This window comes from Xenopus laevis, chromosome 2S (assembly GCF_017654675.1).
Source record: "Xenopus laevis strain J_2021 chromosome 2S, Xenopus_laevis_v10.1, whole genome shotgun sequence".
In the NCBI taxonomy this organism is placed as follows: Eukaryota; Metazoa; Chordata; class Amphibia; order Anura; family Pipidae; genus Xenopus; species Xenopus laevis.
This window is the reverse complement of record NC_054374.1, coordinates 7,072,999-7,130,861: the sequence shown is the minus strand read 5'-3', so window position 1 is coordinate 7,130,861 and position 57,863 is coordinate 7,072,999. Positions and strand designations below refer to the sequence as shown.

The 57,863-nt window shown below is 39.7% G+C and overlaps 2 protein-coding genes across 3 annotated transcripts in view; both read right to left on the bottom strand.

Annotated features, from left to right (window-relative positions):
* Positions 1–11,163: 11,163 nt before the first annotated feature.
* Positions 11,164–40,431, bottom strand: trpv1.S (transient receptor potential cation channel, subfamily V, member 1 S homeolog). 2 transcript variants are annotated; one of them, XM_041582945.1, is made up of 16 exons: positions 39,865–40,431; positions 32,675–32,998; positions 30,910–31,079; positions 29,229–29,381; positions 28,547–28,687; positions 25,631–25,929; positions 24,094–24,270; positions 22,073–22,231; positions 19,858–19,947; positions 18,771–18,841; positions 17,544–17,709; positions 16,381–16,447; positions 14,740–15,050; positions 12,813–12,940; positions 11,609–11,721; positions 11,164–11,473 (listed from the first exon to the last, which is right to left on the bottom strand). In XM_041582945.1, the coding sequence occupies exons 2-16, from the start codon at positions 32,986–32,988 to the stop codon at positions 11,316–11,318; spliced, it is 2,517 nt and encodes an 838-aa protein (XP_041438879.1). In that variant the 5' UTR covers positions 32,989–32,998; positions 39,865–40,431; the 3' UTR covers positions 11,164–11,315.
* Positions 40,432–50,371: 9,940 nt separating this feature from the next.
* The window catches only part of shpk.S (sedoheptulokinase S homeolog), a 20,366-nt gene continuing 12,874 nt past the window's right edge, over positions 50,372–57,863 (bottom strand). The window contains 3 exon segments of the mRNA NM_001096930.1: positions 50,372–50,841; positions 53,718–53,918; positions 57,164–57,339. Of these exon segments, the coding sequence (NP_001090399.1) occupies positions 50,447–50,841; positions 53,718–53,918; positions 57,164–57,339 (772 nt within the window). The 3' untranslated portion in view covers positions 50,372–50,446.

The window sequence follows — 57,863 nt, the reverse complement described above, 5'->3', positions numbered from 1 at the left end:
TAACCAGATAGCAGCTCCCTAACACAAGATAACAGCTGCCTGGTAGATCTAAGAACAACACTCAATAGTAAAATCCCATGTCCCACTGAGACACATTCAGTTACATTGAGAAGGAAAACCAGCAGCCTGCCAGAAAGCATTTCTCTCCTAAAGTGCAGGCACAAGTCACATGACCAGGGGCAGCTGGGAAATTGACAAAATGTCTAGCCCCATGTCAGATTTCAAAATTGAATATAAAAAAATCTGTTTGCTCTTTTGAGAAATGGATTTCAGTGCAGAATTCTGCTGGAGCAGCACTATTAACTGATGTGTTTTGAAAAAAACATGTTTTCCGATGACAGGATCCCTTTAAAGATTTTATTGCTATCTATTAAACTTTCCACATATATAATACTCTGGCATGTTGTTTTCATTCAAAGCAGAGAGATAAGTTATTAACTAATAAACCAACTAATTAACTAAATATGTTTTTTTTTGTATTATTTACGCTATCGAGCATTGGTTTGATTCTCTTGTCAATAATATTGATATTTTGTGATATATCTGAATGTCGAAACAATTGAAAAAGAAAAGAATAACAACATCTTATATATAGAGATGTGCGAATTACACAAATCCGCTCACGAAAAATCCACTGCTTTAAAAAAAATGGCGCACCAGAATTATTGCTTGCGTCAAAATTATCGCACTTCAAAATTACTCGGACGCCCATCGACTTAATGCATTTGGACCAAATAGTCGTGCGTATAAAAATTGTCGCTCACATCAAAATCAACTTCAATTGAGTTTCGCAAATTTCGCCATCAATTTTAAAATTTTTCGGCGAAGTGCACAGATTTGCCCCCATCACTACTGATATACAGGGGCAGATTTACTAAGGGTCGAATTTCGATGGTTGAAAAACCTTTGAATTCAACCCTCAAAGTAAAATTCTTCGAATATTGAATTCGAAGGATTTTAGCGCAAAAGCTTTGATTGAATAAAAATCGTTCGAATGGAACGATTCAACCGATTTTAAATGATTGCTCGAAGGATTTTTATTCGACCAAAAAGTGCTGGGGAAGGTCCCCATACGCTAACATTGGACTTTGGTAGCTTTAATCTGGTGAAGTATGAAGTCGAAGTTTTTTTTAAAGAGACAGTGCTTCGATTATCGAATGGTCAAACGATTTTTACTTCGAATCTTTGGAATCATTCGATTCAATCTAATTCGATTGAATTTGACCAATTCGATGGTTGAAGTACCAAAAAATTACTTTTTTATTCAAACTATTCACTCGAGTTTAGTAAATCTGCCCCACAATGTATGGTTTATCTGTTTATACACATTACACTATTTTATAAAATTAAATGCCCTACAAAATATTGTTTTTTTTCCCTAAGCTTGGCTTTTAATTAAACTGGAGCCTCATTTAGGCTATTAAGTAGGGTACAAACACAGTTTATCTACACCTCAATAAGGGCAGAGACACAGGCTCAGATTAGGGGAGATTAGTTGCCCAGCGAAAAGTCTCCTCTTCTTTGGGGCGACTAATCTCCCTGAACTGCCTCCTGTCGGCTAGAATGTAAGTTGCGAAGAAACTTCCGGCGATATCGTAAAACGAAGCGATCCAAGTGCCATCACGCCGTCGATTTAGATTCTAGCCAGCGGGAGGCAATTCAGGGAGATTAGTTGCCCTGAAGAAGAGGAGATTTATCACTGGTCGACTAATCTCCCCCAATCTGAGTGTGTTTCTCTACCCTGAAAGGAATAAAGAAAAGCAACAAGGGAATCTGAAATCAATGAACACAACTTATACTTACTGTTTCCCCAGTGTTCGGAGGGTTGTGTCCTTCTTCAGAGTAAAAATAAAATGATCGTAGGAGAATAATTCTCTATGAATGAATATGCAGTAATCCCTAATTAACACAATGATGTTCCTCCCTCACCAGTCATTGTTGCAGTGAGAGTTCCAGAGCAATGCGTCACCATCTCAATCATCTGGATGATGGACCTGGGGATGAGGAACAGCAAAGAGGCCGAGATTGTTTTAACCTGAAACTTGAAAAGGATCAAATGATCAAAGTTTAATATGTGGCAGCATTTCTATACAGTTCACTTTTAGGATATTATAGAATGGCCACTTTTAAGCAACTTTTCAATTGGCCTTTATTTTTTTATAGTTTTATTAATTATTTGCCTTCAGACTCTTTCCTGCTTTAAGATGGGGGTCACTGACCCAATCTAAAAACAAATGCTCTGCAAAGCTACAAATATATTATTATAATGTTATTGCTACTTTTTAGCACAGTCTACAGTGTCTAAAAGTCTAAAGTCTACAGTGGTCCACTAGTGATGGGCAAGTTTCTCCCGTTTCACCGAAAAATGTGCGACTTTCCCGCAAAATTCACAAAACGGCGGAAAATTCATGAAAAATCTTGAAATCGGAAAGTTCACGAAAAAAAACGTGAAATTCGAACGTTTTCACGAAAAATTTTTGAAATTCTAAAAATTGTGCAATATGAACATTTTCACCAAAAAATTGAGCAATTCGAACGTTTTCACGATAAAATCGAGCAATTCGAACGCTTCACAAAAAAATTGAGCAATTCGAACGGTTTCACTAAAAAAGTCGATCAATTTGAACGTTTTCAATAAAAAAATCAAACAATTCGAACGTTTTCACTAAAAAATCTAGCAAGTCCAAAGTTTTCAATAAAAAATCGTGAAAATCAGGAATTGACGCTGGCGAATTTTCACCGGCAAATTTTCACGGGAGATTCGCAAATGTATTTGCTGTTGGTGAAACATGGAAATTCGCCGCAAATTCGTGCCAGGCGAATTTATTCACCCATCACTATGGTTCACCTTTAAGTTAACTTTAAGGGGCACATTTACTATGCGTCGAATATCAAGGGTTAATTAACCCTCGATATTCGACTATCGAAGTTAAATCCTTCGAATATCGAAGTCGAAGGATTTATCGCAATTCGTTCGAACGATCAAAGGAAAAATCGTTCGATCGAACGCTTAAATCCTTCGTATTGAACGATTCGAAGGATTTTAATCCATCGATCGAACGAACGATTTTCCTTCGATCAGAAATTGGCTAGAAAGCCTATGGGGACCTTCCCCATAGGCTAACATTGGTGCTCGGTAGGTTTTAGGTGGCAAAGTAGGGGGTCGAAGTTTTTCAGCCTAACTTACTATGTTACTCAGTTACTATGTTACTAAGGAAGAAGCAGTACTGGCCGGGCAGGTTTCGGGTGTTTGGAAACTTGTGTGTGTGTTAAATATAGGAGTTGCCCATTTAGCATTTCCTTCCTTATTACTGTCAGAATTTCTGTGGGTGTCTCAGTCATATGTTATTTAAGTAGACAGTTTCTCTTTTGGTGACATACCTGAAATGCTGTGCTGGAGAAGGGGTGAGACATAGTAGTAATTGGGCTGCCGATGGCATGGGTGAAATTGGGTGTAATGTGGGTGAATATGGGAGGGCTAAAAAATGCCTGTGCAGAATGTGTAATGTACCTGCTGATATACTGTCCATTCTTCCACTGCACAATACTGTGTTGAAATGTCACTAGAATATTTAAAGGGATACTGTCATGGGAAAAACATTTTTTTTCAAAACGAATCAGTTAATAGTGCTGCTCCAGCAGAATTCTGCACTGAAATCCATTTCTCAAAAGAGCAAACAGATTTTTTTATATTCAATTTTGAAATTTGACATGGGGCTAGACATATTGTCAATTTCCCAGCTGCCCCAGGTCATGTGACTTGTGCTCTGATAAACTTCAATCACTCTTTACTGCTGTACTGCAAGTTGGAGTGATATCACCCCCCTCCCTTTTACCCCCCAGCAGCCAAACAACAGAACAATGGGAAGGTAACCAGATAACAGCTCCCTAACACAAGATAACAGCTGCCTGGTAGATCTAAGAACAACACTCAATAGTAAAATCCCATGTCCCACTGAGACACATTCAGTTACAGTGAAAAGGAAAAACAGCAGCCTGCCAGAAAGCATTTCTCTCCTAAAGTGCAGGCACAAGTCACATGACCAGGGGCAGTTGGGAAATTGACAAAATGTCTAGCCCCGTGTCAGATTTCAAAATTGAATATAAAAAAATCTGTTTGCTCTTTTGAGAAATGGATTTCAATGCAGAATTCTGCTGGAGCAGCACTATTAACTGATTCATTTTGAAAAATTTTTTTTCCCATGACAGTATCCCTTTAAGAAACAGGCTTGATAAAGGGTCTTGAGGGCCTAAAACGTTGCCTGTTTGCAGGGCCGTTCCTGTATGAGACAAGGTGAGCAACTTGCCTCAGGCAGCAGTGAACGGCCAGTTACAAGGGGTGGCAAAAAAGCCGCCTCCTGTAACCTTAAGAGCCGAATTTCATCCGATTTTTTTTGCCATTTCACAATTTTTTCCGGGCTTTAGCGAATTTTCCGGCAAAGCAAAATGGGACAGATTCTGTAAGGTCCACTTACCCTGGTGGTCTACTGGCCAGTTTCTCCTCTGGTGCCGGTTTTTCCTATGTCGCGTGCGGCGCGCACTTTCGGGTTTTATGCGCCGGCGTGATGACGTCATCACGCATTGGCACGAAATTCAAAGGTATTTAAAGGGGCTTTGAATGATTGTGATTCCTGCTTGTTTATACTGGTATTGACCCTTGCCTGCCTGATTATTCTGAACTGTCGATTCCTGCCCTAGCCTGTCTGACTATCCTGTACTGACCCGGGCCTGTCTGACCACACTATTCCATTGGTTCCTCCTGAGATGTGTGGCCTTCCGTCCAAAATCCTTGGTAAACAACCGTACCCCTTTGCTTGCCCAGAACTCTTGTTTGGTTCACCTCTTATTAAGACCTGGCGGCATCCAATTAGTGGAGGGCTCCTCCCAAAGTGAAAGGCGGCTGCTACAGGTGGAAACGGAGCTGAGACCGGGAGCCAACACTTGTTCTGGATTTAGGGTGCCGACATATTCGCTCCTCGCTAATGAAATCTATATATTTAGTGAATTCCTGGGTGTAGTGGCTATGAAGGGGGCAAATTCACTAAGCCGCGAAGCGCCGAACGCTAGCATTAATTCGCTAGCGTTTGGCATTTTCGCTACTGCGCAAATTCACTAATGAACGCTGGCGTAGTTTCGCTAGTGTTACTTCGCAACCTTACGCCAGGCGAATTTTCGCTAGAGACGAAACTACGCAAATTCACTAACTTGCGCAGTGTACTGAACGCTACCTTTTACGCTAGACTTCCTTCGCCACCTCAGACCTGGCGAAGCGCAATAGAGTAAATAGGGATTGTTTAAAAAAAAGTCAATTTTTTTTCTAAGTCCCAAAAAACGCTGGCGTGTTTTCTACATGATGGCTGATAGGCTGAAAAAGATCGAAAAATTTTTGGGGCTCCCCTTCCTCCCCCCCTACATTTCCTGACTCATGGCAACTTACCTAGACAGTGGGCACATGTGTAGGGCAAAATAAAAATTTTTATTTGCTAATTTGAAGGTTTTCTAGGCATTTGTAGTGCAGATACGTGTTCCTCCATTGAAATTTGAATTTCGCGCCGTATGCAAATTAGACTTCGCTAGCGTAACTTCGCTTTACATAGCGAATCAACGCTAGCGCAACTTCACAACCTTACGCTACCCCTGAGCGCAACTTCGGATTTTAGTGAATTTGCCCCAAGGAGTTCCTGCAATGTCTCTGCATGGTCTCTTGTGACATCACACAATCACTATAACTGTACGGGCATTTAAAGTAACAAGTGATGTCACAACCATGACCTTATAGTGATTTGCCTGATCTCTGTGAGCCAAACACTAATATCAAAGCATTCCGAATTCCCAACAGAACCCACTGTGAATGCAATGCAAAAAGTGGGCAAAGAGTGGTGTGAATCAACCCAGTAATACGGCTGTGACCATAAATATGAGGTTAAAGGTGAATGAAAGTGTTTTTATGTTTGTTTTTTAATGTTTTTAATAGTGTGTAATTTCCTAAGGACAATCACTGCTCACGTGCTCAGCACTAGAGGATTCTATTTACTCATCTCCACGAGAATGACTCCAATGAAATGTATGGGAAGAATGTATCCCAGTTACACCCTGGAGGAAACGTGCAGTAGGAATTCTCACAACATGTTTCTACAACACCCTCACTTGGACTGTTGCCTCTTTTTTTTAAATTGCTGGTATTGTAAAAAGCATGATTTGTAGGCAATGTGAATGTGAACTTTACATGTATATAATACACAAAAGCTATAAATATCTTGTAAATTATATCCTTATAAACGGTGAGTACTGATGTCATCAGTTATAAACGGTGAGTTCTGATGTCATTTCTGTCACATGACTCACTGAAACTTGTGTATTATAATATATAAAGTACACCCTGTTGCATAATATGAGGATATTAGAAATTACCTCGGAGTTCCATGACCTGTATAAAAACACTCGGCCTCGTACTTTTATATGGTCATGAAACTCCTCGGTGACTTATAATATCCTTATATTTTACAAGAGGGGGGACGTCTCCCAATCTGAACATAGCTCCAGATTGGGAGACGTAGCAACAATATATAAGGGGTCAATTCTCTCTGTACCAGAAGTGTAAAAAGTGCAAATTTTTAAAGGGCATGTAAAGGTAAAAAAATAAAATCCCATTTTTACTTTCTTTAACAAAAAAGAAACCTACCTCCAAAATACTTTAATTAAAAAATGTACCGTTTTTATAAGAAACCCGACTGTATGCAGTGAAATTCTCCCTTCATTTACTGCTGTGGATAGGAATTGTCAGACGGTCCCTAACTGCTCTGCAGGGAAACAATCATACTTATGAACAGCAGGGGGAGCCCCCGCCTTACTTCCCAGCCATGCAGAACTCAAGCAGCTTTGTTTGTTTCCCTGTAGAGCAGTCGGCGACTGTGTAGAGATTTGTATTGGATTTTATTTTTGCCTTTACATCCCCTTTACTGTTTCCAACTCCAGCTGCAGGGACAAAGATCATGGAGCCAGATTTAAACAGATAAACTGGGATTCTATTTGGAGGATTATTTTGCTGCAGCCACTGGTTCTGCAGAGTTGGAGGAAGTTTGTATTAAACAAAACAAAAACTATAAAATCCACATTAGATTACATGACAACACAGGACCCAGTGCAGTCTGTATACTCTGATTATTAATCAGTCTTGTTGTATCGGTTTCTGGCAGATATTATTTGACTTGTGCCGTTTTGATAAGTTATGACGATCCCTAAGCAGCCCAGGCCACACTGAGCATGTGCACAGTCTTAGTCTTGCAAAGATGTATAACAAAGTTACAAGATGGTGACCCCCTGTGGCCAACATTGAAAGCATAAATCATTTGTTTGATTAGGCTTGTGGTGCAGTAAGTTCATGTTTATGTTTAGTATACAAAATACAGCATTTCTAGCCTTATTCTATTTAAGACTTTACTTCCCCTTTAACGCAATCACCACGTTTATTTTACCCACAACTGTTTTCTCTGCTTTCTTCAGTACACTGGAGAGCAAAAAGGAATACTTTCCAAATCTCACAGTAACTGTCCTTCAGGCTGACCTATCCGGCGTATCTAGCGGAGGAAATGGGCATTCTCCCCAAATATCTCCCCAAGCAAACCACAAAGATGCCCAGCCCTACTACTGGTTCAGGCCCCCGGGGGTCAGCCCTATCAGTTTTAAACCAATGTCTGAGTCCGGTGTCGGACTGGGACACCAGGGGCCCACCCAAAAACCTTAGACCAGGGGCCCATTTTCAGTACTATTATTCTTTTTCTCCTCACTCAACCTCTATTCTCCTAGTCTCTATTCTTTACATACTATACTCTATTATTCCATCTATTTAGCCTCTTTGTTCTCATAGAAATAGGGAATGGCCATGAAATAGGCCAAATGTTTAGCAGCACAAGGGCCCCCTGACACCTGGGCCCCCCGGGACTTTTCCCGATATCCCTGTGGGCCAGTCCGACACTGTCCGAGTCTATATTTTGTGGTTAAAGGAAAACTATACCCCCCAAACAATGTAGGTCTCTATAAAAAGATATTGCATAAAACAGCTCATATGTAAAACCCTGCTTCATGTAAATAAACCATTTTCATAATAATATACTTTTCTAGTAGTATGTGCCATTGGGTAATCATAAATAGAAAATTGCCATTTTAAAAAATAAGGGCCGCCCCCTGGGATCGTAGGATTCACTGTACTCACAAACAAACCAAACAAACCATACATGTTAGGTCACATGAGCCAATTAACAGACAGAGTTGTGTCTTTTGCTTCAACACTTCTTCCTGTAACAGTTAGTGTTGTAGTGTTTCTGGTCAGGTGATCTCTGAGGCAGCACACAGACCATCACGAAATGGTGGCTCAAGGCAAGAGATGTAAAAGGGCAATATTTACTTAAATATATATTCCAGTTTGGTAAGATTCTTTAATATGCCACTTAATATGATATGAACTATCTGTTGCTTAAGTGTTCATTTTGGGGGTATAGTTTTCCTTTAAGAAGCTGAAGTAGATCAGAGGCTGCATTATTAGAGGAAAGTAGGTGGACACTACAATAGACAGAAGTCCCTGTACTATAGACAACTGTGCAAAGCATTTGGAGAAGGGTTGTACAATACAAATCTGAATTACTATTTGAGTAACATTAAACCAGTCATTATGCTTATGATTATACTTAATTATCCAAAAGGACACATAAGAATTGATGTCAATATCTCCAACCATAATCACCCAAGTTAAGTCTATTCTCTCATATTTGGTTTTGAGGCAGTGCTATGTGTCAACAAGCCTTCTAATGTCTTTTTTACGGTGTCTTTGCTCTTTCTAGTCAGCCTCACTAAAACTTTAAGGATTGCTCTTTTAATAGAGGACTAAACAGAATATATTTTGAATTGATATATCCTTCTGGGCCCCTATAGCTCCTGTGCCCCACAGCGGTAACTCAATCACCTTCCTCTATATTTTTACGCCAATAATGTTACACCTTTTTTATCTTGCCATGATGTTGCAAAGGCAGTTTTAACAGAGCTCAGTTTTGGAAATCATTCCTGTTGCAATTGTTGACACAAAAAGAAGAGTTGGTATGTTCATATTGTACAAAGTCCGTAGCAATGAGCTTATGCCTAGTAGTGAAATGAGCCAGAGTTTTGTGTTCTTCCCAGATACTGTCAGTCTCATTAACCATCACAAGTGCAAGTGTAAAGCACTAATACTGAGCATATGTTCATGTCATTCAAAAAGGCAATTGTATGGATACGTGCTCCTTTAATGCCAACTTTGATGTGTTGATAGTGCCAGGGTTCCACTAGCTGTTGCATCTATAGTGGCTTGGATGATTTCTTGGACAGACATAATACAAAGGCTATTGTGATACTAAGCTCTATAGTTAGTATAGATATGGGTATATAGAATTTATGTGACAGTAGGGAGGGGTGTGTGTATGGGGCTGGGTTTTCATTTGGAGGGGATGAACTTCATGGACTTTGTCTTTTTTTAACCTGAATTAACTATGTATCTATGTAACTACAGATTTGCACCAAGTAGTTCATAAAATGCAGGTATAAATTAGCACAGAGGAAGCAGATCCTGTGGTTGCAGGGGAGGCCCAGAAGTGTAGGGGCCCAATGAGGCCCTAATTATTGAGTAGTTTTCACAGAAGAGGTCAACTTACCAAGGTTTTAGGGCCCTAAGTTGAATTTGCTGCAGGGCCCAGTAACATCTAGTTACGCCATTGAATATAGCACATATATTGCAAATGCCCCTACTGTTTTATCTAGTATAGGTAAATATAAAAAACAACTGGACTTGTGAGTAATCAATGAAGACGTTTAGGAGTTGCATGACACATTGGATAATCCTATCACAGTAACTACACAGTAACTACACCTCTGTGAGTTTCTTCAGATGTCACCTCTTTGAAGAGTTACAATGTGCCGTTGTGATTGGATTAGTGGAAGAGTTTATATGATGAGAACTTCCCACACCAGTCAGTTGTACTGAAGAAGCTGCTCGGATGAGTAGTGAAATGTCTTCCTTTACCTATACTAGATATACCATGACCTGGATGAATGAAAATCTTCATAGTCACCCTACTGTTTTTCGGTGCAGATTCAGGTATCAGAGTTCACACGCGCCATCTTCAACCTCTGCGGTAGTCTTCATAATGACTGGCGCTTCAGCAACTTTCGTGAGTTTCGGCGCATGCGCAGTTGTCGCGAAACAGAAAATTGCTCCAACTGCGCATGTGCCGACATGCCGGTCTCATTCCGAAGATTACTGAAGATAAGAAGAACTTCAATGCCTGAATCTGCACTAAGGGGTAAGTAAAACATTAGGGGCATTTGCCTGTGGTAACACTTAGGCTGGGGGGGAGGAGGGTCTATGTAGGGTAGGGTGTAGGGGTTTTTCAAGTTTTGGGTTGAATTGTCCTTTAACAGTGGAATTCTAGGGGGAAAATCTTGTAGGTAAAACACATGGCAATTTATGTTGTAAATTACACTTTCCACTATGGAGTGACAAATGAATCTTTAGGATGTCTTTGTTCTTCATGGAGGCAAGGGGCAATATACTGTCCTTATAGAAGGGCCGCTCAGTTGGAGGCAGGTAGAAAGCAGCTTCCCAAGGCATTTTATGGCTCCCAACCTAACCAAATTCTTGACTAATCTAAATGACAATATTTTCTAATATAATCCATCCTTGGCACATGCTGACTATTGGATACCCTGCCCACAGCATGGAAAAAGCTGGGTTTCATAGTAACAGTGTCGGTCACAAAAGATAACATTTGGTTTCCAGTTTGTTGCTATCGACAAATACATCCTTATAAAATAATTTTTGGGATTGTTTTTAATAAAAGAGAGAAATGACCGAGATGACACATCACAAAACATCAGGAAACAGTGCAGCGTGTTGAGAAAAGTTCAGTAAGAAAATGTCAGTATTATTGTAGTGGGGCAGCAAATATTTATCTCTCCAGGTGGGCAGCTAAGGGCAGAGACACACGTGGAGATTCGGGGAGATTCAGTCAACAAATCTCCTCTTCTTCGGGTGACTAATCTCCCCGAACTGCCTTCCCGAGGAAACTTCTGCACTTCGGGCGACTTCGGAAAATGAACTGCTCCGAGTGCCATCCTGCTGGCGATTTACATTCTAAACGTGGGCAAGGCATTACGGGGAGATTAGTTGCCCGGAGAAGAGACAAATCTCCACATGTGTCTCTGCTCTAAAGGTTCTGGGAGTATCAGTTCTCAAACATCTCTGGAGCCACAGTTTAGATCTTGTAGGTTTATGGAGACAAGAGACAGATTCACTCAGCCTTGGATGTCACCTCCTGATCTTCTTCTTTCACCGTCTGAACTGACAAAGCAGGTTGTATCTGTAACGGAACTTCCTCCGGAACTGTCTCGTTTTCATTTCCCAAATTTATTTCTTTTATGTGAGGGACCAACGACCTCCACCTTCTCCCTGAAATATGTAGAAATGACTTGATATCAAGATTCATGTTAGAAAAAGAGCAACACTTCATAGGAATCAGACATGAACCTTATCTTGTATAAACACAATTTCTCATTAAATAAACTTTAAAATAAAATTTCTCACCTCTAGGTCGAAATGACGCACTGAGGGTGCTTTTAAATCCATGACAGTTCCCAGGGTCCTCCTTGATTATACCTAAGTTTGAGTTCCATTTGTTCCAATTCACTTCATCAACTCTATAGGGAAAGCATTGGGGAAACTGACAGTTTGTTACATATGTTTATGGTTAGTAGGCTTTCACTGATCTCAAAATCAGCTCATATCTTTAGAGCAATGGATGATTTCTCAGATTCTCATTCTCACTAAGCAACCGTTCCACTGTTTTCATACTTTATGAGTCTCTTTTATATCAGCTTATTTCACTGAGGTCTGGCATGGAGCCGAGAGACTGGCGATTTGATAATGTGGTGTCGCTGTACAAAAAGGGATCCCGTTGTCAAAACTATAGGCCAGTTTGTCGGATGTGAGTTGTAGGAAGGTTTTTGGAAGGGAAATAAGGGAACATATACTTGAATACAATGAAAATCACAATACTGTGTGTATGTCCCAACATGGTTTTATATGAAACAGATCTTGCCAGACTAATTTAAAGGGTTTCTGTTATGATTTTTAAAGTATCGTTTTTTTAATTACTAAATTACACTATGTACATGAACATAATTAAATCTACCATTTAAAATTTTACTCTTGAACCAATAAAATGAATTTATTTTTTAGTTGTAATATTGGTGTGTAGGCAGCCATCTTTGGTCATTTTGCCTGGTCTTGTGCTTTCAGAAAGAGCCAGCACTTCGCAACGAAACTACTTTCAGATAAGCTATTGTTTCTCTTACTCAGGGCAACTGAAGGTAGAGTCCTGCGCGGAACCAATTTCTAAGAAACAAATCTGAATCCTAATTTGCATATGCAAATTAGGGGCGGGAAGGGAAATTGAGTGACTTTTTTTCAAGGAAGTAAAAAATGTTTCCCCTTCCCACCCCTCATTTGCATATGCAAATTAGGATTCAGATTCGGTTCAGTATTCAGTCGAATCTTTCCTGAAGGATTCAGGGGTTTGGCAGAATCCAAAATAGTGGATTTGGTGCATCCCTACATAGAAGTGCAAAAAACACACTGAATGGAACAAACAAGCCCACTAATACTCATCATGAAACCAGCTTATTGTTGCACCACAAATACTGTCCATAGCTTGATTCCCAACTAGAAAGCTTTTATGCCACTTATCTTTGCATTACTGTCTGATAGGATAGGGACGGAGTTAGTTTACCTAAAGCACCATCTGTAATCCTCCTTGCCGTCGGGTGTAATTCCTACAAGGACCGATTTTCCTGATCTGAATGTGTCTCTGAAGGAGTTCAGAAAGCTTTTCTCAATGTCCAGTATGGTAATTGCTCTCTGTAGAACATAAACAAATTTAAATATAATCATAACATAAATTGAGTTTCTGATGTAATCAGTCAGTTGCACACTACACCACTTTTATTAAAGGTGCTTGGGTTAAAATGCGCTTCTTGAACTTCCATATACAGTTGTTGTGATCACTCGGTCATTCCTGTCTTCCCTTGAATCGAGCTCTGCTGTGCCTATTGATGAAGTGGAACCATGGAGGTACCACCACCTCTGGACCAGGCAGTAGCTACAGGGATTGCTCAGTGCTTAGCGATTGGGCTCAAAATTACACAACTGCTCACTGCACTTGGGGTCATAAATGAGCCCTTTAAAGGGCATGTAAAGGCAAAAAAAATAAAGTCCCATTTTTACTTTCTTTAATGAAAAAGAAACCTTTCTCCAATGTACTTTAATTAAAAAACGTGTACGGTTTTAATAAGAAACTCGACTGTATGCAGTGAAATTCTCCCTTCATTTACCTGCTCTGACAGCTGCAGATAGGAAACTTCATTTGGTCCCTAACTGCTCTGCAGGGAAACGATCATACTTCCAAACAGCAGGGGGGAGGGACATACCAGAATTCAAGCAGCTTTGTTTGTTTCCCTGTAAAGCAGCCGGTGATTGTGTAGAGATTTGTATCCACAGACCCAGTGCTGTCTGTATATTCTGATTATTAATCAGTCTTGCTGTATTGGCTTTAATGGCAGATATTATTTGACTTGTGCTGTTTTGATAATTTATGACGATCCCTAAGCAGCCCAGACCACACTGAGCATGTGCACAGTCTTAGTCTTGCAAAGATGTATAACAAAGTTACAAGATGGTGACGCCCTGTGGCCAACTTTGAAAGCATAAATAATTTGTTTGATTAGGCTTGTGGTGCATAAAGTTCATGTTTATGTTTAGTATACAAAATACAGCATTTCTAGCCTTATTCTAATTTAGACTTTAATCACCCAATGCATTACTTACCAACTCAACTGTTTGAGAACAATTTTCAGTCGTAGATTGCCACTTGTTGTTAAAATAATATAAAATAATAATAATAATAGAATAATACTCTAAAGGTGGCAATACAGGCACCAATATTATTGCACGAAAATAGTTTTTTTACGATATTCGGTGCGTGTATGGTGGGAGATAAGCCGACCCATATCGGCAGAAGGCTTGGATATCGGTCGTGTGTGTGTATTGAAACGATCTTTCCTGAAAATATATTTTTTTCAATTGCAAGGTCTATGACCACCTTAAGTATACGAAGGGTTAGATTTATCAATATTTAAATTAGAAATTTGGTAGAATCTATTTACTGTTGCTTTAAATACTTATAAATATTATAAGGGGGTAATTGCTGAAACCCAAGATGAAAGTGGAACTAAGGGGGGCAAAAGCTGCAGAATGGAGGCAGTGCTATAGTAAAGGGGTGGTTCACCTTTACTTTACTTATAGAATGTCCCATTCCTGGCAACTTTGCAACTGGTTTCCATTATTTATATTTTATAGTTTTGAGTTATTTTGCTCTTTTGCCTCTTTTTCAAATGGGAGGGTCACTGACCCCATCTAACAAAGAAATGCTCCTTTAGGCAAAATTTTAATTGTTATTTCTACTTTTTATTACTAAGCATTCTGTTCAGGCCTCTCCTATTCATATTCCAGTCTCTTGCTTAAATAATGCATGGTTTCTAGGGTACTTTGGACCCTAGCAACCAGATTGCTGAAACTGCAAATTGGCGAGCTGCTGAATAAAAAGATCTCAGAAACGATTTGGCGAAAACATGGCACAGGAATCTGACATATTTCCTTACCTGCAGTTTCCAGATACTTTTACTTTCCTGAGCAACCTTGCTTACTGTTTCCCCCATCAGGGCTATTAACATATTAAGCAGGAGAATGTATGTTAAAATAACATAGGTAATGAGCAGGAAGATGAACACGGGCTTGTATTTGTAGTTGTCTGTAAATTCCAGATCTCCCATTCCAATGGCAAACTTAAAGAGTTCTTGGCAGGTGTAGTAGAGGTTGTTGTAGGAGGCAGGTTCGGGTTTGCAGCAGCGCCGCCCGCATGTATTATTCACGTCTGTTCTGCCCTCTCCATCTTCAATGAGGGTCACCAGAGCTGTACAGTTAATGACAAAAGTAGTAAATTGGAATAAGAAAATCATGTGTTTTAGTGCGAAGTTGCTTTAGGCTGCATAAGCCATGTATGACATCGTAGGGGGGTGTTCATAGCCTGCGCTGCTCAAATAAAGGGTTAAAACTGGGCAAAATAGCTCATGGAGACAAGAGCTCGCTGCGGAGCGCTGATCGGAATAATCCAGGAGACGGTATAATATCAATCCGGCTTTATTTCAACGTTTAAAATTACATGAACGGAAGGGTATGTGAATCTCTCTAATGCATTTCGTGCCTACATCCTCGGCACTTCATTAGAGTGTTGGTTCACTCTGATGAAGTGCCAAGGATGTAGGCACGAAACGTGTTAGAGAGATTCATATTATACCGTCTCCTGGATTATTCCGACCAGCGCTCCGCAGCGAGCTCTTGTCTGCATGTTGGAGCCGGTTGGAGGTGACTGGCGTATCGTGAGAGCAGCAGTCGGCCAAGGGATTGGAACGCGCTGGGTGAGCTCCGCACATTACCGCATTTGTTACCCATTGTTCAAAATAGCTCATGGCCAGTAACCCATGTATTGCTTTCATTGTTTTACCTGCAGCTGACTGAAGAAAGGCAGTTACTGATTGGTTGTTATAGGTTACAGTCCATGGGGTGTTGATAAATGTGATGCCATGAAGTTGTCTGACATCAGAGTTGTTCTGCCAAACACTAAATATTAGTGGTCTTTTATGAAGACCCCAGACAGAAGTGGAAGAGCTTTAAGGGGCACAGGAGCACCTAGTGTTCGTGTAGAAACCACTTTTAACCAAGGTCTAAATGCACTCTGCTCCTCATACCAGATAAAAGAACATTTTCTCAAGATGGAGAGCACTGCATCAGTGGGAGCAATTCAGCTCTATCCATACCGCCTGCCATAGGGCACCATCGCAACCAGGCTAAGCTCCTCCCCCCAGTGCTGCCAAATGCAGACTACAGACACAGGTGGCATTTCATTTGGGGTGAAAGACAGGGTGCAAAGGAAAAAAACATGGCTGTCTGTGCTCGTTTTTTTTACATTTTTTATCCTGTTTCTATATTGTAAATGATCCACAGGCCCATACTCCCCATCTGTAGATTTCCCAGACCAAATCCTTATTGTCTTTCTCTATGGCAGGGATTCTTCATGTTTACAGGGCATGGTTTAATTAGATAATGCTAATAATTTGTATTACTATAATCTGTTTTGACTCTCCTTCTGCCATTGCTCACTGTGCTATTGTTAAGGTACTGGTAGTTGGACAGACAGTGAATGTGCACACACATAAATGGTATAATTAAAGGTGAAACATTACCTGCAGCAAACCCAAAAAGAAACAAAAGGTAGACAAACAGGAACCGGACCATGTCGCTCAGAATTAACTGCAAGAGAATGAACAGTAACTATCATGCACGTGCAGTGCTTTAAATGAAAAGGTATAAAATATTGGCAAAATAGTTCAGGAACCCAATGCCGCACGAGAAATTTATAATAGTTTCCTATATAAAGCACTATGTGCGGAAAAATATATTTTTACTGTAAAGCACAGACAGATACTGTTTGTAGCTTTTTTAATTTTTGGATTTTTCCTCCAATACATGGAATGCCACAATCTCATTGGTTGCATAGGTAGGTGGTCTTGAACCCTTTGCTACAATGCACTGCTGAGTAGTTCTCTGATACTATAGAATGGTGCATTGACATTGAAAAGATGGGCGCTTTTATTTCAGATGCAGACATGATGTATTTTATTGGAGGATAATTTATCAGGGAAGTGGTCTCTATATATCAGGGGTCCCCAAACTTTAATACCCGTGAGCCACATTAAAATGTAAAAAGAGTTGGGGCAACACTAGAATGAAAGAAGTTACTTGGGGTGCCAAATAAGTGATTGGCCATTTGGTAGCCCCTATGTGAACTGGCAGCCTATAGGAGGCTCTGTTTGGCAGTACACCTGGTTTTTATACAACCAAAACTTGCCTCCAAGCCTGGAATTCAAAAATAAGCCGCTGCTTTGAGGCCACTGGGAGCAACATCCAAAGGGGTTGGGGAGCAACATGTTACTCACAAGCTACTGGTTGGGGATCACTGCTATATATTCTCATTTGTATTTGTTTCATACTTGCAGCATACCAAAGACCTTAACTGGCCATGCATACAAAGGTCCCCTTTCACAGTCCATATAATAATAGGGTGCTGTGAAAAGAACATAAACTGGTCAATATGGTTCTCCTCTGACAGCACTTTCAAACCTGCCCTATCAGATATGTGATGAATCCCTAATTAGATGTCTGCTTGTACGGCTTACGGCATTGGCATGTGACTTCTTTGATCACCCAAAAAAAAAGGACATCATGAACCGAAACTGTTGCCACAAAGGGTGACCCCATACTGAGGCAATATTTGCTTGTGACATAAACATAGTATTCAGCCAATACTGACAATGTATTCAAGAGTATAATATAAAGATATACAGACCTTCTCAATCATAACAGAATATATGCCCATCAGCTGGAAGCCCCTGGTGTAGTACAGCACATTGGCCCAGCTCATTGCTAAACAGATCACCAAGAAAGCTACATATTCATTCCTTCCACAGAAGTATAGTACGGTGGATAACAGGAGGAAGACAGACTGGGAAAAGCTGGAAGGAAATGTAGAAAAGCCTGTGATTGGTAGTAGTTGGTTTCATACTGTAAGGTCACCAGAGAACTTTGCAATTTTTGGCCTTATTCTAGTGTATCATATTATACATATCCAAGCAACATAAATGCCTACATAACGGGGCAAAATCCTCAGCAATCAATTGGCAACATTCATTTTCTGCAATTTATTTTGAATTGTATCCCTTTTTACTCTTTTGTTAATTTATAATGAGACACATTAAATGGTGTTGCAGGTGCATCTTCCACTAACACTGGAAATGCCCCGACCCAACATGGTAAATGACATACACCCTCAATTCTATCTGTAATGTACCTGAATTAGAACATCATAGACAATCACATGACAAAAGGTACAATTGCTGAAAAAACATCCCTACCTAATATTAGTCTATGGCTCGCTGTTTTGGGTCTTTCATCACCAGGTTTTTGAGCTACTTAAAAAAACTTGGCTTAATATGAAACGCACAATGGTTTAAATCAACCCAACCCAACAGCTCACCCTAATAGATAAACTGCAGTTTCCATCATGGCACCCCTTGAGGCCCTTCATATGTTAACAGGATAGTGGGAACTGGATTTCTCTTACCTATTTGCTTATTAATAAAAAATCTAATTTGTGAAGTTTATGATGTTTTTTTTTACTTTAAACTAACAATTTAAAAAAACTTGAATGTTCTCTTATTTCTGAAAAAAACTGAATGTGGATTAAATACAACTGTGAAAAAAACTTGAATACATTGATTCTTTGTGCTTAAAAGCTACAATTTTTGAGTTTACAAACTCAAAACTCTAACATTTAATAAATGGTTTGAATTTTGCCTAAGATAACACCCATTGACTTCTACACGACCTTCCCAGGTTTTAGATGGCAATTTTTTTACATTTTAGTTTTTGAGTTTTTTTTTGCTTACTAAACAGAGAATTTGTGTGTTTTTGTGCAAAAAAATTGAATCATGGCAAAAGTACAAATTGGAACCTTGATAAATCACCTCCCTAGAGTCAGTGAGGTTCAGACTAACATTATACATCTAGGACTTACAACAGAAATTCACAGTAGCTGTCAGCAAGCAAAGCCTTCAAGGACGGTCGTCTCTGTGTAAAGTACTGGATCTAGAGGAAGAAAGAACATTTTCTGTTTGTTAAAGGGGTTATAAACACTAAAATAATATTTTGTCTACTGAAAGAAATAAAATGGTGGTGTAATGTAATCAAATTTGTTAACGGTAAAAATAGACACAACCTTTTGCGAACCCAGAAACTTTGCTCCAAAAATTACTCAACCTTTAAGCAATAACAGACTAACGAAGATTATTACATTGTGTAAATGTGACTATTTTTAATGTTATTTTTGCAAATTTGTATTAACTTTGCACATTTTATTACATTCCCCCCAAGTGAGTTTCCACTATACATTTCAGGGCCGGAACAAGGGGAAGGCAGAATAGGCACTTGCATGGGGTCTGGTTTTGACCCGGACAGCCGTTTTTTTGAAAGGCTGTTCGGGCCAAAACTGGCTGCCCGGTTTTCCAAATTAGGAAAACTGGGCAGAATTTCCTGAGATTGATCGCCACGTCACAGCCCTGCCCCTGATGTCACAGTCCTGCCCCCACATGGCACAGTTCTGCCCCATCACATCATGAACACGCCCCCTCTACGTCACAGTCCCACCTTAAATATTATAACTGTGTTTAAATATCTGAGCTGTCAATCATATATTACCTGCCCCGCCTCTATGCCTGAAACAGGCAATTACTTTCACTTTCCATTCAGAACTTCCTAGATGTCACTTCCCTTCTCACATTCCCCCTCCCTCCTCAAACTCTATCATTGTATAGGTCACTGCTCCTAGGCATTAGGCCCCCCATTCTGGTGCATACACATGATTTTGTGGTGATTCACAACTAACCTTAATAAGTGTCCGCAAAATGGCTCCTGCCTGCTTTGCTGTGTTTTTGTCATTTCAAGACCGAAAGAAACAACATTTAAAGAATATTCATAGTGTAAGTAAAGTTTATTTTGCTCAACAAATATGATAGAAAAGGATTTGGAATTATTTCTTAGGCCGACAGGTTCCCTTTAAGCAGTTGTCTGCCTATCCCTAGAGTAACCCATTTGATTAGACTTACAGCTCTGAAAAAGAAATAGATTCCTCCAATGACTGTGATTAACTCGCCAGAGGTGCGGAGATAGCTGCCATATTGTACTGGGAATGGAGGCTGCAGAATACAGAAAAGAGAAATAAAAAAACACATGTACAGCTGCAATTATTTTTAATGTGGTTGAGTAAGAGCAACTACTGTCATTATTTCTTTGTCCCATGTGTAACCAGCTTTCCAGCACAATAACCATTGCTAGTGATGAGCAAATTTTTTTATTTTGTGTCTAAAATAGACTCTAATGGGTGAAAAAATTGACAAGCATCAAGAATTTGTTGCATGTCAAAACAAAAATGTCGCCCATAGACTTCAGTGCATTTTTGTGAATTGAAATGGGTCAGATTCGCCCATCACTACCCATTCCTAATGTGGTACTGCTATTAAAAATGGAAAACTATTTTCAGCCTCAAAACTATAGTCCGGTAAGTTTGATGGCAGTGGTAGGAAAGCTTTTGGAAGAGGTATTAAGGGATAAGATACTTGGCTTCATTGCAAATCATGGTTTTATGCGTAACCGATCTTGCCAATTATTAGAAGATGAGCAGGAACATCGATGCAATGGCAGTGGATGTGATCTACTTAGACTTTGCTAAAGCATTTGATACAGTGCCACACAGGTGGTTACTGGTTAAATTAAGGAATGTTGGCCTGGAACATAGTATTTGTACCCAGGGCAGCCATCAGGGGGGGACAGGGGGGAGAGTTGTAGGGGCCCCGAGGGTAAGGGGGGCCCTGCCACGCCACACTTACTTGATTAGCTGGGCCCCCCCATCTTTCTGAGAGCTGCTGACTTCGGGAAGGCATGGATGTTTAAGGGGCCCTGGCCACCAATTTTCTCATAATGTGGGGGGGGGGCTGGCCACCAATATTTTTTAATGGGGGGGCCCTGGCCACAAATATTTTTTTATGGGGGGCCCTGACCACCAATATCTTTTTATTTTTTATTAACATGTGGGAACCCTAGCCACCAATATTTTTTTGTTTTTTTACTGTGTGGTGGGGCGGACCTGTGGGGGTGGGGAGAGCGTACCTGTAGGTAGGGCTTGCCGTGGGTGCAGCCCAGGGGGCCCAGGAAATTTAGTCGTATGGGGCCCTGCGATTTCTGATGGCGGTCCTGTTTGTACCTGGATAGAGAACTGGCTAAAAGATAGACTACAAAGAGTGGTGGTAAATGGAACGTTTTCTAATTGGACCAGTGTTGTTAGTGGAGTACCGCAGGGCTCTGTACTAGGTCCCTTGCTTTTCAACTTGTTTATTAATGACCTGGAGGTGGCCATTGAAAGTACTGTTTCTATTTTTGCAGATGAGACTAAATTGTGCAGAACTATAGGTTCCATGCAGGAGGCTGACACTTTGCACAGTGATTTGTCTAAGTTGGGAAACTGGAAAATGAGGTTCAATGTTGATAAATGCAGGTTATGCACTTTGGCAAAATAATATAAATGCAAGTTATACACTAAGGGGCAGATTTATCAAGGGTCGAGGTGAATTTTCAAAGTAAAAAACTTCAGATTTCGAGCAAAACCAGGAAGTGCATCAGTAAGTTAAAAAGTGAAACTGGTTTTGATTAATTGTGTAGTGCAAGACATAACAATAAAAACATATATTTCTTAATTAAAGCAACAGGCCATCACTTATGTATTGAGCAAAGGGCCTAATTCCAATCAGATTACAGTCAGAATTATGGTTTCTTTTGGCATGAGACCTGATTAGATATTGGACCATTTTAGTTGACATGAAGGTCAATCAATCACTTGTACTCTAGTAGTGGTAAAATACTGCCAGAAACAGAACCACGACATATAGTGAACATCCTCTGTAGCACTGATGCTATTGTGCATTGGTACACAGCTCCATTACAGACGTGGAGTGTAATTACCCTAGTCTTGCTGGCTGACTGGGTCTGTCCACCTGAATACTATTAACACACATATAAAAAATGTTGTTACCCTTTTCAGTGTGAGATTTCGGCATATTTGCAATGATCAGATATTACACACAAATTTTAACTTGCCGAAAGCAACAGGTGCATGACTGGAGTTCAGTATATGGCACTGCCAAGTCGCAATCATGGTGGACTCTGTCTCTTCCAGTTGAGCAAAGCCAAGCCAGTTGAGTGTGTTTAGCCAATAAACTGGATACTACATGAACCACAACAAGTGACAACTCTATACAGGGAACTTACACTTCCATCGACAGGTCTGTAGTAGGCAGCTATAGTAAAGATGATAACATATATGATGTACGCGAAGAAGTTAAAGTAGAATATGCGCTTAACAAAGTGGTCCCATTTATCTTGTAACAGTTTGTTAAGAGGCTCCACCAATAGCATGTCATGGCGATTCTGTAAAATAAGAATGGTTTTTTTTGTGTTACTTTTGCACTTCTGTGACTTAGTTATGCAGGAAATGGCAAGTCTGCTTCAAGAAGGTAATATTTAGAGTGTCCCCTGGGGTCACCATGCAGTGTATGTAATCTGCTTGACTTACAGACACTATATATTATGTGCTTTGACCCTACAGCTGCCTGGTGGCTATTTACTAGGGATGCACCGAATCCAGGATTCGGCCCTTTTCAATAGGATTCAGATTCGGTCGGGAAGACGGATTCTTCTGCCGGGGCGAACCGCATCCTAATTTGCATATGCAAATTAGGGGTGGGAGGGAAATTGCACGACTTTTTTGTCACAAAACAAGGAAATAAAAAATGTTTTCCCCTTCCCACCCCTAATTTGCATATGCAAATTAGGATTCAGATTCGGTTCGTATCCCTACTATTTACAGTGGCGTAACTATAGAGGAGGTCTGCTTCCTCTATAGCTAATTAAAAAAAAAGAACCTCCGCCTCTTACCTGCGGTGAGGAAGGGATACACAAGTTGGCGGGAGTGGGTGGAGTCGTGGTTGTAAGTGGGTGGAGTCAAGGCGGGACGTGGGTGGAGGCGGGATGATGGGGATCAGAGTCCGCCGGGCCCCTCTGAAGATTTTTTTTGCAGTGGGCCTGGCACACTCTAGTTACGCTACTGTCTATTTACATTGTGCCTGGTGTATTGCAACTCTTCAGTATATGTAGACATTACTACAGGTTTGTTTGAAAATTGCCAAAGTAATTATATGTAATTGTGTATTTATATAGCACTGCTGGAATATGCAGCCCTGTCTACTGTCATTTATTCTGTTTCCTATTCCTTTTAGACAAAGGAACATTTTCTTAAACTTGGGATTTGTAGTAATTTAGCAACTTTTTATATTAGATTACCTCGAATTTCATTTACAAATTTACATTTACAAATGTATTTGTTTTCTGTGTACTGAATATTATATGATTTAACTGTACAGGTATGGGATCAGTTATCCAGAAACCGGTTATCCAGAAAGCTCAGCATTACACAAAGGTCATCCCCTATAAACTCCATTTTAATCAAATAATTACAAAATGTGAAATGAAAACAGTACCTGGTACTTGACCCTAAGATATAATTCAGTTCTACTGGGTTCATTTAATGGTTACATTATTTTTTTAGTAGACTTAGGGGCCCATTCACCAAGCTCGAGTGAAGGATTCGAAGTAAAAAAACTTCAAATTTCGAAGTGTTTTTTGGACTACTTTGATCGAATGGGCTACTTCGACCTTCGACTACGACTTCGAATCAAAGGATTCGAACTAAAAATCGTTCGACTATTCGACCATTCGATAGTCAAAGTACTGTCTCTTTAAGAAAAAACTTCGACCCCCTAGTTCGCCACCTACAAGCTACCGAACCCAATGTTAGCCTATGGGGAAGGTCCCCATAGGCTTGGCTAACTTTTTTTGGTCGAAGGATAATCCTTCGATCGTTGGATTAAAATCCTTCGAAACGTTCAATTCGAAGGATTTAATCATTCGATCGAACGATTATTCCTTCGATCGAAGTTTTTGTGCAAAATCCTTCGACTTCAATATTCGAAGTCGAAGGATTTTCATTCCCCAGTCGAATATCGAGGGTTAATTAACCCTCGATATTCGACCCTTGATGAATTTGCCCCTTAAAGTATGCGAATCCAAATTACATAAGGACCATTTATCTGGAATACCCCAGGTCCTGAGCATTCTGCATTTACATCTTTTCTGATCTATCTGGTTAAGATTGGTTCTGTTGGTATAGTGTCTGTTCAAGCCAATTCATGGATCATTTTGAAGAACTAGAGGAAATGGAGTATTTTACTTACCGGCGTCTCACTGCTGTAGGCAATGATTTCAAGGACAGAGTTCTTCTCATAGGTGTCTACTCCTGACAGATCATAGAGGGAGGAATGGACCGGCCCATATGCCCATTCTGTGAATTTTCGAGAGAGATGTCTGCACTCTAAATTCTTAATCTCTCTCCTCAGAATATAGGCAAAAACCTTTAGCAGAAAACAAAAAAGCTGCTTATTATCTACACCAGCAGTTGGATTTTTTTTTCGTCTCAAGCCCCCATTGGAGGTTCAGTCTATGGTCAGGGCCCAGTTTAGCTCATAACAAAATTGCAGATATATCATTAGAAAATCAACCATTCAGGTGCATGAAAACCTAGGAGGGAAAATAGGGTTGCAACCTGTCCTGATTTCACCTGGACAGCCCGGTTTTTGGAAGGGCTACCCGGGTGAAAATTGTTTTTCTTGGAATGCGGTGTTCTTTTTCCACCATGCAAAGCGCTATAGAGCCTATGCGTAAGTGCCCCAACAAGCACGAAAAGCGTCAGGCCTTCACCTGTATTGTCCTAATAAATGTATTTGAACTTTTAAACCACTTTTTGGTTTACTTTTCTGAAAAAACTCACATCCTCTTCCCAAAGAAGCTGCTGGAAATCTGTCTCAATCACTGTCAAAACTGTTTCCTTATCACCTCTCACAAGCCTCCTGTTGTGTTACACACCTAATGCAAGAAACCAGAAGGAGTGGGGCCTAGCAGTCAAGGAGCATTGCATTATGCCTCTGGCCAGGATATTTTGGTCATTTAGTTATGAACATAGAATTTATTCCATTTACTTAAAGGACAAGGAAAGTTAAACTAAAGAAGTAGGTAGAAATGTTGTACATGATGTTTTGTGTTTCTGTACCAGCCCAAGGCAACCACAGTCCTTTAGCAGTAAAGATCTGTGTCTCCAAAGATGCCCCAGTAGCTCCCCATCTTCTTTTCTGCTGATTCACTGCACATGCTCTGTGCTGCTGTCACTTACTGAGCTTAGGGAGCCACTCACAATATACAGTACACATAGAATAGAAATGTCACAATATAAGGCTGATTAGTAATTAATACACATAATTACTACATGGCAGCACAGAAACCAGTGCAATTAGCATCAGAATTTAATAATCAGCAAACCTGTAGCATCAGCTTATATTACAGCCAGGGAAGCTCATTTTCTGCTGGATAATTAGTGACGAGCCCTAAGCTTAGCTTCTCAACAGCCAATCAGAGCCCACTGAGCATGTGAGTGTCACAGACACTTTCCAAGATGGTGACCCCCTGTGACAAGTTTGAAGTCCTGGATCATTGCTGCTATTGACAAGCTGAAACTTTAGCCTCGTGCAATAAGTTCACTATATAAAATATGGTATTTTTAGCCACATTCATTTTTAGGGTTTATTTCGCCTTTAAAGAGCAAGATGGGCAATCAGGCTTATGTACAGAACAACATATAGAAAAGCTTTAAATAACAATGGTAGATGAAGGGACAGAAAACAGAACACCCTAAAGTTGCCGTTGATAACGTACACTTACCCCAATCTTGCCAGTTTTTGCAGCTAAGGACAAAGGGGTGAGTCCTTTTTTATTTGCAATCTCCTCTAGCTTCAGTGAAGGCTTAATCTGAGCACCCAGCACCAGGATCTCATTGTACATTTTAGTCACAAATGCCGTGTTCTCCTGAGTGTTGTCGGCAATGTCTACCAGGGCATGAAGAACTGTGTTTCCAAATGAGTCTCTGGCAGCAATATTGGCTGGAGAGTGCTGGTTCTGCAGGAGGTATCGGACTATCGCTGTCTGATTGGTGCACGCTGCTAGGGACAGAGGCAGCTCCCCTATGGGGAAATAGAAAAAAGCAAGTATTTAAACCAGTTGATTATGATTTAACAGTTTCTAAATACAGGTATGGGATCCATTATCAGGAAACTCCTTATCCAGAAAGCTCAGAGTTATGGAAAGGCCGTCTCCCATAGGGGAAAATTCACCAAAGGGCGAATTTTCGCCTGCGAAGGTTCCGCCACACTCAGCGCCACTTCGTCAGGCGCGAATTCCCCAGAGACCATATCTCCAAGAGTTTTTATCCCCATTTGGCAATGTCTGGGAGTGAGTGAAAATGAGGGAGGTAATTATTGCCCCACAATTGGGTATGGGGGGACCAGGCTGTAGAGGTTCTCCGGACCAGTTTTTGAGACTTCTGAAATGCCTGTACGACTGTGTGCATAGGAGTAGTGGTCACGTGATGGGGGGAGACACCTCGGTAAGGGAGTTTAGCAAGGGCCTCAAGGGAGCCTATTACCGCAGCTTCTAAGACCACTGCTGAGTTGCTCAGATCAGGGACAAGCCACCAATGGGCATATACCAATTGGGTCGCAAGGATATAAAGTTTAAGATTAGGTAGTGCTAGGCCTCCTCCAGATGCCGGCGCCTGTAGCACCCTAAAGTTTAATCGTGGGTGTTCTCCTGCCCACAAGAAACTTCAAATTATTTTGTCTATTCTGGCGAACCATTGGGCTCGAGGGGTTATGGAAGAATTATGGAGAACATATAGAAATTTGGGTAGAAACATCATTTTAAACATATTGATTTTGCCTGGTAGAGAAATCTTGGTATCTTGCCATATAGAAACTTTATTAGTCAGGGTCTGTACTACTGGATCCAGATTGAGTTGTTCATATCTGTTAAGATCTTTATGGATCACTATACCCAGGTATTTAAATGCGTTTGATACTTTGAGCTGTAGTATGGTGTTCGGTGTATCCTGGGGAAGGGGATCTATGGGAAACACCACAGACTTAGCAAGATTAATTTTCAGACCTGAGTATTGGCCAAACTCAGAGACAGTTGTCAGGATGTTTTCTAGGGCTGTACCTGAGTTAGCCAGATACACTAGCATATCATCAGCGTATAGTGATATTTTTTCGGACAGGTTTCCTATGCGTAAGCCCTGTATTTCTTCATTTGCCCGTATTCTGATGGCCAGGGGTTCTATGGCCAGGGCAAAAAGCAATGGCAAGAGAGGGCACCCCTGTCAGGTGCCCCTTCCCAGAGATATGAGGTAGTATTGTGGTCTCTGAAGTTCAGCAGATGAACTAGGAAGGGTCTGGGCGGTGCTCCTGGTAGGGGGCTCCTACCTGGTACCCTGTGGGCTCGTTTAACCATGTAAAAAGATGAGAGGGCAGCTGTGGGGATGAATTCTCTCAGCCATTTTTCTGCAAAGGCCACTGGGTCATTTCCTTCTGCCCTTTCTGGGAGCCCCACAACACGCACGTTATTACATCGCTGCCGATTCTCATAGTCGTCCAGTTTATCAGTGCAGGCGTTAAGTTTGGTTTCCACGCGTGCTATTGCTGAGGGAATTGGAGCACAAGTGTCTTCAAGAGTTGAGATTCTATTTTCTGTCTCACACATTCTCTCCCGCATATTCTGGAGGTCAGTGAGAGGTCAATTTTGACTTCCTCCAATTTAGTGGAAAGCGAGGCCCTGTAATCTGTAATTAGATTAGTGCCCATGCTTGTCCTGTCCCACAGGGCAGGTTGGCGTTATGGGTGCTTTAAGGGCCTTTGGGCAATTGTCTTGGTTAGAGGGGTTATTGTATAATTGCAAGGTGCTGGGCTGCAGTTTTAATATTGCTATGTAGAATTCAGATGTATGGGAGTGTCCCAGGTGCTCTCCCTTCACTTGTCCTGGAGCCCTCCTGTCGCCTCGTGGGTGACACCTATTGAAGCTGCCTCTCCTTGTGTCAGGGGCTCTTTGTGTGCGCCCCACACAGGATTTTTCCCCTGGGTCTAGTCTACTTAGATCTACTTAGGGCCTCAGGCAGAGACACTATTCTCTATTGCAGGGAGTGTCAGGGAGTCGAACAGTCCTTTGCCCTGGAGCTTAATAGAGGAGGGAACAGGGATTTGGCCAAATGGATGCTGAGAGGGGCACCCCCAGGGTCTGTCAGGCACACACCCCTCCTTTACTCCTTCAATTGGGCCTCATGCCATTATCTTTGGCCCTGTTCGGCGGGATTGGATTTCCAGACATGACGCGACCGGGGTAGAGCCCTACTTGAGGCCGCACTTTGTTTGGCTGCCCAGGAGATGCTAGGGCGGTGATTCCAGGTCCAGATAGAAGCAGGTGACCCCCCGGAGCTTCAGGTAGCTAGTATTTAGCTTTATAAACTGTATTTATGGGGGATACTGGCAGTTTTTTTTTGGGGACCCTGGGAGCGCCTAGAAGTCGCGTCCACGCTGCTTGCCGGCTAGCCACGCCCCCCTATATCTTGTATTTTAAGTGTTTGGCAAGGTGTAGATTTTCTATCTCTTTTTTCTGTCTAGGACAAACTTTTGCACCTAGTACTGCACCAACTGATAGTAAATTATAATAAAGTAAATAAATGAACAGTATAAAATCTGAAGCAAATTTTTCCCTTTGTGGCCATGTCTAATACATTTCTTGTATCCTTACCAAAATAGAAACCAGCCTTTCCTTTGGCTTTTCTGAAGAATTCCCCATCTGCCCTGGCATGGACATCAGCGCCGTGTTGCAACAAAAGCTGAACCAGATCCATATTCCTTCTTTCGATGGCAATGTGCAGGGCTGTCTGACCTATAAAATCAAAGTGGCACAATAATGTCTCCATAAAACCACATGCGGAGCATTGCTTGGTGTAAGAACTATAACAAGGCTACATTTCTTTACACAAGTGCCGTCCTCAAGTTACACTTGAATTCTCAGAAACAGCTTTGCACCGAATTTTTGCACTTTGTGCTTCTTTAATAGATGAGCCTTTTAGGGCAGAGACACACGCTGCTATTTCAGGAGATAAGTCGTCCAGCGACAAATCACTTCTTCGGGCGACTAATTTCCCCGAACTCTCTTCCCGTCGGTAAATCGCCGGTGGGATGGCACTCAGAACGCTTCATTTTCCGAAGTTGCCCCACAAGGAAACTTTGGGTGATTTGGAAAGCCGAAGTGATCTGAGTGCAAACCCACCATCGATTTACATTCTAGCCGGCGGGAAGGCAGTTCGGAGAGATTAGTCGCCCGAAGAAGGAGCAATTTGTCGATGGGCGACTAATCTCCCGAAATAGCAGTGTCTGTCTCTGCCCTTAAGGTATTATTAAAATTAATGATGCTAATTTCTTACCTCTGTAGTAGTTGTCTCTATAAGCAGAATTGATGAATTCTTTTAAATTATCCGTCTTTTCTGCAATTTCCAGAAATAATAGGATTGTGTGGTTCATCCCTTTATCCAAATTCAGCATGGCTTTCAGCAGGCAGGTTTTCCCCGTCTCTTTCTCTAAGAAACAAAATCAGTGCAATTTAGTATCAGTTAGGGATGCACCGAATCCTTCGTAAAAGATTCGCCGAAAACCAAACCGAATCCCAGTCCTAATTTGCATATGCAAATTAGGGGTGTGAATGGGAAACATTTTTACTTCCGTGTTTTGTGACAAAAAGTCATGCGATTTCTCTCCCCTAATTTCATTTGCATATGCAAATTAGGATTTGGATTGGCCGGGCAGAAGGATTCGTCCGAATCGGAATCCTACTGAGAAAGGCCGGATCCCGAACCGAATCCTGGATTCGGTGCATCCCTAGTATCAGTGTTTACGCTGCAGATAGTAGGCCCGGCTCAACAGCTTTTTGAAGGTAGAGAGCGCCAGTGATCCAATGGGGCAGGATTAGCAAAGCTTTCACCACAGAAAGTGTATTTTAGAAGTATATTTATAAAGGGGTGAATGTTAGAGTTCACCATTTGATAAATACGTTTCTAAAAATCCTATAAACATTGAAAGAAAGTAGGTGAGTTTTTTTGTATATTTTCTCTTCTTCTTGTGAGGTTCTTTAGACATCTATGGAAAATGCAAGCTGCCAGGGTACTAGGGAACTATGTTTATGTAACAATGGGTATTTAAAGGTAAATCTCAGAGTAAATGCTATTTATTATATATATACAGGTATGGGCCCTGTTATCCAGAATGCTTGGGACCTGGAGTTTAACAGATCTTTCCATAATTTGGATCTTCATACCTTAAGTCTACTAGAAAATCATGTAAACATTAAATAAACCCAATAGGCTGGTTTTGCTTCCAATAAGGATTAATTATATCTTAGTTGGGATCAAGTACAAGCTACTGTTTTATTATTACACAGAAAAAAGAAATCGTTTTTAAAAATTTGGATTATTTGGATACAATGGAATCTATGGAAGACCGCCTTTCAGTAATTCGAAGATTTCTGGATAACGGGTTTCCAGATAACAGATCCCATGCCTGTACATATAAATACACAGGTATGGGACCTGTTATCCAGAATGCTCAGGACCTGGAGTTTAACAGATCTTTCTGTAATTTGTATTTTCATACCTTAAGGGGCAGATTTATCAAGGGTCAAATTTCAAAGTAATGGGAGTTTTTTAGAACTCCCATAACTTCGAAATTCTAATTAAAAAAGACCAATCGAAATTTATAAAAAAAAATTAAAGTTTTTTTTTTTGGGTGAATAGGTCAGTTTTCGATCGAATTTGAATCGTACGAATCAAAGCAACAGTGCATTTGATCGAATTTGATTCAAATAAAAAAAAATTTTCAAAGTCCACCAATTGACTCCAGATCGGTTCTAGGAAGGTCCCCCAAAGGCTAAATCAGCAATTCGGCAGGTTTGAGTTGGTGAATAGTCCAAGTCGAATTTTTAAAGAGACAGTACATGAGAAATTTCGATATTCAAATTTTCCATTTTTTTTCAAAATCAAATCAAATTTGGACTATTCCTTAGACAAATTTTCACTTTGACCCTCGATAAATCTGCCCCTAAGGGATTAGTACCTTTAAACTCTTCATTGGTGAGCCGTTTATGTGTCCTCAGCAGATAAACCAGGAGATCATCAAGTTCTTCACAGTCCCCATAGGCAGCCGCATCAAAAATCCTTCTCTGGTCATACAGTTTAAACGTTCTGTCCTTACAGCTGCTGGTAGATTCCAAAGATGTACTTTGCCTGAAAGATATGTAAATAAAAATGAAATCCCAATATAAGATAACCAAGCTGACCCAACTGTTCCTCAAGTGTCCTGACAATTATGGCCACAACAGACCAATCATGAAAGGAAACAGGGGCCAAGCAGAATCCTTCAGCAAATGTCTTTTATTCCTGCCATAATGCTAAGTTATTCATTTATCATTTCATGACTGGTCTAGAGATATTATATTCCATCCGTCAATACAAATACATATATGGAGTCCAACAATACCAGTATGATTTACTTTTCTGACCACTGAATATTCAACGAATGCTGGATATCGAATCCCAGGAAGTCATTCCTGGATAATCAAGATTTTGAGCAGGGTGACTGCAGACTTGAGGTGGTCCTACACAGGCTGATTTAAAGGGGAACTATCGTGAAAATGAAAATCTAATATAAGCTTCAGCATAATTACCTTTCTAAATACAATCAATTAAATATTCTGCATTGCTTCTGAAATAATCAAGTTTATCTTCACTATTCCTCTCTCAGCATCTGTTTCTCTTCATTCTGTCTTCATGCAGGAGTTGGGTATCAGATATTCATTGAGTTAGATCCAATATATCTTATAGAGGGGGGATCCTTTTGCCTAGAAGATGAATTAGAGCTCACTCAAATAACTGATTCCAGTACAAACAAAATCTAACAAAATAACTGCCTTTTGCACAAATTCTGCATGTAGAGAGACATGATGGGGCTGATTCACTAACTTCGAGTGAAGGATTCGAAGTAAAAAAACTTCGAATTTCGAAGGTTTTTTTGGGCTACTTCGACCATCGAATGGGCTTCTTCGACCTTCGACTACGAATCGAAGGATTCAAAGTAAAATCGTTCGACTATTCGACCATTCGATAGTCGAAGTACTGTCTCTTTAAAAAAAACTTTGACCCCCTAGTTCGGCAGATAAAAGCTACCGAAGTCAATGTTAGCCTATGGGGAAGGTCCCCATAGGCTTGCCTAACTTTTTTTGATCGAAGGATATTCCTTCGATCGTTGGATTACAATCCTTCGAATCGTTCGATTCGAAGGATTTAATCGTTAGATCGAAGGAATTATACTTCTATCGAATTTTCTGAGCTCAGTCCTTCGACTTCGATATTCGAAGTCGAAGGATTTCAATTCCTAGTCGAATATCGAGGGTTAATTAACCCTCGATATTCGACTCATAGTGAATCAGCCCCGATGTCTGGTGATTTTAATAGAGTGAGCTCTAATACACCTTCTAGGCAAAAGGAGCCCCCCTATAAGATATATTGGATCTAACTGTCAACGAATCTGACACCCAACTGCTGAATGAAGAGAGAATGAAGAGAAACAGATGCTGAGAGAGGAATAGTGAAGATGATTTTTCAGAAACGATGGAGAATATTTAATTGATTGCTTTCACAAAGTTTCTTATTTCAGTATGATGAAGCTTACAGCCACAGGGGCTACTTCTTCTATAGTTACGCCCCTGACCGTAACCATTTCTATGACTGAGGCAATTCACAGCCCTTTGAAAGATCTTGAAGTTCAAAGTATGTGGACAATCTTGGAGTGTAAGTGACTTTGCCAAATGTTGCATTCGTACCTCACCAGCTGATTGCATAGTTTTCCTCTTTCCAAATTGCGATGAAACTTAATGGCTGGAGATATGACTTTACTTTCTATCTGGTACACAGAGTCCATAGGAGCCATATCCCGATCCGTCTCTGTCTTCCCAAAGCGACGGCCTTTTGGTTTGGGGGAGCTAAAGATGGAATACTTGGCCTGGCAAAACTTTAGCTTCTTCCTGTTCTCCTGTGCACTGCGATTGGTGTCATCACTGTGGGATTCGTCGGTTTCAATCGAAGCACAAGTCTCTTCGGTTTCATCGATATCGGTGGAACTGCCCATTTTCTTCATTTTGTTGGATCTAAAGATAAACACATAGGGGGTTATTTATCAAAATCAGAAAATATCTCATTCTTTTCTGAAAGCTACCAAATCCGCACAGGTTTTTTCCCCTTATTTCTCAATACATCGTACAAATTTTTCAGATTTGACGCCTGAAAACTTTTTTGGATTTTTGCCCAAAAACTACAAAATTGCATGAAACCCAGCACAGATCAGGATATCTTCTCCCATTGACCTCTACATGAACTTGGCAGGTCTGTGATGGAGTACTTTTTTAATTCTGACTTTTAACACCCTCTGGGTTTAATAAATTCCTAATAAATTCCTAAAAATTTTCAGGTTTTTTTTTCCACTTTTATATAAAATAAACTAGAATTTTTCTTCAAATTTTTGGCATAAATAACCCCATACAGTGAATGCAAATCATAGATTTCGAGATTTAGACATGTGTGGACTGCCCTGGCTGCTGTTTTGTAAAGTGTGACCCAACCTCCAGCATCAGTTTTGTAACTGGGGCACAAAAAAGGAATAGGGTTAGTAATGTGGGGTGTGTGTGAATATTCTTGTAAGGTAGATCAATATCAGGAGTGAATGGGTAATGTAGATAAATATCAAGAGTGAAGGATCTGCTGGGATTTGCCTAATGAGATTTTGGGTGAATTGCAGCAGATACTTTTTTCACAGCACAAAAAGACTTCCAAGCAGTTACATGACCAGTGAATAGGGCCATAACTGACATTTTTCAAAGTGTAAATTGAGTTTTCTTACAGTGTTTACAAAGAGATACCATAAGTCGGGCGACTAATCTCCCTTAAAAACCTTCCCGCCAGATAGAATCTAATTCGCCCGTCGGATGCCACTCAGAGCGCCTCATTTTCTGAAGTTGCCGCACAAGGAAACTTCGGGTGACTTCAGAAAACAAAGCGATCCAAGTGCCATCCCGCCCGTGATTTAGATTCTAGCTGGTGGGAAGGCTTTTCAGGGAGGTTAGTCGCCGAAGAAGAGGCGCTTTGTCGCTGGGTGAATAAATCTTCCCGAATCTTAGTGTGTGCCCTTACCCTTAGGGTAAGGTCACACCTGGAGATTTGGGGAGATTAAGTTGCCCGGCGACTAATTGCCTCTTCTTTCTTCCCCCTGTCTTCTGCCTGCTGTAATGAAAAAACGCCTGCGGCGTGGCACTCGCGGTGCTTCGTTTTCCGAAGTCGCCTGATGTTGCCTCACGAGGAAACTTCGGGCGACTTTGGAAAACGAAGCACCGCAAGTACCATGCAGCAGGCTTTTTTTATTCTAGCAGGTGATTTTTTTTATTCTAGAAGGGGCGATTAGTCGCCGGGCGACTAAATTTCCCTGAATCTCACAGTGTGGCATTACCCTTAGAGGTAGTTACATTCTTTATTTGCTCTCATTTCTGCTTTCACCAAAATCACATGTTTACAGACATCAAAGAAAAATACATCAAATAGCAAAGCAAATGGGATTCTGCTGCCCTTGAGCAGCTTAAAATGTGATGTCTCTGTAGTGGTCTTGGTGACATTCTTTCCATGCTCAGTGCCTAGTAATACATGCAAATCCCTTCTCACACAGGCTGTACGTCATGATTTTCATTTAGGTTTCCACATTGTTGGGTTAAATTAAATTAGTTGCTAAATTAAATTAAAGTAAAGGGGCAGTGTTCTTAGATGGAGAAAACGATGTCGGTGTATCTGGCACAGACTGGCGACTAATTATTTCAAAGAGAAAGGGGGTGTGGCCTCAAGTCAGATTCTTCAGTAACATTGGTTCCATCTCTATTTCTGGTTTCAGCAGTGAAAATAATGCTCACTATCAATACCTCAATGAGGAAACGCAAGACACACTAGACTGGAGTACTAGGATCACTCAAATCCCCTCACTGGTGTAAAAGCTACACTGTATACCTAGGGGCAAATCTGCTAAAGGGTAAAGTGACCGTCGTTGGCGAAAATTCACCAAAAAGACAATCCACAGGGACATCGCCGATTTACTAACAGGCGTAGAGGACAATTTGCTAGCGAAAGAGACATTTTTCTCAGGCAAACAATCGTTACTCCGCAAATTATAATTTTCCATTTTGTTACCTCTTTCTCCAGAGTTTCCTTCGCCACCTTAGACCTGGCGAACTGATAAAATGAAGCTACTTCCTCCTCAGTATTATGTCAGTGACATCATATCCTGTATGCCAGAAAGTCATATTATTGATCAAAAACGCTGGCGTTTTTTCAAATTTTAAAGCGGGATTGTCTTTACTATTCCAAATGTTTGTTTTAACCTTTTTTGAAACCCATTTGAAGGTCATGCCACATTTGTTTTAGGGTGAGCTCATGTCTAGGATCTCTTTTGTCTTTATTTTGCTTCCTTGGACATGTGTAATAATAAGTGGCCACTTCAAGCATTTGCACCAACATCTCTAATAAAGACATATATATATGATCTATATGTACCTGTCCTATTCAAATTGTTTTAGTTTTGCAAGGCAGAAATGAACGTTAGCAAAAGTTCGCTATGAAATGCTCGTGCTGACGAATTTTCGCTGGCATCACTTCGCCAGCGTTCGTCTGTCGAGATGTAACTTTGCATTTTGATGAATAAGCATATGCGCTGCGAATTAACATCTGACGAAGTTGCTTGAAGTGTGGCGGAGCCTTCCAAGCTGAAAATCGCCTTTTAGTAAATTTCCCCCCTATTCTTTTCCAACAAATGCTCCAAAAGCATGTATACAGGAACCAGTTCTTTCTAAGCAAACCAATAGGATTCCCATAATGGGATACCCTTCACCCCATGGGTTTCCCCTCCTTCTAAAGGAAGGTAATAAATAACACTGCAATGCACTATAGGTGACTATTTACCAAAATCTGAATTTTTCTGATTTTTTTTTTTTTTAAAAAAAAAAAGTTTGACTAAACTAAAATCCACAATTTAATCGGCTCAGGGGAAACTCGATAAAATCAAGCAAAAATCTGAATAGTAAATTTTTTTCCAAGAGGTTTTTCCCGAATCGTACAATTTCTATCTGGCTTTTTCTCAAAAAGCTTGCATTTTTTGAATTTTTGGCCGAAAAGCCCAAAATAGTCAGATTTTCAGGCTAATTACAGTGCAGACCACAAAAACTTCCAAATAGGATAGGGACCTCCCCCATTGACTTATATACAACCTCAGCAGGTCTGACATGCCGGATTTTTGGAGCATCAGACTTTAATAAATCCCAAAAATGTACGTTTTTTAAAAAAATAAATAAAAATTTAGTTTTTCAGCATAAGGCCCTAGTGGACTTTACTAAATAACCCCCTATGTAAGGCACTTTGCCATTGCATTACTACTTATTGTTGAAGCAGATGTGGCTTTAACTGATGCTATAATCACAGAAACATAATTATTAATTTTAAAGATGCCCCAAAGGCACTGCTGTGTCAATTTATATATTGATATAGAACACATACGTATGATGCTGATTATTACAGAGACAAAAGAGGTTCATTTACTATTTCCTGGGATGACTACAGAAGTAACGATTGAAAATCCATTGTGAGGAGCACACTGCAACTTCAGGAAACACAAGCCAACCCCTCGATCCTCTTAGAGCTCTAGCAGTTGTATCTGCTTTGTATAATCAGTAAGAACAGTATGTGAAACTTACTCAATGTGTAATTATTGAGTAATAATGTGATTATTACTCAAGCGGATAATTATTTTCTTTTTAAACACTCATTTTAAAATGTCTTTAAGGTACAAACATGGGTTCAATTTGAGAAAAACAAATTTTTGCGCACCTATCCAAAAGATGGAATTAAGGGGAACATTGTGGGTCAGACCATCAATATGTATATTTTTTTGCTCAAAGATTTTTGTCTCCTTTCCACTTATTGCTATGTGTAATACAGGTTTTTTTATGATTTACAATTTATATAAAGGTCTGTTTTAATATTGAATGACTTATATATATTAGTTAATGAATTAGTCAGTACAATAAATAGAAACCTACTGAGGATAAGGGGAATCCAGTGTCCTTGTATGTGCCTTGCTGGGTAAACAGGCATAGCCATTGTTTATTGTTATATAGTAAACAAAGGCCTCATAATCCCAATTTATTTGATAAAGACCTGGCTGAAGACTCAGGAGGAAGTGATGTCACACCAAGATAATATGGCAGCTACTATCCTAAACAAAGAGAGAGCTTCTAGAGCTTTTTACTCAAGTATGGTAAAGCATGCTACAGAATAAATACAATTTTATTACTTGCACTATTGTGGCTAATATATTGGCAATAATCTGCTTTCAGTAGCTTTCCTTCTCCTTTAACATTAATGCAACTCTAGAAACCGTGGTCTTAAAAATGTAGTATGAATCCTTTTCTGGTAGGCTTTGTAAACCTGGCCAGAATGTTTTTATATCATACATAAAAAATTTTGTGTCTGCTTTTCTGGATAACACCATATTGTCCTTTTTTAAATTATTTATTAAACACATTAAAGAGGTTTTTGTCCTGTACCATTTCTGAAAGAATGAAGTCACTTGTCTGTATTTCTACATCATTTGTCTATTTTATTTGTACAGGTGTGGAATGCAGAAACCTGTTATACAGAAAGCTACAAATTACGAAAAGGCCATCTACCATAAAGTACATTTTCAGCAAATAACAGTCATTTTTAATAACGATTTCCTTTTTTAATCTGTTATAATAAAACAGTATCTTGCATTTGGTCCTGACTATGATTTTTGAACAGACTTACTTATGGAGATTCTTATTCCAGAAAACCCTGGATTCCAAGCATTCTGGATGAATGATACCATAACTGTATCTATTTTTCCAGTTAGCTCTAACTTATCATCTTGGGCAAGAGATCACTGACCAGTAATGCATAGGAGCTAACTCTACATCTAATGACTGCAACACAATTTTTAGCTTATTATATTTAGGCAGCTTCTTATTTCCATGGGGTGAAGCTGTACAGTTCCCATAGGTAGCAGCTCAATGGCAAGTAAGAAAGATCCATCATGTAATCATAACTTAGATTTTGGGTTGCCTTCTTCTTCCAAACTCAGTGTTTGCCTACATGCAGGTGCACTGTTATAGGCTACTTGAACCTGAAATGATATTATGGCTGCATGGGGGACTCATAAGTCATATGGAATATGGCAGCTGGTTATAGCAAGACACAGCAGCCCTTCAGCCATAATTTAATTAATTAAAAAAACCATGTTAATGCCTTGAAACACCTGAACCTTTGAAGGAACTGCTTTTCATAAACCCGTTTAGCTTTGTTGAACCTGTTCGACCCTGTTCACAATCATCTCTAAGTAATATTCCAATCATTCAGCGATATTACAAAATATTTCAGAGATATGGTATATTGCATGATACTTGCAGCAAGGCAACGTCTATAAACAGACACACAATCGAGATCTGATGATTTAGACTGGCCAAGACAAAGTTTATATTGCAATCTCTCAATCTAGCACTGTGAAGTCTAAAGAGAGCAGTTTGTTCAAAGCAACCAATTAAATGTTACACAGAAGATTAAAGCAGATGTAACTGATAGTAAAACTGATATCATAACTGATAGTATAACTGATAGTATAACTGATGGTATAACTGAAGGTTTCAGTTTAGTCAGTATTTGCCTATAAAATTAATACTCCCACAACAAAAAACAAATAATGCTAAGGTTTGCTTTTATTACATGTATGGGATGCGTTATCTGGAAACTCATTATTCAGAAAGCTCTGAATTATGGGAAGGCCGTCTCCCATTTTATCCATAAATCCAAAAGTTTTCCTTTTTCTGTGTAATAATAAAATAGTATCTTGTACTTAATCCCAACTAAGATATAATTAATCCTTATTGGAAGCAAAACCAGCCTACTGGGTTTATGGGGGGGCCTTATACACTGTATCAAAGTCCTTTTTTTTTTTAATAAAAAAAAGTCCAACCAAACTAAAATCCACAATTTGACCTTATTTCTTATTAAAATTGCACATATTAATCGTATTATACTTTTTTTTGGAGTTAAGCCTGATTTTTTCAGATTTTTGCCTGAAAAGTCTGAAATAGTCGGATTATCAGGCTAATTCCAGCGCAGACCACAAACATTTCCAAATATGATAGAGACCTCTCCCATTGACTTATATACAACCTCGGCAGGTCTGAGATGCCGGATTTTCAGTTTCAGATTTTTTGCAGCCTCAGGGAATAATAAATCCCGAAAAATGTTAGTTTTTTCCACTAAAAATTCGATAATGGAAAGATCCATTATCTAGAAAATCCCAGGTCCCGAGCATCCTGGATAACAGGTCCCATACCTGTATATCTTTTCAGAATTACCTCAATAGAATAAAATGTATGTTGGATATCTAAACTCTGAATGAAAAAAAAAACCACATCCAATTGATAAATGTATTGCAATAAATAAAAATATATCAGTGTTTGTTACTTTTTTAGCTTCTACATTAGTATACGATAAATGGCAAACATTTTTAGGACATTACCATTTATTTCTTATAACAGTATCATATACTAGAGAATGATACTAGTACAGGTAATAATGCAACTGTCAATAACTAATACTGATATGGGATCTGGAATGCTTGGGACTCGGATAAGGGATCTTTCCGTCTTCTAAAAATCAGTCAAACATTACATAAGCTCAATAAGATTTTTTTTTCTCCAATATGGATTCATGCAGCTTAGTTACCATCAAGTACAAGCTACTGTTTTATTGCTACAGAGAAAAAAAAGTTTTTAAAAATTTTTAATTGATTAAAATGGAGTCTATGGGAGTTTTCTGGATTAGGGATCCCATAGCTGTGCTGCAGGAACAGCTTAATGCAAACTAAGTGCATATAAACATATAGAAAAGAGAATATTCTTACCTTGTGTAATGTTTTATAGATTTTTCAGTATTTTACATGGAAAATATTCCGTGATATTGACCGTAGCAATGTAGAATCCAAGGGAATCTTCTCCGGGTCTGGTTGTTTTATGTAATGATTCCGTAAATGAGCATTAAGCAATGGAAGGGTTTACAAGAGAGAATGTGCGTCTCTGGCAATATTGTGTTACACAGACAAACCAAATAGGCAGGGCAATGTCTTCTCTATGGGTCTCGTTGGCATTTTGATGCTCTGCAAAGAGAATATCCACTCCTCAAACTAATAATGAGTGAAGATGATCCGGTGGTGGAGTAGAGGCGGCTATTCCCAGGAGCTATCAAAGCTTTTATCAGTGCACATGTGAAGCCTGAGTTTTGCAACATATGCCTCTGTCATGAACTGAGCTTTATGCCAGTGTCTTTTGATGATAACAAAGACAAATAGTGTTAAAATCGTGGGAAAAGGCTGTAATTTCACGCAAATCAGAAGAATATTATCCCCAGTGGTTTCTACAACTGGCATACTGGATTAAAGGGAAACTACTCTGCTGGAAGGAAGCGAACCCGATCCACTAAGCCATTTATTCATGTATGATCAATGTTTTTGTATAATTTAAAGGATAAGTAAAGGTGGCCATACATGGAGAGACCCGCTCGTTTGGCAGTGTCGCCAAAAGAGCAGATCTCTCCACGATATGCCCACCTTAAGGTGGGCAATATCGGGGTGATCCGATCGTGGGCCCTAGGGATCCTAGGATCCTAACGATGGCGAACGGGCGGTCGGATCAACGAACAGATGCGGCCGCGATCCGACGGGATTTTTAGTCCAGTCTGATCGACATCTGGCCGACTTTCCGCCAGATATCGATCGGGGAAGCCCGTCGTTGGGCCCCATACACGGGCCAATGAGCTGACTCAGTCTGTTGGCAGCTTTTATTGGCCCGTGTATGGCCACCTTAAACCTAAAAAATAAGTGAATATAAAATTAATGAGAGTGCTATTAATTTTGTTACAACAGTGTCACCTGCTGGTCATTTTCAGACAATTCTGACCACCAAGTAGTCAAGTAAGTTGTCAGGAGAAAGACAGAGGCTGCTCTGATTCTTCTGCTTAGGAAAAAAATTAGAAACTTTTCTCAAATCTTTCCTAAGCAGAAGAACATCATAGCAGCCTCTTTCTTTCTCCTGAGAACTTCCTTGACTACTTGGTGGTCAGACTGATCTGAAAATAACCAGTAGGTGACGCTGTTGTAAAAAAATTAATTCATATTAACAATACATTTATCCCTTTATATCTTGGAATCTAAAAAAATAAATGATGAATATACATTGCAAAAGTGCTTAGAATAGCACTATCAATTTTATATTCACTATGCAAAAAATAAAATCCCATTTTTAGTTTATTTAATGAAAAAGAAACCTATCTCCAATATACTTTAATTAAAAAATGTGTACCGTTTGTATAAGAAACCTGACTGTATGCAGTGAAATTCTCCCTTCATTTACTGCTGTGGATAGGAATTGTCAGACGGTCCCTAACTGCTCTGCAGGGAAACAATCATACTTATGTACAGCAGGGGGAGCCCCCGCCTTACTTCCCAGCCATGCAGAACTCAAGCAGCTTTGTTTGTTTCCCTGTAGAGCAGTCGGCGACTGTGTAGAGATTTGTGTTGGATTTTATTTTTGTCTTTACATCCCCTTTACTGTTTCCAACTCCAGCTGCAGGGACAAAGATCATGGAGCCAGATTTAAACAGATAAACTGGGATTCTATTTGGAGGATTATTTTGCTGCAGCCACTGGTTCTGCAGAGTTGGAGAAAGTTTGTATTAAAAAATACAAAAACTATAAAATCCACATTAGATTACATGACAACACAGGACCCAGTGCAGTCTGTATATTCTGATTATTAATCAGTCTTGTTGTATTGGCTTCTGGCAGATATTATTTGACTTGTGCTGTTTATAACGATCCCTAAGCAGCCCAGATCACACTGAGCATGTGCACAGTCTTGGTCTTGCAAAGATGTATAACAAAGTTACAAGATGGTGACCCCCTGTAGCCAACTTTGAAAGCATAAATCATTTGTTTGATTAGGCTTGTGGTGCAGTAAGTTCATGTTTATGTTTAGTATACAAAATACAGCATTTCTAACCTTATTCTATTTTACACTTAACTTCGCCTTTAAAATTCCTTCTACTTCGGCACCATTGTGCCCACCGAGTGTGTTCTGAAGAGGTGCTCCTATTTATGTAAGGGAACGGAAACGTTATTCATAAAGCTCAGAATTACAAATAATACAAATTTTTAAAAATCTTTTCCTTTTCTCTCTGTAATAATAAAACAGTACCTTGTATTTGATCCAAACTAATATACAGTGGTGTGAAAAACTATTTGCCCCCTTCCTGATTTCTTATTCTTTTGCATGTTTCTGCTCATCAAAAACCGTTAACTATTAGTCAAAGATAACATAATTGAACACAAAATGCAGTTTTTAAATGAAGGTTTACGTTATTAAGGGAGAAAAAAAACTCCAAATCTACATGGGCCTGTGTGAAAAAGTGATTGCCCCCCTTGTTAAAAAATAACTTAACTGTGGTTTATCACACCTGAGTTCAATTTCAAAGGTTATAAAGCCATTTCTAAAGCTTTGGGACTCCAGCGAACCACAGTGAGAGCCATTATCCACATATGGCAAAAACATGGAACAGTGGTGAACCTTCCCAGGAGTGGCCGGCCGACCAAAATGACCCCAAGAGCGCAGAGACAACTCATCCGAGAGGCCGCAAAAGACCCCAGGACAACATCTAAAGAACTGCAGGCCTCACTTGCCTCAATTAAGGTCAGTGTTCACGACTCCACCATAAGAAAGAGACTGGGCAAAACGGCCTGCATGGCACATTTCCAAGGCGCAAACCACTTTTAAGCAAAAAGAACATTAAGGCTCGTCTCAATTTTGCTAAAAAACATCTCAATGATTGCCAAGACTTTTGGGAAAATACCTCGTGGACCGACGAGACAAATGTTGAACTTTTTGGAAGGTGCGTGTCCCGTTACATCTGGCGTAAAAGTAACACAGCATTTCAGAAAAAGAACATCATACCAACAGTAAAATATGGTGGTGGTAGTGTGATGGTCTGGGGTTGTTTTGCTGCTTCAGGACCTGGAAGACTTGCTGTGATAGATGGAACCATGAATTCTACTGTCTACCAAAAAATCCTGAAGGAGAATGTCCGGCCCATCTGTTCGTCAACTCAAGCTGAAGCGATCTTGGGTGCTGCAGCAGGACAATGACCCAAAACACACCAGCAAATCCACCTCTGAATGGCTGAAGAAAAACAAAATGAAGACTTTGGAGTGGCCTAGTCAAAGTCCTGACCTGAATCCTATTGAGATGTTGTGGCATGACCTTAAAAAGGCGGTTCATGCTAGAAAACCCTCAAATAAAGCTGAATTACAACAATTCTGCAAAGATGAGTGGGCCAAAATTCCTCCAGAGCGCTGTAAAAGACTCGTTGCAAGTTATCGCAAACGCTTGATTGCAGTTATTGCTGCTAAGGGTGGCACAACCAGTTATTAGGTTTAGGGGGCAATTACTTTTTCACACAGGTTTGGATTTCTTTTCTCCCTAAATAATAAAAACCCTCATTTAAAAACTGCATTTTGTGTTTACTTGTGTTATCTTTGACTAATAGTTAAATGTGTTTGATGATCAGAAACATTTTGTGTGACAAACATGCAAAAGAATAAGAAATCAGGAAAGGGGCAAATAGTTTTTCACACCACTGTATAATTAATCCTTATTGGAAGCAAAACCAGCCTATTGGGTTTATTTAATGTTTACATCATTTTCTAGTAGATTCAAGGTATTAAGATCCAAATTACGGAAAGATCTATGATCCGGAAAGCCCCAGGTCCTGAGCATTCTGGATAACAGGTCCCATACCTGTAGTTTATATAAATAAGCTGTTGTGTAACCAGAGGGGCAGACAGGGGAGTGTAATTAATTTGGCCGGGTCAGTTCCACTTCCATTTTATATATTTTTAGTTTGGATCAAGTACAGGTGTGGGATCCTTTATACGGAAACCCATTATCCAGAAAGCTCCAAATTACAGAATGGCCCTCTTCCATAGACTCCATTTTAGCCAAATAATTCAAAAAATGAAAACTAATTTCCTTTTTCTGTGTAATAATAAAACAGTCGCTTGTACTTGATCCCAACTAAGATATAATTAATCCCTATTGGAGGCATAACCAGTCTATTGGATTTATTTAATGTTTAAAGGATTTAAGGTATAAAGATCCAAATAATGGAAAGATCCGTTATCCGGAAGACCCCCGGTCCCGAGCATTCTAGATAACAGGTCTCATACCTGTACAAGGTACTGTTTTACTATTACAGATAAAATGGGAATATCTTTAAAAAAAAAATGAATTATTTGATTAAACATAACACATATTTTCTAGTAAGCAGCATAATAAGGAACGTATCTTTCCCTGAAAACACAATAAATTTCTAAGTGGCCACATTGTTGGTCACAGAAAAATACACCAGACGCTTAGCATCAAATCATGTTACCGCCACTAATAATTGTGGTTGCTAAGTGCCTTTTAAGGTTCAGTAATGAAGACAATTGAGTGGAAATGTTTTTCCTCCACACAAATCACAATAAAATTAGAGGCAAAAAACAAGTGGATTTAAAGCAAATTGGCTGCGCTCATCTGAAACCTATGCAGGTCAGGAAATGTAACATTAGAGACGTAATCAGTTTAGAGAAATGATTGATCTCAAATGTACAGTATTTGCTAGAGATGCACAAAATCCAGGGCTTTTTTTTTTTGGATTCAGAGATATAGCCAATTCTCTACAATTCTGATGCTTTTGAAGGCATTTCACACAACAAAAGGCCCAGTCCAGTCAGTCTCTGAAAACAAAGGGAATCCTCCACATCACGTTTACAAAGATCCAAAAACAAAACGTTATTATTAAGCTTCTCCTAATGATAAAGTGCCAGAACAAGGCATGAAACATTAGGTGTTTAATGGTGTCTGGTCCATATTTTTAGAAAAAGCTTAATAATAAACATTTCTTGGGATTTTTTTTTTTTTTAAACATTGTGATTTGGAGGATTAACCTTTGTTTTCAGAGACTGACTGGGCTGTAGCAAAAGTCCACATCACAAGTAGGTATCTAGGAATCAGTGGGGCCACCAGAGGGGAGAGCCCGGGTTGATGTCATGTGAATTCTGTATGTTAAAGGAACTGTAACATAATAAAATTAAAAGTGTTTTAAATGAATAAAAATATAATGCAGTGTTTCCCTGCACTGGTAACACTGGTGTGTTTGTTTCAGAAACACTACTATAGTTTATATAAACAAGCTGCTGTGTAGCCATGGGGGCAGCCATTCAAGCACAGGATACACAGTAGATAACAGATAAGTACTACTATAGTTTATATAAACAAGCTGCTGTGTAGCCATGGGGGCAGCCATTCAAGCACAGGATACACAGTAGATAACATAAATACTACTATAGTTTATATAAACAAGCTGCTGTGTAGCCATGGGGGCAGCCATTCAAGCACAGGATACACAGTAGATAACAGATAAGTACTACTATAGTTTATATAAACAAGCTGCTGTGTAGCCATGGGGGCAGCCATTCAAGCACAGGATACACAGTAGATAACAGATAAGTACTACTATAGTTTATATAAACAAGCTGCTGTGTAGCCATGGGGGCAGCCATTCAAGCACAGGATACACAGTAGATAACATAAATACTACTATAGTTTATATAAACAAGCTGCTGTGTAGCCATGGGGGCAGCCATTCAAGCACAGGATACACAGTAGATAACAGATAAGTACTACTATAGTTTATATAAACAAGCTGCTGTGTAGCCATGGGGGCAGCCATTCAAGCACAGGATACACAGTAGATAACAGATAAGTACTACTATAGTTTATATAAACAAGCTGCTGTGTAGCCATGGGGGCAGCCATTCAAGCACAGTATACACAGTAGATAACAGATAAGTACTACTATAGTTTATATAAACAAGCTGGATCTGATTTCTAGTGGTTCTGAAGCAAATACACCAGTTTTACCAGTGCAGGGCAACACTGCATTATATTTTCATTACTTTAAAACACTTTCATTTTTTGGTGCTACTGCTCTTTTAAGCCCCTGTGCGTCAGTACCCAAGGGTTCTGATTTAGTTCAGACTTAGGAACTGGCTGAATCGATATCACGCAGAAAATGTTGGCATTGTCTGAATCCTGGATTCCCTTTTACTTACCACATTCCTGCATGTTATATACCAAGGATTCTCTAGGTACAGAATGTACAAATATTATATAAAATGATTCCAAAGGATTCGCATAAATCGTTTCACAAAAACAAATGAGAATCAAGTAAAAAGGTAACGTTGCACGATTTGACTCGTACTGATTTTTATTCAACAAGAAGGATCCCCAGCAGTTCAAATTTTCGCATGGATTTAAAACATTTCCCTAAGTATCAGAAATTGGAAATCTGCTTTACCAAAAAGATGCATCGTATGCCTGATAGAATGAAAAGAAACATTTCCTCTTTGGTGTTATCTGGATTCAATCAATTCAGTTTGCAGATGCAGAGTATTAAGGGTCAGGGCACACGCTCAGATTCAGGGAGATTAGTCGACCGGCAACAAATCTCCTCTTCTTCGAGGCGACTAATGTCCCTGAACTGCCTCCCGCCGCCTAGAATGTAAATCGCCGGTGTTGTGGCACTCGGAGCGCTTCGTTTTCGAGGAAACTGCTGACAAATTCAGAAAACGGAGCGCTCCAAGTGCCACCCCACCGGCGATTTACATTCTAGCCGGCGGGAGGCAGTTCAGGGAAATTAGTAGCCAGGGCAGCCATCAGGGGGGAAAGTGGGGAGAGTTGCAGGGGGCCCTGAGGGTAAGGGGGGCCCCGGCCACACCACACTTACTTGATTAGCTGGGCCCCCCATCTTTCTGAGCGCTGCTGACTTCGGGAAGGCATGGACGTTTAAGGGGCCCTGGCCACCAATTTTTTTTTCTCATGTGGGGTCCTAGCCACCAATATTTTTTAATGGGGGGGGGGCCTGGCGACAAATGTTTTTTATGGGGGGCCCTGACCACCAATATCTTTTTATTTATTTTTTTAACATGTGGGAACCCTAGCCACCAATATTTATTTTTGTTTTTTTACTGTGTGGTGGGGAGGGCGGACCTGTAGGTGGGGCTTGTGGTGGGCGCAGCTCAGGGGGCCCAGGAAATTTTGTCGTATGGGGCCCTATGATTTCTGATGGTGGTCCTGTTAGTCGCCCCAAAGAAGAGGAGATTTGTCGCCAGGCAACTAATCTCCCCGAATCTGAGTGTGTGCCCTGACCTTAAAAAGGATGTAAAGGCAAAAAACAAAACCTCTTTATAGTGTTCGCAAATTGCAAAGAAAGATATCTCTAATATACTGTCATTAAAAAATGTGTACTGTTTTTATAAAAAAGCTGAATGTATTCAGTCCTATTCCCCTTCGCTTTATTCTCTCTGACTTCTGCAGACACAGTTCTCTACGCTGGCTGCTTTTTTTATAGAAACGGTACACATTTTTGAATGACAATATACTAGAGATACAGTATCTTTCTTTGCAACCAGGGAACACTATAAAGAGGTTTTATTTTTCGCCTTTACACTCCCTTTAACATTGTTTATATGACTGCCTATTTGTTTACAGATCCAGCACTATGGAAACAGATGGCATTGGCTGAAATGCAATGTCTAGACAAGTCATCCTTTCGTTTCCTGTGAAAAACAACAACATTCATTTTTTTGTACTTTTTACTTTGCTCTCAATCATTTGCAGTCATGTCAAGAATGTCAGGGGTGCAAGCTATTCTTGGGAGGCACATTTATCAAGGGTCGAATTTTGAATTCACGCGAGTTTTTTTTTTAAAACTCCCATAAATTCGAAATTCAACCCATCGAAATATATTAATAAAATCGAATTTTCTCAGCTTGGACAAATGTTTGCAGCCTTCTTGCCATTCGAGTTTTTTCAATTTGAATCGAGCTTTTATAATTTATAATTTGACCCGAAAATTCAAATCGAATTAGAAAAACTAGATTTGAATTTTAAAAACTCGATTTCTCAGAAAAAAACTCGATTTCTCAGAAAAAAACTCGGTCAGGAAGGCTGCAAACATCACCAAATTGATCCCTGGACCTCTCCCATTGACTTATACAGCAATTCGGCAGGTGGTGAATAGTCTAATTTGAGTTTTTTTTTATGTTTTTGAGTTTGGATAATTCACATTCACATTAGAATTTGAGGGGCAGATGTATCAAGGGTCGAATTTCGAGGGGTTAAATCCCTCGAAATTCGACTGGGGAATAGAATTGAATAGGCAATTCTGGCGAATTTACGCGCTGGCGAATAGTCGAATTGGCGAATATTCGCCAGGCGAATAGGCGCTCGATCGAAAATTTGCTCAAAGGATTTTCATTAGATCGAATGCCTTTTTATTCGATCAAAAACTTGGAAAACATGCCTATGGACTTTCCCATAGGCTTTTAAAGCAATTCGGTAGGTTTTAGGTGGCGAAGTAGGCAGTTGAAGTATTTTTAAAAGAGACAGTACTTCGACTATCGAATGGGCGAATAGTCGCAGTGTTTTTGCGCTCGATCCAGTACTTCGACTATCGAATGGCGAATAGTAGCAGCGATTTTGCGCTCGATCTATTCGAATCATTCTACTCAGGCGAATTTACTCCAATTCGATAGCCAAGGAGCACAAAAAACTACTCGAAATTCGAGCTTTTTTCCCTCTATTCATTCACCTGAGCTTGGTGAATGGGCCCCTGAGAGTTTTGACCAAAAAAAACAAAAGCAAATCTAAAACTCGAATTTTCACTTTGACCCTTAATAAATCTGTCCCTTAAAGTAGTAGCTCCCAGTTATTTATAAAGGTCATGTTGCAGGTGGCCATAGACGTAGAGATCCGCTCGTTTGGCGATGTCTCCAAATGAGCGGATCTCTCCCCGATATGCCCACATTGAAATGGGCGATATCGGGCAGATCCAATCATGAGCCTTAGGGCCCAACGATCAGACCATAATGGATCCAATGCGGGCGGTCAGATCGCGGGACCGCATAGATGCACAGATGCGGTTGCGATCCGAAGGGATTTTTCAACCTGCCCGATCGAGAGCCAGATATCGATCGGGGAAACCCGTCGGACGGCCCCACACATGGGCCAATAAGCTGCCGACTTGGTTTATCGGCCCGTGTATGGCGTCCTTTAGTTCTGGGCTGATTTTCAAGTTTATGATTTTTAGTAGCTATGGTTTAAACCAACTATTGGTCAGTAAGCCATGACTCTTTATTTAAGCTGCAGTTATAATAATGCTCGATGCACTGGAGAGCTTTCATGAAGTGCCCTTATTAGCACATCAACTAGAAAGATAAAATCAACTATATTTGTAACACCTTCTGGCCAAGTACTTACATAGGGCTAGAAGTTAATGCAGGAAGGTATGGTCATTGTCCTTAGTGCTCCATGCAGTTTTGTTCAGCCCTTCCAATACTGTGTGCTCCCTTTGTACATTCAAAAGAAGATGCATTGCCTTGTATCCCCAAAGTTGTGCATAATGAATGATGTGAGTTGGGGTCCAGGGACACCCATCCGCAGACCATCCCTCCTGTATACAGCAATGTATACAGCTCTCTGTGCTTCATTCTAGAAGCATTGTAACTCGTGGTGCAACAAGAAAATAAGATAGGGGCAAACAGCAAAAACCACGGTGCTTGCAACTTACCCCAATTATTTTAAAAATCAGCTCTATAGTCTTTATGATTGTACTGAGCAAAGTCATATAAATACATTCCTAGGTCACTTCTACATATGACAGAAATAAAGAAAAAATTAAATTCAGCCAAAAAAGAAATAGTTTTTAATAAAATAATGAAACATTTTCACTTGTGCAACTCATGATCGGTATTTGTAGTTCTTGAAGCAGAGAAATACTCTAAAAGGAGAAGGAAAGCTACCAAAGCAGTTTATTGCCAATTGATTAGCCACAATAGTGCAAGCTATAACACTATATTTATTCTGCAAAATGCTTTACCATACCTGAGTAACCAGCTCTAGAATCTCTCTCTGTTTGTTTAGGATAGCAGCTGCCATATTAGCTTGGTGTGACATCACTTCCTGTCTCTCCCTGCTCACTCATAGCTCTGGGCTCAGATTACAGCATGGAGGGAGAGAGGAGCAAACTGAGCATGCTCAAGCCCAAGCCCTGGAGGTTTAAGCTGAAAACAGGAAGTCTGATACAGAAGCCCATGAGTACACAATAGAAGGAAAGAAACACTGTTTCTTTTGACAGAGGACTCAGAGCAGCATTACTTTGAGGGTTTACTGGTATATTTATATAGACCTTTCTGAGTATCGGGAAGTTATTTCTTAATAAAGACTTTATACGATTTTAAAGTTTAATTTGTTTTGGCGTTTTTTTTTTTTTTCTAAACATTTTTGATGTTACTAGTCCTTTAATGATCTGAAATGTATGCAGGAAAGTTTTTCTCACCATTGCTTTGCCATTACCATAGCAGCACCTAAAGCTGAATCTGTATCTTTTCCATATAGAATAGGAAATGGGAAGATTTTTTCGACTTCCTGCTTTAACACTTCATTCCGGGACAAAGCACTGCCACTTCCAATGAGCCTCTTAACGCCAGATTCCTGAAGTCGACTGGAGGGCAACATGGAATGCAGGTTCTGAACGATGCCCCGGCAGAGTGCCCTAGTCACATGGCCCAATGAAAGCTCTGCTGCCATGATGTTTGTTACGGACGCCAGTATATCAGGAGTATGTCTCTCACCAAACAATGTAGGGTTAATATTAAGATGGGTTTCATGCTGAGATAGACCGGCTGTAATCACCCGGGTATATAAGGTGGAAGCAGGAATATCAAGTCCTATAAAGAAAAAGCAGAGAATATACATACTTGAAAGATGTAAAGAAAAAGAAAACAATTACAACATTTAAGGTTTTGGTCCTTAAAGGGGTGGTTCACCTCTAAGTTAACTTTCAGTATGTTATAAAATTGCTAATTCTAAGCATCTTTTCAATTGTTCTTCACAGCAGCTTGTTTATATAAACTATAGTAGTACTTATCTGTTATCTACTGTGTATCATGCGCTTGAATGACTGCTCCCATGGCTACACAGCAGCTTGTTTATATAAACTATAGTAGTACTTATCTGTTATCTACTGTGTATCCTGTGCTTGAATGGCTGCCCCCATGGCTACACAGCAGCTTATTTATATAAACTATAGTAGTACTGATCTGTTATCTACTGTGTATCCTGTGCTTGAATGGCTGCCCCATGGCTACACAGCAGCTTGTTTATATAAACTATAGTAGTACTTATCTGTTATCTACTGTGTATCCTGTGCTTGAATGGCTGCCCCCATGGCTACACAGCAGCTTGTTTGTATAAACTATAGTAGTACTTATCTGTTATCTACTGTGTATCCTGTGCTTGAATGGCTGCCCCCATGGCTACACAGCAGCTTGTTTATATAAACTATAGTAGTACTTATCTGTTATCTACTGTGTATCCTGTGCTTCAATCAATGGTTGGACTTTCAAGAAAGAACTGAAAAAGCCCTACAATTATAATAGTGTTACTATATGCAAATGTTATAAGAAAACAGAATGGGACATATGGTATGAGGCTAAATGAAGAGTATATGACAGCTAGCAAGCAGCACACTCAAACATGTAAAACTCAATATACAATAACTCAATCTGAGTCAGACATACAATTTATAATTTTCATTTTTAATTTAAAAAACATATATTTGTCTTATTTCCTGCCATTTGGAAACCACAAGGATACGTTTTCACCAGCAAATGTATCACTATGAGGATATATTCTATTGTCTTCAGTTAATGAGTTCAGGAAATTACAGATGCTGTACCTTGAGGCAAGCTTGCACTTATCTAATTGTGTTATCTCATTTTAATTTACCAGCATAAAACACTCATTAGCCGAGACAAGTGGCAGAGCTGATAGGCTAGACAGAGGCAGTGAAAATGAGACAAATATATCACACGTACTGTTTTATTTCAGCTTAGCCTCCAGTTAAAGCGCAGAGTGGTACAAGTGATCTTTTGACTTGCCTAAAACATGTCTAGTTAGTGAAACAGTGTGAAAATCATACTAGTGCAAATGAATGCTAAATACTCACCTACAGGCCCATTTATCAAAGGTCGAACTTCAAAATTGACTTTTTTTTTTTTTTTAACTCTAATCAATTTGAATATATTCTAAATTTGATTGGAAGGTTATTTAATAAAAAAATCTAAAGCTCGAACGAATATTACTAACCGAAAACTCTCTGAAAAAAAACCCGAATGTTACGAAGGCTATTAAAGTGGACCTGTCACCCAAAAATCTGTATAATAAAAGTCCTTTTCAAATTAAACATTAAACCAAATTTCTGTTTTATTTTAAAGCATTCATAGCTGTTGTAAGCTCATTTAAAATTCTCAACTGTCAATCAAATATTGTCTGCCCCTCCTCTATGCCTTAGACATAGAGTCATAGGGGCACATTTACAAAGCTCGAGTGAAGGATTCGAATTAAAAAAACTTCGAATTTCGAAGTGTTTTTTGGGCTACTTCGACCATCGAATGGGCTAGTTCGACCTTCGACTACGACTTCGACTACGAATCGAACGATTCGAACTAAAAATCGTTCGACTATTCGACCATTCGATAGTCGAAGTACTGTCTCTTTAAAAAAAACTTCGACCCCCTAGTTCGGCAGCTAAAAGCTACCGAACTCAATGTTAGCCTATGGGGAAGGTCCCCATAGGCTTGCCTGTGTTTTTTTGATCGAAGGATATTCCTTCGATCGTTGGATTAAAATCCTTCGAATCGTTCGATTCGAAGGATTTAATCGTTCGATCGAACGAATAATCCTTCGATCGTAGGATTTGCGCTAAATCGTTCGACTTCGATATTCGAACGATTTTAGTTCCTAGTCGAATATCGAGGGTTAATTAACCCTCGATATTCGACCCTTAGTAAATCTGCCCCTTAGAGTCTCATAGAGTGAATTACTTTCACTTTCCTTTTAGCACTTCCTACATGTCACTACTCTCCCCACATTCCCCCGTTCTGTTCACCATTTAATTGTGTAGCCAGGACATGGGGATGGACATCAGGTCCCCCTTTCTGGTGCACAAACAAGATTCTGAGATGATACAAGACTTGTCTTAATAACAGTGTTAACAAAATGGCTCCTGCCTAATTGCATCCCAGACTGAAGGAAACAAAATTCAAATAATTTATATAGTGTAATTAAAGTTCATTTTGCTTGACTAACGTGATAAAATAGGATTTTTTTGGGGCAACGGGTCCCCTTTAACATCTTCACATGGGTCACTGGACCTCTCCCATTGACTTATACATGAACTAGGCAGGTTATAGGTGGCGAATAGTCTAATTCAAATTGTTGATAAAATTAAATTTTCGAATTTGAATTAAAATTCGAATCGAGTTTGGATTATTCCCAATTTGAATTTGAGAGTTTTGTAAATTTGAAATTTCAAAATTTGAATTTACAATTCGACTCTTAATGAATCAGCCTCCTTACAACATTGACTACAACAAGTCGAAGGATTTTTAAACCTGCCCAATGAATATACAGTTGATGGTCACCCAGATATTGGTCAAGCAGGCCCATCAGAAGGATCCATACACATGCATATAAGCTGCCGACACTTTCTAAACATGCAAAAATCAACGAGTACATGTGTATTCTTCCTTTCTCTTTTTACCGAATTCAGCAATCCAGTCTGATAACATTGTGATGAACGATGCAAGAACATTTCCTCCATTCAGAGAAGCAGCAACAGCCAAGTAACGGTCATTGAAGTATGGAAAATAGGCGACAGATTCTCCAGGGCTGGGGCGGTCTTCAGGCTGGAAACCCTCTGCCATGGAGAAAGTCAGCTGAGCAGAGGTGCTTATGTTGAGGACTTTGGAGAAAAAAAATTGTAATGTTACAAATACAATGAATGTTTCACAACACAAGCAGCAGGCAAACACACACGTGTAATGGCTTCATTTTTATCTTAAAGGGCATGCAAAGGCAAAAAAATAAAATCCCATTTTTACTTTCTTTAATGAAAAAAGAAAAATCTATCTCCATTATACTTTCATTAAAAAATGTGTACCGTTTTTGTAAGAAATCTGACTGCATGCATTGAAATTCTCCCTTCATTTACTGCTGTGGATAGGAATTGTCAGACGGTCCCTAACTGCTCTGCAGGGAAACAATCATACTTATGAACAGCAGGGGGAGCCCCCGCCTTACTTCCCAGCCATGCAGAACTCAAGCAGCTTTGTTTGTTTCCCTGTAGAGCAGTCGGCGACTGTGTAGAGATTTGTATTGGATTTTATTTGTCTTTACATCCCCTTTACTGTTTCCAACTCCAGCTGCAGGGACAAAGATCATGGAGCCAGATTTAAACAGATAAACTGGGATTCTATTTGGAGGGTTATTTTGCTGCCGCCACTGGTTCTGCAGAGTTGAAGAAAGTTTGTATTAAACAATACAAAAACTATAAAATCCAAATTAGATTAAATGACAACACAGGACCCAGTGCAGTCTGTATATTCTGATTATTAATCAGTCTTGTTGTATCGGCTTCTGGCAGATATTATTTGACTTGTGCTGTTTTGATCATTTATGATGACCCCTATGCAGCCCACACCACACTGAGCATGTGCACAGTCTTGGTCTTGCAAAGATGTTTAATAAAGTTACAAGATGGTGACCCCCTGTGGCCAACTTTGAAAGCATAAATCATTTGTTTGATTAGGCTTGTGGTGCAGTAAGTTCATGTTTATGTTTAGTATACAAAATGCAGCATTTCTAGCCTTATTCTATTTTACACTTTATTTTCCCTTTAAGGTTCTTACAGTGCAGACACATATCAATAATAAAATGGTAAACCCTCATTCTGGCATTTAATAAATACACTTATGGATCTTTTGGAAAGGCTGTAAACATGTGGGTTTTGTAAAGTAAGAGGCTGGAAAGAAGCCAGTTACAAATGAATGATGCAATCGTGTAGTGAACACAAACCTATACATCAACTACCCTAGGCTTGAGCAAGCTGCAGCCTTCCAGTTGTTGATCTTAAAATGGCAGCATCACACTGTCAATGGATTCTGAGTTGTGCTTGAATAGCAACTGGTTTATACAAACAGAATGTTAGACTTTGTCTGATCTGAGTACAATATGAGCCCACCCACATGGTACATACTACTATATACATTCTTTACCTGCCACGTCTGCATATATCTATGATTCTGTATATATACTATTATTTCATATATATTAATTAGTATGAACCAATCTACAGTATAATAACATGACTATATGCTGATAAATATTAAAGAGAATCACAATCCTCCCTAAGAACTTCCTGATCATTTTCTGTAGTAGATTTATTATTGGTTATATCCGGAAACCCGCTATCTAGAAAGCTCTGAATTACGGAAGGCCCATCTCCCATAGATTCCATTTTAATCAAATAATCAAAAACAATTTCCTTTTTCTCTGTAATAAAAAAACAGTACTTTGTACTTGATCCAAATTAAGATATAATTAATCCTTATTGGTGGTCAAACAATCCTATTGGGTTTATTTAATGTTTACGTGATTTTTTAGTAGAGTTAAGGTACGAAGATCCCAATTAGGGAAATATCAGTTATCCGGAAAACCCCAGGTCCCGAGCATTCTGGATAACAGGTCCCATACCTGTAGTATTTTTTCTGCTATTAGGATTTATTTCAAAATAACTTCCCACTTTCATGTGTACTACACACTTAAAGGAGAACCTTAACCAAGCCTACAAGAAATGCGGCTCATATCAGTGTTGTACATTTAGGTCCGGTGCCACGCTTACAGCACCCATAAGTGAAACATCACTTCTGACTCACGTCACTTTCACCCTGCCATGATCCGAGACCTGAGTGAGTGGTCTGCATTGGCTGGGGGGGGGGGGTAATTTTTTCTTTTAAAAATTAATTCTGTTATTTACGCACCCAAGGGCCACCCACTACTACTAAAGGACTGTTTTAGGACTGAGAAATTGGGCTGGAACAGAAGCCTGAAACATTTGGTTAAAGGAGAAAGAAAGCTATTGAAGCAGTTTATTGCCAATAGATTGGCCACAATAGTGCAAGCTATAACACTATATTTATTCTGCAGAATACTTTATCATACCTGAATAACCAGCTCTAGAAGATCTGTTTGTTTAGGATAGGAGCTGCCATATTGGCTTGTGTGACATCACTTCCTGCCTGAGTCTCTCCCTGCTCTGTCATAGCTCTGGACTTAGATTACAGCAGGGAGGGGAGGGGGGGAGAGGAGCAAACTGAGCATGCTCAAGCCCTAGCCCTGGAGGTTTAAGCTGAAACAGGAAGTCTGATACAGAAGCCCATGAGTACACAATAGAAGGAAAGAAATGTGCTGTTTCTTTTGACAGAGGACTCAGAGCAGCATTACTTTGAGGGTTTACTGGTGTATTTATATAGACCTTTTTGATAAAGCTTACTTAGTTTTAGCCTTTCCTTCTCCTATAAAACATTACCTGCAACTTACCTTTTCAAGGTTAATACTCCCTAATGGTTGCCCTTTTTATTGGACACAAGGATCAGTAGTAACTGGGTATGATGGGAGTTACAACAAGGCGCTGCACACTTCTCCTGTATCAACTAAAAGCATAAGGGTAAGCTGTGCTCATTATTAAACATTTTTAAAATCATAAAGGGGCAGATTTATTAACAGTCAAATTGAAAATTCAAATTTTTTGTTCGGGTCAAAACTCTCCAATTCGAATAGTGAATTATTCAAATTCAATTCGAGTTTCGAGATTTCTGGTCCTTTAAGAACTCAAATTCGACTATTCGCCACCTAAAACCTGCTGAATTGTGTATAAGTCAATGGGAGAGGTCCAGGGAACAATTTGGAATTGAGTTTTTCTAATTCTAATTGAGTTTTCCTAATTCGAATCAAATTAGAAAAACCTCACATGAATTCGAAATACGACCCTAGATAAATGTGCCTCAAAGTGTGTTGAATAAATAAATGACAATGTATTTTTCATGTGCAAAAGAACCAAACCATGAATAAAGGATCTGCTTAGTTGCCACAAACAGCTGCAAGGTTTAGTGCATAAGGAAAAATACAAGAAATATTTGCTGGAATTACCTGCATCTGTACTTTCTGTGGCAGATGAATATACAGAACACTGAAAGTCTCCCAGAGCAACTCCAACCTCCGTCCCTTGGTGAATGCCACACCACTCGTAAGATGCTTTTCCTACCACACACCCAGCATTAACAACGTCAGGGAGTAGAAACACTGGGAATCCAGCTCCATGTAATCTATAACACAAATACAATTCCACATCTGTCCTTTGATCCTAAACGTTCACATTTGCACGTCATTGACAGTCAGCCTTTAGTTCTACTGTTCTATGGCTGCTTTAAATGGCACGTAAAGGCAAAAAAATAAAATCCCATTTTTATTTTCTTTAATAAAAAAGAAACCTATCTCCAATATACTTTCATTAAAAAATATGTACCGTTTTTATAAGAAACCTGACTGTATGCAGTGACATTCTCTCTTCATTTACTGCTGTGGATAGGAATTTTCAGACAATCCCTAACTGCTCTGCAGGGAAACAATCAAACTTATGAACAGCAGGGGGAGCCCCCGCCTTACTTCCCAGCCACGCGGAACTCAAGCAGCTTTGTTTGTTTCCCTGTAGAGCAGTCGGCAATGTGTAGAGATTTGTATTGGATTCTATTTTTGCCTTTACATCCCCTTTACTGTTTCCAACTCCAGCTGCAGGGACAAAGATCATGGAGCCAGATCTAAACAGATTTGGAGCAGCCACTGGTTCTGC

Excerpts from the sequence above, each read along its gene's own strand:
- trpv1.S (XM_041582945.1), bottom strand. The coding sequence starts at position 32,988 with ATGAAGAAAATGGGCAGTTCCACCGATATCGATGAAACCGAAGAGACT. Across the intron at positions 31,080-32,674 it reads CTATGCAATCAGCTGGTGAG|GCAAAGTACATCTTTGGAAT; the intron begins GTACGAATGCAA and ends CATATCTTTCAG. Across the intron at positions 29,382-30,909 it reads CACCAATGAAGAGTTTAAAG|AGAAAGAGACGGGGAAAACC; the intron begins GTACTAATCCCT and ends TTTGTTTCTTAG.